The sequence below is a fragment of the Bubalus kerabau genome, unplaced genomic scaffold (assembly GCF_029407905.1).
Source record: "Bubalus kerabau isolate K-KA32 ecotype Philippines breed swamp buffalo unplaced genomic scaffold, PCC_UOA_SB_1v2 scaffold_38, whole genome shotgun sequence".
Taxonomy (NCBI): Eukaryota; Metazoa; Chordata; class Mammalia; order Artiodactyla; family Bovidae; genus Bubalus; species Bubalus kerabau.
The window spans coordinates 2,445,551-2,515,733 of NW_026577892.1; positions in this window are offsets into that span (position 1 = coordinate 2,445,551).

The window sequence follows — 70,183 nt, forward strand, 5'->3', positions numbered from 1 at the left end:
TTACTTTTACAGTAGTTTCAAAACTTCTCCTTCTATAGCGCACCATTGATAAAACATCTACGTTAAAGAAGAAAAGTTTCTCTACTGTGAGGGCCACTCAGAAAGGTTCACATCATTACATGGAGAAGAGAAGAGGGAGGAGGGAGTTAGAGGTGACCCAAATGAGATCAGGTGGAATCAATAGTGGAGAGAGTGGGCTGGCCAGTAGTCACTTCCTTATATGCACTCCACAACTGGACCACTCAGAGATGTTCACAGAGTTATACAGAGATGAGAAGAAGGAGGAAGGAGACAGAGGTGGCCAGAAGGATAAAAGGGGGGAATGAAAAGGAGGGAGACAGATCCAGCCAGTAATCAGTTCCCTAAGTGTTCTCCACCGTCTGGAATACACAGAAATTCACAGAGTTGGGTAGAGTAGAGAGGGGTTAGGGAGGAGACACAGGCGACCTGGTGGAGAAAAAGGAGAGTCCAAAGGGAGAGAGAGCAGTCAAGCCAGTAATCTCGCTCCCTAGTGAAAAATGGGTACTGAAGATTGGGTTCTTAAAGGTACAAAATTGGTAACAAATACATAAAAGCAAAAATTAAAAATCTAGAGTAGAGTTTGGAATTTCAAAAATACGATGTTAAAGAAAAGAAGAAGGAAAAGAAAGAGAGAAAAAACGAACAAAGAAAAACAAACAAGGTCGCAAAAATTATCAAGAAAATACAGGTACAAAATTGATAACTAATACCAAAAAGCAAAAATTAAAAATCTAGAGTAGAGTTTGGAATTTCAAAAATACAATGTTAAAAAAAAGGAAGAAGAAAACTAAAGAGAAAACAAACAAACAAAAACAAGCAATGTCGCAAAAATTATAAAGAAACTACAGGTACAAAATTGATATCAAATATCAAAAAGCATAAATTAAAAATCTAGAGTACAGTTTGGAATTTCAAAAATACAATGTTAAAGAAAAGAAGAAAAAAAAAACAAAACAAAAAAACAAGGTCAAAAAATTATTATATATATATATATATATATATATATATACATACATGAAGTTTGCTGAAGAAGAAAAAAATAGGGTCTTTTTTTTTGCAAAGTAATAGGTTATAAAAGTGAAAATTAAATGAACAATAGAGAACTTAAAATTAAAAAAATTAAAAAAAAGTAAGAATGATCATAAAAATATATCTAGGACTTTCTCTGGTTTTGTTGTGAGTATCGTGAGTTCGGTTCATTTTTGGCTAGTTCCTTGGTCCGACTTATATTTCTCAAGATCTATAGGCGCCTTCCTATGTAGTCCTAGTAACCACAGGGTTTTAATCTATTGCCTGTAGCTTCCAAGGCGTTTCCCTCTGTTATAGCTTCTTTTGTTTGCTGGTCTCTTCAGTGTCTGGTTTACGCCCTGACACAAAGGGGACGGTGGAGGACACTTTTTTTTTTTAGGCTCACTTGTTCAGTTGCGCTGTGGGGAGGGAGGGAGGGAGTGATGCTGCAAACATATAACACTGGCGTGCGCTCGCAGTGCCTCAGCCACACTGGGTCTGCCCCCGCTCACGGCACGTGTAGCCTCCCTGCCCACACTGCTCGGGCTCTAGGTTGTTCCACCGGGAACAATCCGAGGCTGGCCCTGGGCTTCATGCACCTCCCAGGTCCAAGCCGCTCAGGTTCAGGCACTCGGGTAGTCCTCAGAGGCACAGACTCGGTTGGGCCTGCGTTTTGTGCTCTTCCCAGGTCCGAGCAGCTCAGGTGATGAGGTGTTTGGCGAGCGCCAATGTTGTGACTTATCGCCTCCCCGCCACTCGGTTATCTGGGTGTAAAACAGGCGCACCTTCTCAGGCAGATGTTGACCGTCCAGATCCCCAAGAAGTTTTAGTTAGCAAAGAAGGCTGCTTACAGTTTTATAGATAATGTCTCTCTGGGGCTGCGATTGCCCTCTTCTGGCTCTGGCTGCCTGTCACCGGAGGGGGAAGGTCTGCAGCCGGCTATCTCTGTTCAGTCCTTTGTTCCGTGCGCGGGCCTGGCGGTGTCTTAGGTTAGGGCTGGCTTTTTGCGTGGTAGATATCCCAGAGTCTGGTTTGCTAGCCCAAGTTATTTCGTTCAGATAGTGCTCAGGGTATTCAGGCCAGATTCTTACTCTAAGCGATGCAGCCCGCGCCGTGCCTCCCTGCCCAGCCCCTGCTTGCTAATGGTGTGAGCAGGCGTCTGCACTGCTTTGCGGCTGGGGGAGTTACCGTAGGGCTTGCAATCTGCGAGTTTTAATTGTTTATTTATTTTTATCCCCCTTATGTTGCCCTTTGTGCTTCCAAAGCTTGGCAAAGATTTGGCAGTGAAAAGCTTTCCTGGTGTTTGGAAACTTTTCTCTTTTTAAGACTATCTTCCCGGGACGGAAATCCCTCCCTCCCTCTTTTGTCTCTTTTTTTGTCTTTTATACTTTTTCCTACCTACTTTCCAAGAGTTGGGTTCTTTTCTGGGTGCCTGATGTCCTCTGGCAGCATTCATAAGTTGTATTGTGGAATTTACTCGACGTTTAAATGCTCTTTTGATGAAATTGTTTGGGGGGGAAAGAGTTCTCCCCGTCCTACTCCTCAGCAATCTTGGCACCTCTCTTGTGGAGTTTGGAGAGAGCACGCGGGATTGCTCTCCAGGCCATGCAGGAAAAGAAGGCCCTCATCTCGCGATGTCGGGGGAGTCTCGTGGTTTTTCTGGAGCTGCGGTGCCAGTGTGGGGTTTCTCACAAGGTACGACCGGGAGCTCAGGGAGCCTCTCGTGTGGTGTCAGGGAAGTCAAGTCTCCATACGAGTGGCGAGGGGGCGCACGTCATTGCTCTCGAGTCATGGTAGTGGAATCAGGGCTCAACGCAATGAAAAAGGACGCTCGAGGTCTTTCTCGGGTTGCGGCAGGAAACCCTGGGCTCCCTCGACTTGTGCCTGTGACCTCAGGTAGCTTCTCAGGGTGCCTCTGAGAAGTCAGGGATACTATGGAGCTGGGAGAGGCCTCTCGGGACTCCACTGGGTTTGCTGCAATGGAAGAGGGCCTAATCTCGAGATCAGGAAGGAACCTCAGGGTTCCTCTCCATTTCTGACTCAGATTGCAGGGTCCCTGCAGAGTTGGGACAGGAGAGTCAGGCCTCGTCTTGTGTGGAGGAATGGAACTCCGCTTGCCTCTCGAGTTGTTCAAGGAGTGACAGGCCACTTGTCGAGCTGTGTGTGGAACCTGCGGTTTTTTCCAGACAATGCACGGGGGTGTCAGTGCCCCTTCGTGATGTGCTTTCATCCACAGGGTTGCCTTCGAAGTGGTGTGCGGGCATCAGGTTCTTATTAAGAGCAGACCAGGAAATCGGGGTCTTTTGGAATGCGGCACCACACACGAGGCTACGTCTCGAATTTCCTCGTGAGACGGGCCTCATGCTGAGGTGCCCCTGGAAGGTCGGGAAAGCCTTCCAGACAAAGCAGGTTAATCGACCCTACTGTTGCGATCAGGAGGGGAGAAGGGGCTCAGATGAAGTGGTGCCGGGAACCTCGGTGTTCCCCTTGAGTGAGACCGGTATGTCAGGGAACTTTTGGGGTCTCACGAAGCTTGCCAAATACTGTTTCAAACTTCAAGATGAAACGTGGGACTTCTCTTGAGACGCTGTGGCGGGCAAGGGCCTCATCTTGTGATGAAGGGGAAACCACGTGGTTTTTTTCGAGTTGCGATGGGATTGTTGACTTACGACGGGGAATTCAGGTTTCCTCTTCTGTTGGCCCAGGGAAGTCCATTCTTCCATTCGAGTTGCCAGGGAGAGCTGGGTGGGAATTGCTCTCAATTCACGGCAGGTCAAAATAGACCTCATCTAGGCTTGTGTCCAGGACCTAATGTTCCTCTCCAGGGGCGATAGGGATCACGGGGACGCATTCCAGTCTCACCCAGTGAGTCAGGCCTCGGCTCGAGGGGAAGCAAAGGATTCTGATATCCTCCTGGGTCGCGATAGGTATCTCTTGGAGCCCACTGAGTGGCCTCCAGGGAGTCAAGCCTCCTGTGGAGTTGGAGAGAGGACTCGGGATTGCTCTCCAGGCCATACAGGAAAGAAGGCCCTCAGCTCGCAATGACGGGGGCGTCTTGTGGGTTTTCTCGAGTTGGAGCGCAAGTATGAGTTTTCTCACGAGGTACGACGGGGAGCTCAGGGAGCCTCTCGTGTGGCGCCAGGAAAGTCAGGTGTCTATGCGTGTGATGAGGAGGAGCCCATAAATGCTCTCGAGTCATGGTAGGGAAATCGGGACTCAAGACGCGTTGAAGAAGGAGTCTCGAGGTCTTTCTCAGGTTGCGGCAGGAAACACTGGGTTCCCTCGACTTGTACCGGTGACCTCAGGGAGCTTCTCAGGGTGCCTCTGAGAAGTCAGGCATACTGTGGACTTGGGAGGTGCTCTCGGAACTCCACTGTGTTTGGTGCAATGGCAAAGGTTCTCATCTCGAGTTGAGGCAGGAACCTAAGGGTTCCTCTCCATTTAAAACTCCGACCACAGGGTCCCTGAAGAGTTGGGACAGGAGAGTCAGGCCTCGTCTTGTGTGGAGGAATGGAACTCCACTTGCCTCTCGAGTTGTTCACAGGATAACAGACCATTTGTCGAGCTGTGAGTGGAACCTTCGGTTTTTTCCGTAAGATGCATGAGGGGGTCAGTGCCCCTTCGTGTTGTGCCTTCATCCACAGGGTTGCCTTCAAAGAGGTGTCCGGACATCGGGTTCTTATCAATAGCAGAGCAGGAAATCGGGGTCTTTCAGAACGTGGCACCATCCATGAGGCTACGTCTCGAATTTCTTCATTAGACTGGTGTCATCCTGAGGTGCGCCATGAAGATCGGGAACCCCTTCCAGACAAAGCAGGGGAATCGACCATCTTGTCACGATCAGGAGGAGTGAAAGGGCTCAGTTGAAGTCGTGTCGGGAACCTCGGTGTTCCCCTCGAGTGGGACCGGTGTGTCGGGAAACTTTTGGGGTCGCTTCAAGGGTGCCATGTACCGTTTTTCACTTCAATACAGACTTGGGGCTTCTCTTGACACGCTGTAGAGGGCAAGGGCCTCATCTTGGGATGACGGGGGAATCACGTGGTTTTTCTCAAGGTGCGGCGGGATTCTCGAGTTACGACGGGGAATTCAGGCTTCCTCTTGTGTTGGCCCAGGGAAGTCCAATCTTCCATTCGAGTTTCGAGGGAGAGCTGGGGTTTGGTCTTGAGTCACTGCAGGGCAAAAGAGACCTCATCTAGGCTTGTGTCCAGGACCTAATATTCTTCTCCAGGGCCAACAGCGATCTCGGGGTTGCATTCCAGACGCATCCTGGGAGTCAGAGCTCGACTCGAGGGGAAGCAAAGGACCCCGCTCTCCTCTTGAGTCACCACAGGTGTCTCTTGGAGCCCAGTGAGTGGCCTAAAGGGAGTCAAGCCCCCTGTGGAGTTGGAGACAGGACTCAGGATTGCTCTCCAGGCCATGCAGGAAAAGAAGACCCTCATCTCGCGATGACAGGGGCGTCTTGTTGGTTTTCTCGAGCTGCGGTGCCAGTGTGCGGTTTCTGACGAGGTGCGACGGGAAGCTCAGGGAGCCTTTCGTGTGGCACCAGGGAATTCAGGTCTCCATGCGCATGGCAAGGGGGAGCGCGTCATTTCTCTCGAGATATGATACGGGAATCGGGCCTCAAGACACGTTAAAGCAGGACTCTCAAGGTCTTTCTCGGGTTGCGGCAGGAAACCCTGGGTTCCGTCGACTTCTGCCGGTGACCTTAGGGAGCTTCTCAGGGTGCCTCTGAGAAGTCAGGCATACTGTGGATTTGGGACGGGCCTCTCGGGACTCCACTGGTTTTGTGGCAATGGAAAAGGGCCTCATCTTGAGTGGAGGCAGGAACCTCAGGCTTCCTCTCCATTTCTGACTCGGTGCGCAAGGTCCCTAGAATTGTGACAGGAGAGTCAGGCATCGTCTTGTGTGGAGGAATGGAACTCCGCTTGCTTCTCGAGTTGTTCACGAGGTGACAGACCACTTGTGGAGCTGTGTGAGGAACCTGCGGGTTTTTCCGGAAGATGCACGGGGTGTCAGTGCCCCTACGTGTTGTGCCTTCATCCACAGGCTTGCCTTCGAAGAGGTGTCCAGGAGTCTGGTTTTGATCAAAAGTGGACCATGGAATCGGGGTCTTTCGGCATGTAGTATGGCCCTCGAGGCTACCTCTCGAATTTCCTCGTGAGACCGGCCTCATCCTGAGGTGTGCCGGGAAGGTCGGGAATCCCTTCGAGACAAAGCAGTGGAATCGACCCTCCTATCGCGATCAGGAGAGGAGAAAGGCCTCAGATGAAGTGGTGCCGGAAACTTCAGTGTCCCCTCTAGTGAGATCGGTATATAGGGGAACTTTTGGGGTCGCATCAAGGGTGCCAAGTACTGTTTTGCACTTCAAGACGGAATGTGAAACTTCTCTTGAGACGCTGTAGGGGGCAAGGGCCTCATCTTGCAATACGGGGAACCACGTGATTTTTCTCGAGTTGCGGCGGGTTTCTCAAATTACAACTGGAAATTCAGGCTTCCTCTTGTGTTGGCTCAGAAAGGCCAATCTTCCATTCGAGTTGCAAGGGAAAGCTAGGGGTTGCGCTTGAGTCACTGCAGGGCCAAAGAGACCTCATCTAGGCTTTTGTCCAGGACCTAAGGTTCCTCTCCAGGGGCGACAGGGATCCAGGGTTGCATTCCAGACTCACCCTCGTAGTCAGGCCTCATCTCGAGGGGAAGCAAAGGACACCGCTCTCCTCCTGAGTATCGACGGGTATCTCTTGGAGCCCACTGAGTGACCTAAAGGGAGTCAAGCCTCCTTTGGAGTTTGGAGAGAGGATTCGGGATTGCTCTTCAGGTCATGCAGGAAAGGCCCTCATTTCACCATGACAGGGGCGTCTCGTGGGTTTTCTCGAGCTGCGGCGCCAGTGTGGGGTTTCTCACGAGGTACGATGGGGAGCTCAGGGAGCCTCTCATGTGGTGCCGGGGAAGTCAGATCTTCATGCGCGTGGCGAGGGGGAGCGCGTCATTTTTCTCCAGTCATGGTAGGGGAATCGGGCCTCAAGACGCGTGAAGAAGGACTCGCAAGGTTTTTCTCAGGTTACGGCAGGAAACCCTGGGTTCCGTCGACTTATGCCCGTGACCTCAGGGAGCTTTTCAGGGTGCCTCTGAGAAGTCAGGGATACTGTGCAGTTGGGAGGGGCCGCTCCGAACTCCACTGGGTTTGGTGCAGTAGAAGAGGGCCTTATCTCGAGTTGAGGCAGGAACCTCATGGTTCCTCTCCATTTCTGAATCGGATCTCAGTGTCCATGCAGAGTTGGGACAGGAGAGTCAGGCCTCGTCTTGTGTGGAGGAATTTAACTCCTCTTGCCTCTCGAGTTGTTCACGGGGTGACAGGCCACTTGTCGATCTGTATGTGGAACTTGCGGGCTTTTCCAACGATGCAGGAGGGTGTCAGACCCCTTCGTTTTGTGCCTTCGTCCACAGGATTGCCTTCGAAGAGGTGTCCTAGCATTGGGTTCTTATCAAGAGCAGACAGGGAAATCGGGGTCTTTCGGCGTGTGGCAACAACCACAAGGCTACGTCTCGAATTTCCTCGTGAGACCGGCCTCATCCTGAGGTGCGCCGGGAAGGTCCGGAACCCCTTCCAGACAAAGCAGGGTAATCGACCCTCCCGTCGCGATCAGGAGGGGATAAGGGGCTCAGAACAAGCGGTGCACCGAACCTTGGTGTTCCCCTCGAGTGAGACCAGGGTGTCAGGGAACTTTTGTGCTAACATCAAGGTTGCCAATTATCGTTTTAAACTTCAAGATGGAACGTAGGGCTTCTCCTGAGACGCTGTAGCTGGCAAGGGCCTCATCTTGCGATGACGGGGGAACCACGTGGTTTTCCTCGAGTTGCAGTGGGATTTTCGAATTACGACGGGGAATTCAGGTTTCCTCTTGTGTTGTCCCAGGGAAGTCCATTCTTCCATTCGAGGTGCGAGGGAGAGCAGGGGATTGCTCTCGAGTCACTTCAGGGCAAATGAGACCTCATCTATGCTTGTGTCTAGGACCTAATGTTCCTCTCCAGGGGCGACAGGGATCTCGGGGTTGCATTCCAGACTCACCTGAGGAGTCAGGCCTGGTATATAGGGGAAGCAAAGAATTCCGCTCTCCTCTCGAGTCCCAACGGGTATCTCTTGGAGCCCACAGAGTGGCCTAAAGGGAGTCAGGCCTCCTGTGGAGTTTGAAGAGAGGCCTCGAGATTGCTCTCCAGGCCATGCAGGAAAAGAAGGCCTTCATCTCGCGATGACGGAGGCGTCTCGTGTGTTTTCTCGAGCTGGGGAGCCAGTGTGGGATTTCTCACGAGGTATGACGGGGAGCTCAGGGAGCCTCTCGTGTGGCGCCAGGGAAGTCAAGTCTCCATGCGAGTGGCGAGGGGGAATGTGTCATTGCTCTCGAGTCATGGTAGGGGAATCGGGATTCAAGATGCGTTGAAGGAGGATTTTCGAGGTCTTTCTCGGGTTGCGTCAGGAAACCCTGTGTTCCCTCGACTTGTGCCAGTGACCTCAGGGAGCTTCTAAGGGTGCCTCTGAGAAGTCGCGATACTGTGGATTTGGGAGGGGCCTCTCGGGCCTCCACTGTTTTTGGTGTAATGGAAGAGGGCCTCATCTCGAGTGGAGTCAGGAACCTCAGGGTTCCTCTCCATTTCGGACTCCGATCGCAGGGTCCCTTCAGAGTTGGGACCGGAGAGTCAGGCCTCGTCTTGAGTGGAGGAATGGAACTCTGCTTGCCTCTCGAGTTGTTCATGGGATGACAGGCCTCTTGTCGAGCTGTGTGTGGAACCTGCGGCTTTTACCGAATGATGCACGGGAGTGTCAGTGACCCTTCATTTTGTGCCTTCGTCCACAGGGTTGCCTTCGAAGAGGTGTCCGGGCATCGGGTTCTTCTCAAGAGTGGACCGGGAAATCGGGGTATTTCGGCATGTGACACCACCCACGACGCTATGTCTCGAATTTACTCGTGAGACCGGCCTCATCCTTAGGTGCGCCGGGAATGTGGGAAACCCCTTCCAAACAAAGCAGGGGAATAGACCCTCCTGTCTCGAACAGGAGGGGAGAAGGTGCTCAGATGAAGTGGTGCGGGAACCTCGGTGTTCCTGTCGAGTGAGACCGGCGTGTCCGGGAACATTTGGTGTCGCATCAAGGGTGCAAATACCGTTTCGCACTTCAAGACGGAACGTGGTTCTTTTCTTGAGACGCCATAGCAGCAAGGGCCTCATCTTGGGATGACGTTGGAAACACGTGGTTTTTCTCGAGTTGCGGCGGGATTCTCGAGTTACGAAGGGGATTTCTGGCTTCCTCTTGTGTTGGCCCAGGGAAGCCCAATCTTCCATTCGAGTTGCGAGGGAGAGCTGGGGGTTGCGCTCGAGTCACTGCAGGGCAAAAGAAACCTCATCCAGGCTTGTGTCTAGGACCTAATGTTCCTCTCAAGGGATGACTGGGATCTTGGGGTTGCATTCTAGACTCACCCAGGAGTCAGGCGTCCTCTCGAGGGGAAACAAAGGACTTCTCTCTCTTCTCGAGTCGCGACGGGTATTTCTTGGAGCCCACTGAGTGGACTAAAGGGAATCAAGCCTCCTCTGGAGTTTGGAGAGAGGACTCGGGATTGCACTCCAGGACATGCAGGAAAAGAAGGCCCTCATCTCACGATGACGGGGGGGGTCTCGGTGGTTTTACCGAGCTGCAGCGCCTGTGTTGGTTTCTCAGGAGGTACGACGGGGAGCTCAGGGAGCCTCTTGTGTGGCGCCAGGGAAGTTAGGTCTCGATGCGTGTGGCGAGGGGGAGCGCGTCATTGCTCTCGAGTCATGGTAGGGGAATCAGGCCTCTAGACGCGTTGAAGGACTCTCAAGATCTCTCTCGGGTCTTGGCAAGAATACCTGGGTTCCCTCGACTTGTGCCGGTGACCTCAGGGAGATTCTCCGGGTGCCTCTGAGAAGTCAGGGATACTGTGGAGTTGGGAAAGACCTCTCGGGACTCCACTGGGTTTGGTGAAATGGAAGGGGGCCTCATCTCGAGGGGAGGCAGGAACCTCAGGGTTCCTCTCCATTTCTGATTCCGATCGCAGCCCCCTGCATAGTTGGGAGAGGTGAGTCAGGCCTTGTCTTGTGTGCAGGAATGGACCTCCGCTTGCCTCTCGAGTTGTTCACTGGGTGACAGGCACTTGTTGAGCTGTATGAGTAACCTGCGGTCTTTTCCGGATGATGCACGGGGGTGTCAGTGCCCCTTCGTGTTGTGCCTTCATCCACACTATCTTCGAATAGGTGTCTGGGCATCGCGTTCTTATCAAGAGCGGATCGGGAAATCGCGGTCTTTCGGCATGTGGCACCACCATCGAGGCTACGTCTCGAATTTCCTCGTGAGACAGCCTCATCTGAGGTGCGTGGAGAAGGTCGGGAACCCCTTGCAGACAAAGCAGGGGAATTGACCCTCCTTTCGCGATCAGGAGGGGAGAAGGGGCTCAGATGAAGTGGTGCCAGGAACCTCGGTGTTCCCCGCTAGTGCGACCCGTATGTCGGGGAACTTTTGGGGTAGCATTAAGGGTGCCAAATATCATTTCGCACTTGAAGACAGAACGTGGGACTACTCTTGAGACGCTGGAGCGGGCAAGGGCCTCATCTTGCAATGACGGAGGAACCACGTGGTTTTTCTCAAGTTGAGGCGGAATTCTCGAATTACTACTGGGAATTCAGGCTTCCTCTTGTGTTGGCCCAGGGAGGTCCAATCTTCCATTCGGGTTGCGAGGGAAAGCTGGGGAGTGCTCTCGAGTTACTGCAGGGCAAAAGCGACCTCATCTAGCCTTGTGTTCAGGACCCAGTGATCCTCTCCAAGGGCGACAGGGATCTCGGGTTTGCATTACAGACTCACCCGGGGAGTTAGGCCTCGTCTCGAGGGGAAGCAAAGGACTCGGCTCTCCTCTCGAGTTGCAACGCGTATCTCTTGGAGCCCACTGAGTGGTCTAAAGGGAGTCAACCCTCCTCTTCAGTTTGGAGAGAGGACTCGGGATTGCTCTCCAGGCCATGCAGGAAAAGAAGGCCCACATCTCGAGATGACGGGGGCGTCTCGTGGGTTTTCTCGAGCTGCGGCGCCAGTGTGGGGTTTCTCACGAGGTACGACGGGGAGTTCAGGTAGCCTTTCGTGTGGCAACAGGGAAGTCAGGTCTCCATGGGCGGGGCAAGGGGGAGCGCGTCATTGCTCTCAAGTCAGGGTAGGGGAATCGGGCCTCATGACGGGTTGAAAAAGAACTCTCGATGTCTTTCTAGGGTTGTGGCAGGAAACCCTGGGTTCCCTTGACTTGTGCCGGTGACCTCAGGGAGCGTCTCAGGGTGCCTCTGAGAAGTCAGGGATACTGTGGATTTGGGAGAGGCCTCTCGGGACTCCTTTGGGTTTGGTGCAATGGAAGTGGGCCTCATCTCGAGTTGAGGCAGGAACCTCAGGGTTCTGCTCCTGACTTCCTGGAGGCCGGATGTGACTCAGATCGCAGGGTCCCTGTTGAGTTTGCTTAGGAGTGTCAGGTCTCGTGTTCTGCGGAGGAATGGAACTCCGCTTACATCTCAAGTTGTTCAAGGATAACACCACTTTTCGTGATGTGTGTGGAACCTGCGGGTTTTTCGGAGATGCACGGGGGCGTCAGTGCTCCTTCCTGTTGTGCCTTCATCCACAAGGTTGCCTTCGAAGAGGTGTCCCGGTATCGTGTTCTCCTCAAGTGCGGACCGGAAAATTGGGGTCTTTCAGCATGTTGCACCACCCACTAGGCTACGTCTCGAATTTTCTCGTGAGACCGGCCTCATCCTGAGGCGCGCAGGAAAGTCCGGGAACCCTTTCCAAACAAAGCAGGGGAATCGACCCTCCTTTCGGGATCAGGAGGAGAGAAAGGGCTCAGATGAAGTAGTGCCGGGAACCTCGGTGCTCTCCTTGAGTGAAAGTCGGGTAACTTTTCTGGTTGCATCAAGGGTGCCAAGTACCGTTTCGCACTTCAAGACGGAACCTGGGACTTCTCTTGAGATGCTGTAGTGGGCAAGGGCCTCATCTAGCACTGACGGGGGACCCACGTGTTTTTTCTCGAGTTGCGGCAGGATTCTTGAGTTACGATGGGGAATACAGGTTTCCTCTTGTGTTGGCCCAGGGAAGTCCAATCTTCCATTCGAGTTGCAAGTGAGAGCTGGAGATTGCTCTCGAGTCACTGCAGGGCAAAATAGAGCTCATCTAGGTTTGTGTCCAGGACCGAGTTTTTCTCTCCAGGGGCGACAGGGATCTCGGGGTTGCATTCCAGACTCACCCGGGGAGTCAGGCCTCGTCTCGAAGGGAATGAATGGACTCCGCTCTCCTCTCGAGTCGCGACGGGTATCCCTTGGAGCCCAAGAGTGGCCTAAATGGAGTTAAGCCTCCTGTGGAATTTGGAGAGAGGACTCGGGATTGCTCTCTAGGCCATGCAGGAAAAGAAGGCCCTCATCTCGCGATGACGGGGGCGTCTCGTGGGTTTTCTCAAGGTGCAGTGCCTGGTTGGGGTTTCTCACGAGATAGGACGGGGAGCTCAGGGAGACTCCTGTGGTGCCACGGAAGTCAGGTCTCCATGGACGTGGCGTGGGGGAGCGCCTCATTGCTCTCGAGTCATGGTAGGGGAATCAAGCCTCAGGACGCTTCGAAGAAGAACTCTCGAGGTCTTTCTCGGGGTGTGGCAGGAAACCCTGGGTTCCCTCGACTTGTGCCCATGACCTCAGGGAGCTTAGCGGGGTTCCTCTGAGAAGTCAGGGATACTGTGGAGTTGAGAGGGGCTTCTCGGGACATCACAGGGACTGGTGCAATTGAAGAGGACCTAATCTCGGATTGAGGCAGTAACGTCAGGGTTCCTCTCCATTTCTGACTCGGATAGCAGGGTCCCTGCAGAGTTGGGACAGGAGAGTCAGACCTCGTCTTGTGTGGAGTAATGGAACTCCGCTTGCCTCTCGAGTTGTTCACGGGATGACAGGCCACCTGTCGAGTTGTATGTGGAACCTGCGGTTTTGGGGGATGATGCACAGGGGTGTCAGTGCCCCTTCGTGTTGTGCCTTCATCCACAGGGTTACCTTCGAAGAGGTGACCGGGCATCGGGATCTTATCAATAGCGGACCAGGAAATCGGGGTCTTTCGGCATGTGGCACAACCCACGAGGCTACGTCTCGACTTCCCTCGTGAGACTGGCCTCATCCTGAGGTTCGCCGGGAAGTCTGGGAACCCCTTCCAGACAAAGCAGGGGAATCGACCCTCCTGTCGCCATCAGGAGGGGAGAAGAGGCTCAGCTGAAGCGGTGCTGGGAACCTCCATGTTCTCCTCGAGTGAGACCGGGGTGTCAGGGAAATTTGGGGGTCGCATCAAGGGTGCCAAGTACCGTTTCACACTTCAAGACGGAACATGGGACTTCCCTGGAGACGCTATAGCTGACAGGGGCCTCATATTTCGATGACGGAGGAGCCACGTTGTTTTTCTCCAGTTGCCGCGGGATTCTCGAATTACAATGGGGAATACAGGCTTCCTCTTGTGTTGGCCCAGGGAAGTCCAATCATCCATTCGAGTTGCGAGGGAGAGCTGGGGATTGCACTTGAGTCAATGCAGGACAAAAAAGACCTCATTTAGGCTTGTGTCCAGGACCGAGTTTTCCTCTACAGGGGCAACACGGATCTCGGGATCCCATTCCAGACTCACCCAAGTAGTCAGGCCTCGGCTCGAGGGGAAGCAACGGACTCTGCTCTCCTCTAGAGTAGCGACGTGTATCTCTTGGAGGCTACTGAGTGGCCTAAAGGGAGTCAGGCCTCCAGTGGAGTTTGGAGAGTGGACTCGGGATTGCTCTCTAGGTCATGTAGGAAAAGAAGGCCCTCATCTTACCATGATGGGGGCGTCTCGTGAGTTTTCTCGAGCGGCGGTGCCAGTGTGGGGTTTTCATGAGGTAGGACGGGGAGTGCAGGGAGCCTCTCGTGTGGCACCAGGGAAGTTAGGTTTCAATGGGCGTGGCGAGGGGAATGCGTCATTGCTCTCCAGTCATGGTAGGGTATCGGGCCTCAAGACGCGGTAAAGAAGGACTCTCAAGGTCTTTCTCAGAATGCAGCAGGAAACCCTGGGTTCACTCGACTTGTGCCAGTGACCGCAGAGAGCTTCTGAGGGTGCCTCTGAGAATCAGGGATACTGTGGAGTTTTAGGGGCCTCTCGGGACTCCACTGGGTATGGCGCAATGGAAGAGGGCCTCATTTCGAGTTGATGCAGGAACGTCAGGTTTCATCTACATTTCTGACTCCGATCGCACGGTCCCTGCAGAGTTGGGAAAGGAGAGTCAGGCCTTCTCTTGTTTGGAGCAACGGAACTCCGCATGCCTCTCTAGTTCTTCAAGGGATGACAGGATACTTGTCGATCTGTGTTTGGAATCTGCGTGTTTTTCCGTACTATGCATGGGGATGTCAGTACCCCTTCGTGTTGTGCATTCATCCACAGGTTTGCTTTCGAAGAGGTGTCCTGGCATCGGGTTCCTATTAAGAGCGGACTGGGAAATCGGGGTCTTTCCGCATGTGGCACCACCCACCAGGCTACGTCTCGAATTTCCTAGTGAGACCGGCCTCATCCTGAGGTGCGCCGGGAAGGTCGGAACCCCTTGCAGACAAAGCAGGGGAATCGACCCTCCTGTCTCGATCAGGAGGGGAGAAGGGGCACAGATGAGGTGATGCCGGGAACCTCGGTGTTCCCCTCCAGTGAGACCAGTGTGTTGGGGAACTTTTGGGGTCGCATCAAAGGTGCCAAGTACCGTATCGCACTTCAAGATGGAACGTAAGACTTCTTTTGAGACGCTGTAGCGGCAATGGCCGCATCTTGCGATGAAGAGGGAACGACGTGGTTTTTCTCGAGTTGTGGCGGGATTCTTGAGTTACAACGGGAAATTCAGGCTTCCTCTTCTGTTGGCCCAGGGAAGTCCAGTCTTCCATTCGAGTTGCGAGGGAGAGTTGGGGATTGCTCTCGAGTCACTGCAGGAAAAAAGAGACCTCATCTAGGCTTGTGTCCAGGACCTAATGTTTCTCTCCAGGGGCGACAGGGATCTCCGGTTCACATATCAGACACACCCGAGGAGTCAGGCCTCGCCTCGAGGGGAAGGAAAAGACTCCGCTCTCCTCTCGAGTCGCGACGGGTGTGTCTTGGAGTCCACTGAGTGACCAAAAGGGAGTCAAGCCTACTGTGGAGTTTGGAGAGAGGACTCGGGATTGCTCTCCAGGCCATGCTAGAAAAGAAGGCCGTCATGTCGCGAAAATGGGGGCGTCTCGTGGGTTTTCTCTATCTGTGGCGCCAGTGTTTGGTTTCTCACGAGGTATGACGGGGAGCTCAGGGAGCCTCTCGTGTGGCGCCAGGGAAGTCAGGGCTTCATGAGTGTAGCAGAGGGAGCGTGTCATTGCCCTCGAGTCATGGTAGGGGAATCAGGCCTCAAAATGCGTTGAAGAAGGACTCTTGAGTTCTTTCTATGGTGGCGGCAGTAAACCCTGGGTTCACTCGAATTGTGCTGGTGACCTCAGGGAGCTTCTCAGGGTGCCTCTGAGAAGTCAGGGATACTGTGGAGCTGGGACGCGTCTCTCGGGACTCCACTGGGTTTCGTGAAATGGAAGAGGTCCTAATCTCGAGTGGAGGCAGGAACCTCAGCGTTCCTCTCGTTACTTCACTGGCGCTGGTCTGATTCGGATCGCAAAGTCCCTGCAGAGTTGGAACAGGAGAGTCAGGCATCGTCTTGTGTAGAGGAATGAAACCCCACTTGCCTCTCGAGTTCTTCAGGGGTGACAAGCCACTTGTTGAGCTGTATGTGGAACCTGCGGGTTTTTCCGGACGATGCACGAGGGTGTCAGTGCCCCTTTGTGTTGTGCCTTCATCCACAGGGTTGCCTTCAAAGAGGTGTCCAGGCATCGGGTTCTTATCAAGAGCGTACCGGGAAATCATAGTCTTTTGGCATGTGGTACCACCCGCGAGCTACGTCTCGAATTTCCTCGTGAGACTGGCCTCATCCTGAAGTGCCCCGTGAAGGTCGGGAACCCCTTACAAACAAAGCAGGGGAAGTTACCCTGCTATCACGAACAGGAGGGGAGAAGGGGCTCAGATAAACTGGTGCCGGGAACCTCGGTGTTCACCTCGAGTGAGACCGATCTTTCGGGGAACTTTTGGGGTCACATCAAGGGTGTCAAGTATCGTTTTGCACTTCAAGACGGAACGTGGGACTTTTCTTGAGAAGCTGTAGCGGGCAAGGGCCTCATCTTGTGATGACGAGGGAACCAAGTGCTTTTTCTCGAGTTGCGGCGGGATTCTCGAGTTACGAAGGGGAATTCAGGCTTCCTCTTGTGTTGGCCCAGGGAAGTCCAATCTTCCATTCGAGTTGTCAGGGAGAGCGGGGGATTGCTCTCGAGTTACAGAAGGGCAAAAGAGACCTCATCTAGGCTTGTTTCCAGGACCTAATGTTCCTCTCCAGGGGAGACAGGGATCTCGGGGTTGCATTCCAGACCCACCTGGTGAGTCAGGCCTTGTCTCGAAGGGAAGCAAAGGACTCAATTCTCCTCTCGAGTCGCGACGGGTATCTCTTGGAGCCCACTAAGTGGCCTAAAGGGAGTCAAGCCTCCTGTGGAGTTTGGAAAGAGGATTCGGGATTCCTCTCCAGGCCATGCAGGAAAAGAAGGCCCTCATCTCGCGATGACAGGGGCGTATGGTGAGTTTTCTCAAGCTGCGGCGTCAGTGTGGGGTTTCTCACGAGGTACGACAGGGAGCTCAGGGAGCCTCTCTTATGGCGCCAGGGAAGTCAGGTCTCCATATGCGTGGCGAGGGGGTGCGTGTCATTTCTATAGAGCCATGGAAGCAGATTCGGGCTTCAAGACACGTTGAAGTAGGACTCTCGAGGTCTTTTTCCCATTGTGGCAGGAAACCCTGGGTTCCCTCAACATGTGCCGGTGACCTCATGGAGCTTCTCCGGGTGCCTCTGAGAAGTCAGGGGTACTGTGGAGTTGGGAAAGGCCTCTCGGGACTCCACTGGGTTTGGTGCAATGGATGAGAGCCTCATCTCGAGTGGAGGCAGGAACCTCATGTTTCCTCTCCTGGGTTTCCTGGCGCCGGTACTGACTCGGATCGCAGTTTCCCTGCAGAGTTGGTACAGAAAATCAGGTCTCGTCTTGTGTGGAGGAATGGAACTCCACTTGCCTCTCGAGTTGTTCACGGGGTGACAGACCACTTGTTGAACTGTGTTTGTAACCTGCGGGTTTTTCTGGACGATGCACGGTGTCAGTGCCCCTTCGTGTTGTGCTTTCATCCACAGGTTTTCCTTCGTAAAGGTGTCACGGCATCACGTTCTTATCAAGAGCAGACCGGGAAATCGGGGTCTTTTGGCTTGTGGCACCACCCACGAGGCTATGTTTCGAATTTCCTCGTGAGACCTGCCTCATCCTTAGGCGCTCTGGAAAGGTCGGGAACCCCTTCCAGACATAGCAGGGGAATCGACACTCCTGTCGCGATCACGAGGGGAGAAGGAGCTCAAATGATGTGGTTCCGGGAACCTCGGTGTTCCTTTCGAGTGAGACCGGTATGTCGGGGAATTTTGAGATTGCATCAAGGGTGCCAAGTACCGTTTCGCACATCAAGACAGAACGTGGGACTTCTCTTGAGTCGCTGTAGCGGGCAAGGGCCTCATCTAGCGCTGATGGGGGAACCACGTGGATTTTCTCGAGTTTCGGCGGGATTCTCGAGTTACGATGTCGAATTCAGGCTTCCAATTGTATTGGCCCAGGGAAGTCCAATCTTCAATTCGATTTGCGAGGGAGAGCTGGCGATTGCGCTCTAGTAACTGCAGTGCAAAATAGACCTCATCTAGGCTTGTGTCCAGGACCGAGTTTTCCTCTCCAGGTGTGACAGGAACTCGGGGTTGCATTCCAGACTCACACGGGGAGTCAGGCCTCGTCTCGAGGGGAAGCAAAGGACTCTGCTCTCCCTTCAGGTCCTGACAGGTATCTCTTGCAGCCAACTGAGAGGACTAAAGAGAGTCAAGCCTCCTGTGGAGTCTGGAGAGAGGACTCGGTTTTGCTCACCATGCCAGGCAGGAAACAAGTCCCTCATCTCGTGATGCCGGGGGCGTATCGTGGGTTTTCTCGAGCTGCGGTGCCTGAATGGGGTTTCCGAAAAGGTACGACGGGGAGCTCAGGGAGACTATCTTCAGGAGTCAGGGAAGTCAGGTCTCCATGCGCATGGCGATGGGGAGCGGGTCTTTGCTCTCGAGTCATGGTAGGGGAATCGGGCCTCAAGACGCGCCGAAGGACTCTCAAGGTCTTTCTAGGGTCGCAGCAGGAAACCCTGGGTTCCCTGGACTTGAGCCGGTGACCTCAGGTAGATTCTCAAGGTGCCTCTGAGAATTCAGGGATACTGTGGAGTTGGGAGGGGCCTCTCGCGACTCATCTGGGTTTGGTGCAATGGAAGAGGGCCTCACCTCGAGGGGAGACAGGAACCTCAGGATTCCTCTCCGATTCGGACTCCGACCGCAGGGTTCCTGCAGAGTTGGGACAGGAGAGTCAGTCCTCGTCTTGTCTGAGGAAGGGAAGCCCGCTGGACTCTCGAGTTGCTCAGGGGGTCGCAGGCCCCTCGTCGAGCTGTGTGTGGAACCCGCGGGTCGTTGCGGACGATGCACGGGGGTGGCAGTGCCCCTTCGTGTTGTGCCTTCACCCACAGGGTTGCCTTCGAAGAGGGGTCCGGGCCTCGGGTCCTTCTCAAGAGCGGACCGGGGAATCGGGGGCGTTCGGCATGTGGCACCACCCACGTGGCTCATCTTGAATTTCTTCGTGAGACCGGCCTCATGCTGAGGTGCGCCGGGAAGGCCGGGAACCCCTTCCAGACCATGCGGGGGAATCGACTCTCCTGTCGCGATCAGGAGGGGAGAAGGGGCTCAGAGGAAGCGGTGCCGGGACCCTCGGTATTCCCCTCGGGGGACCCCGGCGCGTCGGGGGACGTTTGGGGGTGGCAGGAAGGCTGTCAGGGACCGTTTCGCCCTTCAGGGCGGAACAGGGGACTTCCCTTGAGACGCCGTCGCGGGCAAGGGCCTCATCTTGCCAAGAGGTGGGAACCACGTGGTTTTTCTCGAGTTGCGGCGGGATTCTCGAGTTACGACGGGGATCTCAGCCTTCCCCTTGGCTTGGCCCTGGGAAGCCCAATCTTCCCCTCGGGTTGCGAGGGAAAGCTGGGGGTTGCGCTCGAGTCACTGCAGGGCCGAAGAGACCTCACCTAGGCGTGTGTCCGGGACCTAATATTCCGCTCCAGGGAAGGCAGGGATCTCGGGGTTGCATTCCAGGCTCCCCCGGGGAGTCAGGCCTCGTCTCGAGGGGAAGCCAAGGACTCCGCTCTCCTCTCGAGTCGCGACGCGGGGCTCTTGGAGCCCCCTGAGCGGCCTCAAAGGAGTCCAGCCTCCTCTTCCGTTTGGAGAGAGGACCCGGGATTGCTCTCCAGGCCATGCAGGAAAAGAAGGCCCTCAGCTCGCGAGGACGGGGGCGTCTCAGGGGTTTCTGCGAGCTGCGGCGCCCGTGGGGGTTTTCTCCCGAGGCACGACGAGGATCTCAGGGAGCCTCTCGTGCGGCGCCAGGGAAGTCAGTTCTCCATGCGCGTTGCGAGGGGGAGCGCGTCCTGGCTCTCGAGTCACGGGAGGGGACTAGGGACTTGAGACGCGTTGAAGAAGGACTCTCGAGGTCTTTCTGGGGGGGCGGCGGGAAACCCTCGTGTCCCTCGCCTTCTGCCGGGGACCTTAGGGAACTTGCCAGGGTGCCTCTGAGAGGCGAGGGATCCTGTGGAGGTGGCGGGGCCCCTCGGGACTCCGCTGGGTCTGGCGCAACGGAAGAGGGCCTCACCTCGAGGGGAGGCAGGAACCTCAGGCTTCCTCTGCGTTTCGGACTCCGACCGCAGGGTCCCTGCAGAGTTGGGACAGGAGAATCAGTCCTCGACGTGTCTGAGGAAGGGAACCCCGCTGGCCTCTCGAGTTGCTCAGGGGGTCTCAGGCCCCTCGTCGAGCTGTGTGTGGAACCCGCGGGGCTTTGCGGACGATGCACGGGGGTGGCAGTGCCCCTTCGTGTTGTGCCTTCACCCACAGGGTTGCCTTCGAAGAGGGTTCCGGGCCTCGGGTCCTTCTCAAGGGCGGACCGGGGAATTGGGGGCGTTCGGCATGTGGCCCCACCCACGTGGCTCGTCTCGAATTTCCTCGTGAGACCGGCCTCATCCTGAGGTGTGCCGGGAAGGCCGGGAACCCCTTCCAGACCACGCAGGGGAATCGCCTGTCCTTTCGCGCTCAGGAGGGGAGAAGGGGCTCAGAGGAAGCGGTGCCGGGACCCTCGGTGTTCCCCTCGGGGGACCCCTTGTGTCGGGGGACTTTTGGGGGTCGCAGGAAGGCTGTCAGGGACCGTTTCGCCCTTCAGGTCCGAACAGGGGACTTCCCTTGAGACGACGTCGCGGGCAAGGGCCTCATCTTGCCAAGAGGTGGGAACCACGTGGTTTTTCTCGAGTTGCGGCGGGATTCTCGAGTTACGACGGGGATCTCAGCCTTCCCCTTGGGTTGGCCCTGGGAAGCCCAATCTTCCCCTCGGGTTGCGAGGGAAAGCTGGGGGTTGCGCTCGAGTCACTGCAGGGCCGAAGAGACCTCACCTAGGCGTGTGTCCGGGACCTAATATTCCTCTCCAGGGAAGGCAGGGATTTCGGGGTTGCATTCCAGGCTCCCCTGGGGAGTCAGGCCTCGTCTCGAGGGGAAGCCAAGGACTCCGCTCTCCTCTCAAGTCGCGACGCGGGTCTCTTGGAGCCCCCTGAGCGGCCTCAAGGGAGTCCAGCCTCCTCTTCCGTTTGGAGAGAGGACCCGGGATTGCTCTCCAGGCCATGCAGGAAAAGAAGGCCCTCAGCTCGCGAGGACGGGGGCGTCTCAGGGGTTTCGTCGAGCTGCGGCGCCCGTGGGGGTTTTCTCCCGAGGCACGACGAGGATCTCAGGGAGCCTCCCGTGCAGCGCCAGGAAAGTCAGGTCTCCATGCGCATGGCGAGGGGGAGCGCGTCATGGCTCTCGAGTCACGGGAGGGGACTAGGGCCTGGAGACGCGTTGAAGAAGGACTCTCGAGGTCTTTCTTGGGGGGCGGCGGGAAACCCTCGTTTCCCTCGCCTTCTGCCGGGGACTTAGGGAACTTCCCAGGGTGCCTCTGAGAGGCGAGGGATCCTGTGGAGGTGGCGGGGCCCCTCGGGACTCCGCTGGGTCTGGCGCAACGGAAGAGGTCCTCATCTGGTTGGGAGGCAAGAACCTCAGGCTTCCTCTCCGTTTCGGACTCCGACTGCAGGGTCCCTGCACAGTTGGGACAGGAAAGTCAGGCCTCGTCTTGTCTGAGGAAGGGAACCCCGCTTGCCTCTCGAGTTGTTCAGGGGGCCACAGGCCCCTCGTCGAGCTGTGTGTGGAACCCGCGGGTCTTTCCGGACGATGCACGGTGATGTCAATGCCGCTTAGGTCTGTGCCTTCACCCACAGGGTTGCATTCTAAGAGGGGTACGTCATCGGGTTCTTCTCAAGAGCGGACCGGGGAATCGGGGTCGTTCGGCGTGTGGCACCACCCACGTGGCTCATTTCAAATGTCCTCGTGAGACCGGCCTCCTCCTGAGGTGCGCCAGGAAGGCCAGGAACCCCTTCCAGACCACGCAGGGGAATCGACTCTCCTGTCGCGCTCAGGAGGGGAGAAGGGGCTCAGAGGAAGCGGTGCCGGGACCCTCGGTGTTCCCCTCGAGGGAACCAGGCGTGTCGGGGAACTTTTGGGGTCACATGAAGGCTGTCAGGTCCCGTTTCGCACTTCAGGGCGGAACAGGGGACTTCCCTTGAGACGCCTTCACGGGCAAGGGCATCATCTTGCGAAGAGGTAGGAACCACGTGGTTTTTCTCGCGTTGCGGCGGGATTCTCGTGTTACGACGGGGGATTACAGGCTTCCTCTTGTGTCTGCCCTGGGTAGCCCAATCTTCTATTCTAGTGGCGAGCGAAAGCTGGGGGTTGCGCTCGAGTCACTGCAGGGCCAAAGAGACCTCATCTAGGCCTGTGTCCAGGACCTAATGCTCCTCTCCAGGGAAGACAAGGATCTCGGAGTTGAATCCCATGCTCCCCCGGGGAGTCAGGCCTCGCCTCGAGGGGAAGCAAAGGACTCCGCTCTCCTCCCGAGTCGCGACGCGGATATCTTGGTGCCCCCTGAGTGGCCTCAAGGGAGTCCAGCCTCCTCTTCACTTTTGAGAGAGGACTCGTGATTACTCTCCAGGCCAGGCAGGAAAAGAAGGCCCTCACCTCGGAGGAGGGGCCATCTCAGGGGTTTCCTCGAGCTGTGACACCCGTGGGGGTTTTCTCCCGAGGCACGACGAGGATCTCAGGGAGCCTCTCGTGCGGTTCCAGGGAAGTCATGTCTCCATGCACATGGCGAGAAGGAGCGCGTCATTGTTCTCGAGTCATGGGAGGGGACTAGGGCCTCAAGACGCGTTGAAGAAGGACTCTCGATGTCTTTCTCGGGTTGCAGCGGGAAACCCTCGTTTCCCCCGACTTCTGCCGGGGACCTGAGGAAACTTACCAGGGTGCTTCTGAGAGGTGAGGGACGCTGTGGATTTGGCGGGGCCTCTCGGGACTCCACTGGGTTTGTCGCAATGGAAGAGGGCCTCATCTCGAGTGGAGGCAGGAACCTCAGGCTTCCTCTTCAATTCTGAGTCTGATCGTAGTGTCCCTGCAGAGTTGGGACAGGAGAGTCAGGCTATGTCTTTTCTGAGGAATGGAACTCCGCTTGCCTCTCGAGTTGTTCATGGGGTTTCAGGCCCCTTGTCAAACTGTGTGTGGAATCTGCAGGTTTTTCCAGACGATGCATGGGGGTGTCAGTGACCCTTCGTTTTGTGTCTTCATCCACAGGGTTGCCTTCGAAGAGGTGTCCGGGCATCGTGTTCTTATGAAGAGCGGACTGGGAAATCGGGGTCGTTTAGCATTTGGCACCACCCACGTGGCTAGTCTCGAATTTCCTCATGAAACCGGCCTCATCCTGAGGTGTCCCGCGAAGGTCATGAAACCCTTCCAGACAAAGCAGAGGAATCGACCCTCCTGTGGCGATCAGGAGGGGAGAAGTGGCTCAGATGAAGTGCTGCTGGGAACCTCGGTGTTTCCCTTAAGTGAGACAGGTATGTCGGGTAACTTTTGGGGTCGCATAACGCGTTCCAAGTACCGTTTCGCTCTTCAAATTGGAACGTGGGACTTCTCTTGGGGTGCTCCAGCGGGCAAGGGCCTCATCTTGGAATGACTGGGGAACCACTTGGTTTTTCTCGAGTTGCGGTGGGATATTTGAGTTACCACAGGGAATTCATGCTTCCTCTTGTGTTGGCCCACAAAAGTCTTATCTTCCATTCGAGATTCGAGGAAGAGCTGGAGGTGCGCTCTAGTCACTGAAGGCAAAAGAGACCCCACCAAGGCTTGTGTGCAGGACCTAATGTTCATGTCAAGGGGCGACAGGAATCTCGGGGTTGCATTCCAGACTCACCCTGGAGTCAGGCCTCGTCTCGAGGGGAAGCAAAGGACTCTGCTCTCCTCTCGAGTCGGACGAGTATGTCTTGGAGCCCACTGAGTGGCTTAAAGGGAGTCAAACCTCCTCTGGTGTTTGGAGGGAGGACACGGGATTGCTCTCCAGGCAATGCAGGAAATGAAGGCCCTCATCTCCCGATGACTGGGGCGTCTCGTAGGTTTTCTCGAGCTGTGGCGCTAGTGTGGGGTTTCTCACGAAGTAAGACTGGGAGCTCAGTGAGCCTCTCATGTGGTGCCAGGGCAGTCAGGTCTCTATGCACGTGGTGAGAGGGAGCCCGTCATTGTTCTCGAGTCATGGTAGGGGAATTGGGCCTGAAGACGTGTTAAAGAAGGACTCTCGAGGTCTTTCTTGGGTTGCAGCAGGAAACCCTGGGTTCCATCGACTTGTGCCAGTGACCTCAGGAAGCTTCTCAGCGTGCCTCTGAGAAGTCAGGGTCACTGTGGAGTTGGGAGGGGCCTCTCGGAACTCCACTGGGTTTGGTGCAATGGAAGAGGGCCTCATGACAAGTTGAGGCAGGAACCACAGGGTTCCTCTCCTGGCTTCGAATGCGCCGGATCTGACTCGGATCCCAGAGTCCCTGCAGAGTTGGGACAGGAGAGTCAGGCCTCGTCTTGTGTGGAGGAATGGAACTCCACTTGACTCTCGCGTTGTTCATGGGGTGACAGGCCACTTGTCGATTTGCATGTGGAACTTGCGGGTTTTTCTGGACGATGCACCGTGGTGTCTCTGCCCCTTCGTGTTGTGCCTTGTTCCACAGGATTGCCTTCGAGTTGGGTTCTGCCATCGGGTTCTTATCAAGAGCGGACCAGGGAATCGGGGTCTTTTGGCATGCCGCACCACCCACGAGGCTATGTCTCGAATTTCGTCGTGAGACTGGCCTCATCTTGATGTGCACCAGGAAGGTCGGGAACGCCTTCCAGACAAAGCAGGGGAATCGAACCTCCTGTCGCGATCAAGAGGGGAGAAGAGTCTCAGATGAAGTGGTGCCGGGAAGCTCGGTGTTCTCCTCAAGTGAGACTGGTATGTCGGGAAACTTTTGGGGTCGCATCAAGGGTTCCAAGTAACTTTTCGCTCTTCAATACGGAACGTGGGACTTCTCTTGAGACGCTGTAGCGGGCAAGGGCCTCATCTTTCGATGACGGGGGAACCACGTGGTTTTTCTTGAGTTGGGGCGGGATTCTCGAGTTACAACCGGGAATTCAGGCTTCCTCTTCAACTGGCCCAGGGAAGTCCAGTTTTCATTCGAATTGTGAGTTAGAACTGGGGATTGCTCTCGAGACACTGCAGGGCCAAATAGACCTCATCTAGGCTTGTGTCCAGGACCTAATGTTCCTCTGCTGGGGCGAAAGCGATCTCAGCATTGCATTCTCGACTCACCCGGGGAGTCAGGCCTCGTCTCGAGGGGAAGCCAAGGACACCGCTCTCCTGTCAAGTCGCGACGTGTATATCTTGGAGCTCACTGTGTGGCCTAAAATGAGTCAAGCCTCCTGTGGAGTTTGGAGAGAGGACTCAGGATTGCTCTCAAGGCCATACAGCAAAAGAAGGCCCTCATCTCGTGAGGACTGGGGCGTCTCGTGGGTATTCTCGAGCTGCGGCTCCAGTGTGGTGTTGCTCACGAGGTATAATGGGGAGCTCAGGGAGCCTCTCCTGTGGCGCCAGGGAAGTCAGGTTTCTATGCGCGTGGCTAGGGGGAGTGCGTCATTGCTCTCGAGTCATGGTAGGGGAATCGCACCTCAAGACGCGTTGAAGAAGGACTCTCGAGGTCTTTTACGGGTTGGGGCAGGAAACCCTTGGTTCCCTCGACTTGTGCCGGTGATCTCAGGAAGGTCTAAAGGTGCCTCTGAGAAGTCAGGGATACTGTGCATTTGGGAGGGGTCTCTCGGGACTCCACTGGGTTCGGTGCAATGGAAGAGGGCCTCATCTCGAGTGGAGGCAGGAAACTCATGTTTCCTCTCCTGACTTCCCCTGGGCCAGATCTGACTCGGATCACAGTTTCGCTGCAGAGTTCGAACAGGAGAGTCAGGCCTCGTCTTGTGTGGAGGAATGGAACTCTGCTTGCCTCTACAGTTGTTCACGGGGTGACAGGTCACTTCTCGAGCTGTGTGTGGTACCTGCGGGTTTCTCCGGATGATACCCAGGGGTATCAGTGCCCCTAAGTGTTGTGCCTTCATCAAAAGGGTTATCTTCAAAGAGGTGTCCGGGCATCAGGATCTTATCAAGAGCGGACCAGGAAATCGGGGTCTTTCGGCATGTGTCACCATCCACGTGGCTATGTCTCGAATATCCTCGTGAGACCGGCCTCATCCTGAGATGCACCGGGAAAGGTGGGAACCCCTTCAAGGCAAAACAGGGGAATCGACCCTCCTGTCGCGATCAGGAGGGGAGAAGGGGCCCAGATGTAGTGGTGCCGGGAACCTCGGTGTTCTCCTCGAGTCAGACTGGTGTGTCGAGGAACTTTTGAGGGCGCATCAAGGGTGCCAATACCGTTTCGCACTTCAAGACAGAACGTGGGACTTCTCTTGAGACGCTGTAGGGGGCAAGGGCCTCATCTTGGGATGACGGGGGAACCATGTGGCGTTTCTCGAGTTGTGGCGGGATTCTCGAGTTTCGCCGGGGAATACAGTCTTCCTCATGTGTTGGGCCAGGGAAGTCCTATCTTCCATTCGAGTTTAAAGGGAGAGCTGGGGATTGCTCTCGAGTCACTGCAGGGCAAAATAGACCTTATCTAGGCTTGTGTCCAGGACTTAATGCTCGTCCCTAGGGGAGACAGGGATCTTGGGGTTGCATACCAGACTCACCCGGGGAATCAGGCCTCGTCTCGAGGGGAAGCAAAGAACTCCGCTGTCCTTTTGAGTCGCGATGGGTATCTCTTGGAGCCCACTGTGTGCCCTAAAGGGAGTCAAGCCTCCTGTGCTGTTTGGATAGAGGACTCGGGATTCCTCTCCAGGCCATGCAGGAAAAGAAGGCCCTCATCTCGCGATGATGGCGGCGTCTCGTGGGTTTTCTAGACTGCTGCGCTAGTGCCGGGTTTCTGACGAGGTACGAGAGGGAGCTCAGGGAGCCTCTCGTGTGGCGCCAGGGAAGTCAGGTCCCCATGAGATGGCTAGGGGGAGCTCGTCATTGCTCTCGAGTCATGGTAGGGTAATCGGGCCTCAAGACGGGTTGAAGAAGGACTCTCGAGGTCTTTCTCGGGTCACTGCATAAAACCCAGGGTTCCCTTGACTTGTGCCTGCGACCTCAGGGAGCTTCTCAGAGTGCCTCTGAGAAGTCAGGGATACTGTGCAGTTTGGAGGGGCCTCTCGAGACTCCTCTGCATTTGGTGGAATGTAAGAGGGACTCATCTCGAGTTGAAGCAGGAACCTCAGTGTTCCTCTCCATTTCTGACTCAGATCGCAAGGTCCCTGCATGTTGGTACAGGAGAGTCAGGCCTCGTCTTTTCTGGAGGATGGGACTCCTCTTGCCTCTCGAGTTGTTCTCGAGGTGACAGGCCACTTGTCGAGCTGTGTGTGTAACCTGCCCGTTTTTCCGGATGATGCACAGGTGTGTTAGTGCCCCTTCGTGTTGTACCTTCATACTCAAGGCTGCTTTCCAAGAGGTGTCCGAGCATCGGATTCTTATCAAGAGCGGACCGGGAAATTGGAGTCTTTCAGCAAGTGGCACCACCCACAAAGCTACGTATCGAATTTCCCCATGAGACCGGCCTCATCCTGAGTTGTGCAGGGAAGGTCGGGCCCCCTTGCAGACAAAGCAGGGGAATCGACCCACGGGTCACGATCAGGAGGGGAGAAGGGGCTTAAATGAAGTGGTGCCGGGAACCTCGGTGTTCCCCTTGAGTGAGACCGGCGTACTGGGGGACTTTTGGGGTCGCATCAAGGGTGCCAAGTACCGTTTCGCATTTCAAGATGGAACCTGGGACATCTTTTGAAACGCTGTAGCGGTCAAGGGCCTCATCTTGCGATGACGGGAGAACCACGTGGTTTTGCTCGAGTTGCGGCGGGATTCTCGAGTTATGACCGGGAATTTAGGCTTCCTCTTGTTGGCCTTGAAATCCTATCTTCCATTCGGGTTGCGAGGGGGAGCTGGGGATTGCGCTAGAGTCACTGCAGGGCAAAAGAGACCTAATCTAGGCTTGTGTTTAGGATCTAACATTGCTCTCCAGGGGCGACAGGGATCTCGGGTTTGCATTCCAGACTCATCCGGGGAGTCAGTTCTCACCTCGAGGGTAAGCAAAGAATTCCGCTCTCATCTCGAGTCGCGATGGGTATCTCTTGGAGCCCACTGTGTGTACTAAAGGGAGTCAAGCCTCCTGTGGAGTTTGGAGAGAGGACTCGGGATTGGACTCCAGGCCATGCAGGAAAAGAAGGCCCTCATCTCGAGATGACGGTGGCGTCTCGTGGGTTTTCTCGAGCTGCGGCGCCAGTGTGGGGTGTCTCATGAAGTACCACGGGGATCTCAGGGAGCCTCTTGTATGGCGCCAGGAAAATCCAGTATTCCATTCGAGTTGCAAGTTAGAACTGGGGATTGCTCTCCAGTCACTGCAGGGCAAAATAGACCTCATCTACGCTTGTGTCCAGGACCTAGTGTTCCACTACTGGGCCAACAGGGATCTCAGGGTTGCATTCTCGACTCAGCCGGAGAGTCAGGCCTCGTCTTGAGGGGAAAAAAAGGACTCCGCTCTCCTGTCGAGTCGCGACGGGTATCTCTTGGAGCCCACTGCGTGGCGTAAAGGGAGTGAAGCCTCCTATGGAGTTTGGAGATGACTCGGGATTGTTTTCCTGGCCATGCAGGAAAAAAGGCCCTCATCTCGCGATGATGGGGGCATCTCGTGGGTTTTCTCCAGCTGCGGCGCCAGTATCAGATTTCTCACGAGGTACAACGGGGAGCTCAGAGAGCCTCTCGTGTGGTGCTAGGGACGTCAGGTCTCCGTGCGTGTGGTGAAGGGGAGTGCGTGATTGCTCTCGAGTCATAATAGGGGAATCGGGCCTCAAGACACATTGAAGAAGGACTCTTGAGGTCTTTCTCGGGTTGCGGCAGGGAACCCTGGGTTCCCTTGATTTGTGTCGGTGACCTCAGGCAACTTCTAAGGGTGCCTCTGAGAAGTCAGGGACACTGTGGATTTGGGAGGGGCCTTTCGTTACTCAACTGGGTTTGGTGCAATCGAAGAGGGCCTCATCTCGAATGGAGGCAGGAACCTCAGGGGTCCTCTCCATATCTGACTCGGGTCACAGGGTACCTGCAGAGTATGGACAAGAGAGTCACGCCTCGTCTTCCGTGGAGGAATGGATTTCCCCTTGCCTTTCGAGTTGTTCACGGAGTGACAGGCCACTTGTTGAGCTGAGTGTGGAACCTGCGGGTTTTTCCGGACGATGCACGGGGGTGTCAGTGCCCCTTCGTGTTGTGCCTTCATCCACAGGGTTGCCTTCAAAGAGGTTTCCGGGCATCGGGTTCTTTTCAAGAGCGTACCGGAAAATTGGGGTCTTTCAGCATGTGGTAGCACCCACGAGGCTACGTCTCGAATTTCCTCGGGAGACCGGCCTCATCCTGAGGTGCGCCGGGAAGGTCGGGAACCCCTTGCAGACAAAGCAGGGGAATCGACCCACCGCTCGCGATCAGAAGGGGAGAAGGGGCTCAGATGAAGTGGTGCCGGGAACCTCGGTGGTCCCCTCGAGTGAGACCGGTATGTCACGGCACTTTTGAGGTCGCATCAAGGGTGCCAAGTACAGTTTCGCACTTCAAGATGGAACGTGGGAATTCTCTGGAGATGCTGTAGCGGGCAAGGGCCTCATATTGCGATGACGAGGGAAACACGTGGTTTTTCTCGAGTTGAGGCGGGATTCTCGAGTTACAACGGGGAATTCAGGCTTCCTCTTGTGTTGGCCCAGGAAGTCCAATCTTCCATTCAACTTGTCAGAGAGAGCTGGGGGTTGCTCTCGAGTCACTTCAGGGCAAAGAGTCCTCATCTAGGCTTGGGTCCAGGACGTAATGTTCCTCTCCAGGGGCGACAGGGATATCGGGGTTGCATTCCAGTCTCACCCGGTGGGTCACACCTCGTCTCGAGTGGAAGGAAGCAAAGGACTCCACTATCCTCTCGAGTCGGGACGCGTAACTCTTGGAGCCCAATGAGTGGCCTAAAGGGAGTCAAGCGTCCTGTGTAGCTTGGACAGAAGGTTCACGCTTGATCTGCATACCATGCAGTTAAAGATGGCCCTCCTCTCGTGATGACGGGGGCATCTCATGGGTTTTCTCGAGCTGCGGCGCCAGTGTGGGGTTTCTCACGAGATATGATGGGGAGTTCAGGGAGCCTCTCGTGCGGCGCCAGAGAAGCCTGACTCCATGCGTGTGGCCAGGCAGATCGCGTCATTGCTCTCGAGTCATGGGAGGGACTAGGGCCTCAAGAGGCATTTAAGAAGGACTCTCAAGGTCTTTCTTGGGTTGGGGCGGGAAACACTCGTTTCCATCGACCTCTACAGGGGACCTTAGGGAACTTCCCAGGTGCCTCTGAGAGGTGAGGGATACTGAGGAGTTAGAGGGGCCTCTCGGGACTCCACTAGGTTTGACGAAATGAAAGAGGGCCTCATCTCGATTGGAGGCAGGAACCTCAGGCTTCCTCTCCATTTCTGACTCCGACCGCAGGGTCCCTGCAGAGTTGGGACAGGAGAGTCAGGCCTCGTCTTGTCTGAGTAACGGAACTCTGCTTGCCTCTTGAGTCGTTCAGGGGGTCTCAGGGCCCTTGACAAGCTGTGTGTGGAACCTGCGGGTGTTTCCAGAAGATGCATGGGGGTGTCAGTGCCCCTTCGTTTTGTGCCTTCCCCCACAGGGTTTCCTTCAAAGAGGTGTCCGGGCATCGGGTTCATTTCAAGAGCGGACCGGGAAATCGGGGTCATTCGGCATGTGGCACCACCCACGTGGCTCATCTCGAATTTCCTCGTGAGACCAGCATCATCCTGAGGTGCGGCGGGAAGGCCGGGAACACCTTCCACACAAAGTAGGAGAATCGATTCTCCTGTCGCGATCAGGAGGGGAGATGGGGCTCAGATGAAGTGGTGCCGAGACCCTCAGTGTTCCACTCGAGGGAACCCGGCGTTTCAGGGAACTTTAGGGGTCGCATCAAGGGAGCCAAGTACCGTTTCCCACTTCAGGACGGAACATGGGACTTCCCTGGAGACGCTGTAGCGGGCAAGGGCCTCATCCTGTGAAGACGTTGGAACCACGTCGTTTTTCTCGAGTTGCATTGGGATTCTCAAAAACGACAGGAATTTCAGGCTTCCTCTTGGGTTGGCCCTGGGAAGCCCAATCTTCAATTCGAGTTGCGATGGAAAGCTGGGGGTTCTGCTCGAGTCACTACAGGGCCAAAGAGACCTCATCGAGGCGTGTGTCCAGGACCTAATATTCCTCTCAAGGGAAGACAGGGATCACGGGTTTCCATTCCAGACTCCCCCGGGGGGTCAGGACTCGCCTGGAGGGGAAGCAAAGACTCCACTTTCCTCTCAAGTCGCGACACGGATCTCTTGGAGCCCACTGAGTGGACTCAAGGGTGTCGAGCCTCCTCTTCAGTTTGGAGAGAGGACTCGGGATTGCTCTCCAGGCCAGGCAAGAAAGAAGGCCCTCATCTCGCGATGACGGGGGCGTCTCATGGGTTTCATCAGGCTGCTGCGCCCATGGGGGTTTTCTCACGAGGCACGATGAGGACCTCAGGGAGCCTCTCGTGCGGCGCCAGGCAAGTCAGGTCTCCATGTGCATGGCGAGGGGGAGCTGGTCATCACTCTCGAGTCATGGGAAACGGCTAGGTCCTCAAGAGGCGTTGAAGAAGGACTCTCGAGGTCTTTCTCGGGTTGCGGCGGGAAACCCTCGTTTCCCTCGACTTCTGCAGGGGACCTTAGGGAACTTTCCACGGTGCCTCTGAGAGGTGAGGGATGCTGTGTAGTTGGCAGGGCCTCTCGGGACTCTGCTGGGTTCGGCGCAATGGAAGAGGGCCTCATCTCGAGGGGAGGCAGGAACCTCAGGCTTCCTCTTGGATTCGGACTCCGACTGCACGGTCCCTGCAGTGTTGGGACAGGAGAGTCATGCCTCGTCTTGTCTGAGGCATGGAATTCTGGTTGCCTCTCGAGTTGTTCTGGGAGTTCCAGGCCCCTTGTCGAGCTGTGTGTAGACCCTGCGGGTTTTTCCGGATGATGCACGGGGGTGTCAGTGCCCCTTCCTGTTGTGCCTTCACCCACAGGGTTGCCTTCGAAGAGGTGTCCTGGCATCGGGTTCTTATCAAGAGCGGACCGGAAAATCGGAGTCGTTCGGCACGTGGCACCTCTCATGTGGCTACTCTCCAATTTCCTCCTGAGAACGGCCTCATCCTGAGGTGCGCCAGGAAGGCCTGGAACCCCTTCCAGACAAAGCAGGGGAATCGACTCTCCTGTCGCGATCAGGAGGGGAGAAGGGGCTCAGATGAAGTGGTGCCGGGACCCTCGGTGTTCCCCTCGAGGGAACCCAGCGTGTCGGGGAACTTTTGCGGTCGCATCAAGGGTGTCAAGTACCGTGTCGCCCTTCAGGGCGGAACATGGGACTTACCTGGAGACACCGGGAACTTCGGTGTTCCCCTGGTGTGAGACCGGTATGTTGGGGAACTTTGAGGTCACATCAAGGGTGCCAAGTAGCATTTCGAACTTTAAGATGGAACGTGGGACTTCTCTTGAGACTCTAGCTGGCAAGGGCCTCATATTGCGATGAAGGGGGAACCACATGGTTTTTAAGACTTGAGGCTGAATTCTCGAATTACGATGGGAAATTCAGACTTCCTCTTGTGTTGACCGTGGGAAGACCAATCTTCCATTCAAATTGTGAGGGAGAGATGGAGGTTGCTCGAGTCACTGTAGGGCAAAATAGACCTCATCTAGGCTTGTGTCTAGGACATAATGTTCCACTCCAGGGGTGACATGGATCTCGGGGTTGCATTCCAAACTCACCCGGGGAGTCAGGCCTCGTCTCCAGGGAAGCAAAGGACTCCGCTCTCCTCTCAAGTCGCACCGGGTATTTCTTGGACCCAACTGAGTGGCCTAAAGGGAGTCAATACTCCTGTGAAGTTCGGAGAGAGGACCAGGAATGGCTCTCCAGGTCAGGCAGGAAAAGAAGGCCCCCATCTCTCCTTGACGGGGGCATCTTGTGGTTTTTCTCGAACTGCGGCGCCAGTGTGGGTTTTCTCACGAGGTACGATGGGGTACTCAGGGAGCCTCTTGTGTGGTACTAGGGAAGTCAGTTTTCCTGCTCGTGGCGAGGGGAGCGCGTCCTTGCTCTGGAGTCATGGTAGGGGAATCGGGCATCAAGAGACGTTGAAAAAGGACTCTCCAAGTCTTTCTCGGGTTACTTCAGGAAACTCTGGGTTCCCTCGACTTGTGCCAGTGACCTCAGGTAGCTTCTCACGGAGCCTCTGAGAATTCAGGGATACTGTGGTGTTGGGAGGGGCCTCTCGGTACACCACTGAGTTTGGTTCAATGAAAGAGGGCCTCTTCTCTAGTTGAGGCAGGAACCTCAGGGTTCCTCTCCATTTCTGACTCCAATTGCAGGGTCCCTGAAGAGTTGGGACAGGAGAGGAAGGCCTCGTCTTGTGTGAAGGAATGCAACTTCACTTGCCTCTCGAGTTGTTCACGAGGTGACAGTCCACATTTGGAGCTGTGAGTGGAATCTGCGGGTTTTTCCAGACGATGCATGGGGATGTCAGTGTCCCTTCGTGTTGTGCCTTCATCCACAGGGTTGCCTTCGAGGAGATGTCCGGGCGTCAGGTTCTTATCTAGAGTGGACCGGGAATTCGGGATCCTTCAGCATATGGCACCAACCATGAGGCTACTTTTCGAATTTCCTCATGAGACCGGCCTCATCCGGAGGTTCGCGGGGAACGTCGGGAACCTCTTGCAGACAAAACATGGGAATCGACCCTTCTGTCGCGATCAGGAGGGGTGAAGGGGCTCACAGGAAGTGGTGCCGTGAAATTTGGTGTTTCCCTCGAGTGAGACCGGTATGTCAGGGAACTTTGGGGGTCGCATCAAGGGTGCCAAGTACCGTTTTGTACTTCAGGATGGAACGTGGGACTTCTCTTGATACGCTGTAGCGGCCAAGGGCCTCATCTTGCGATGACGGGGGAGCCACGTGGTTTTTCTCGAGTTGCGGCGGGATTCTCGAGTTACGACGGGGATTTCAGGCTTCCTCTTGTGTTGGGCCAGGGAAGTCCAATCATCCATTCGAGTTGCGAGGGAGAGCTGGGGGTTGCGCTCGAGTCACTGCAGGGCAAAGGAGACCTCATCTAGGCTTGTGTCCAGGACCTAATGTTCCTCTCCAAGGGCCACAGGGATCTCAGGTTTGCATCGCAGACTCACCCAGGGAGTCAGGCCTCATGTCAAAGGGAAGCAAAGGACTCCTCTCTCCTTTCGAGTCGCGACGGGCACCTCTTGGAGCCCACTTTGTGGCCTAAAGGGAGTCAAGCCTCCTGTGAAGTTTGGAGAGAGGACTTGGGACTGCTCTCCAGGCCATGCAGGAAAAGATGGCCCTCATCTCGCGATGACGGAGGGATCTTGTGGGTTTTCTCGAGCTGCGGCGCCAGTGTGGGGTTTCTCACGAGGTATGACGGGGAGCTCAGGGAGCCTCTCATGTGGCCCCAGGGAAGTCAGGTGTCCATGTGCATGGCGAGGGGGAGCGTGTCATTGCTCTCGAGCTATGGTAGGGGAATCTGACCTCAAGACACATTGAAGAAGGACTCTCGAGGTCTTTCTTCGGTTGTGGCAGGAAACCCTTATTTCCCTCGACTTTTGCCGGTGGCCTCAAGGAGCTTCTCAGAATGCCTATGAGAAGTCAGGGATACTGTGGAGATGGGAGGGGACTCTCGGGACTCCACTGGGTTTGTTTTAATGGAAGAGGGCCTCATCTCGGGTTGAGGCAGGAACCTCAGGTTTCCTCTCCATTTCTGACTCAGATCAAAGCGTGCCTGCAGAGTTGGGATTGGATACTCAGGCCTCGTCTTGTCTGAGGAAGGGGACTCCGCTTTCCTCTCTCATTGTTTAAGGGGTGACAGGCCAGTTGTGGAGCTGTATGTGGATCCTGCGGGGTTTTCCGGACGATGAACAGGGTTGCCAGTGCCCCCTCGTGTAGTGCCTTCATCCACAGGGTTGCCTTAGAAGAGGTGTCCGGGCATCGGGTTCTTATCAAGAGCAAGACCGAGAAATCGGGGTCTTTTGGCACGTGGCACCAACACGAGGCTACGTCTCGAATTTCTTCGTGAGACTGGCCTCATCCTGAGGTGCGCCATGAAGGTCGGGAACCCCTTCTAGACAAAGCAGGGGGATCGACCTTCCTGCCGTGATCAGGAGCGCAGAAGGGGCTCAAATGAAGTGGTGCCAGGAACTTCGGTGTTCCCTTGGAGTGAGACTGGTATATTGGGGAACTTTTGGGGTTGCATCAAGGGTGCCAAGTAGCATCTCGAACTTTATGACGAAACATGGGACTTCTCTTGAGACTCTGTAGCGGGCAAAGGCCTCATACTGCGATGAATGGGGAACCACGTGGTTTTTAAGAGTTGCGGTGGGATTCTCGAGTTACAACGGGAAATTCAGACTTCCTCTTGTGTTGGCCCAATGAAGACAAATCTTCCATTCGAATTGCGAGGGAGAGATGGGTGTTGCTCTCGAGTCACTGTAGGGCAAAATAGACCTCATCTAGGCTTTTGTCCAGGACATAATGTTCCTCTCCAGGGACAACAGGGATCTCAGGTTTGCATTCCAGACTCACCCAGGGAATCAGGCCTCATGTCGAAGGGAAGCAAAGGACTCCGCTCTCCTTTCGAGTCGCGACGGGCACCTCTTGGAGCCCACTTTGTGGCCTAAAGGGAGTCAAGCCTCCTGTGAAGTTTGGAGAGAGGACTTGGGACTGCTCTCCAGGCCATGCAGGAAAAGATGGCCCTCATCTCGCGATGACGGAGGGATCTTGTGGGTTTTCTCGAGCTGCGGCGCCAGTGTGGGGTTTCACACGAGGTACGACGGGGAGCTCAGGGAGCCTCTCGTGTGGCACCAGGGAAGTCAGGTCTCCATGTGCGTGGCGAGGGGGAGCGCGTTATTGCTCTCGAGCTATGGTAGGGGAATCTGACCTCAAGACATATTGAAGAAGGACTCTCGAGGTCTTTCTTCGGTTGTGGCAGGAAACCCTTATTTCCCTTGACTTTTGCCGGTGGCCTCAAGGAGCTTCTCAGAATGCCTATGAGAAGTCAGGGATACTGTGGAGATGGGAGGGGACTCTCGGGACTCCACTGGGTTTGTTTTAATGGAAGAGGGCCTCATCTAGGGTTGAGGCAGGAACCTCAGGTTTCCTCTCCATTTCTGACTCAGATCGAAGCGTGCCTGCAGAGTTGGGATTGGATACTCAGGCCTCGTCTTGTCTGAGGAAGGGGACTCCGCTTTCCTCTCTCATTGTTTAAGGGGTGACAGGCCAGTTGTGGAGCTGTATGTGGATCCTGCGGGGTTTTCCGGACGATGAACAGGGTTGCCAGTGCCCCCTCGTGTAGTGCCTTCATCCACAGGGTTGCCTTAGAAGAGGTGTCCGGGCATCGGGTTCTTATCAAGAGCAAGACCGAGAAATCGGGGTCTTTTGGCACGTGGCACCAACACGAGGCTACGTCTCGAATTTCTTCGTGAGACTGGCCTCATCCTGAGGTGCGCCATGAAGGTCGGGAACCCCTTCTAGACAAAGCAGGGGGATCGACCTTCCTGCCGTGATCAGGAGCGCAGAAGGGGCTCAAATGAAGTGGTGCCAGGAACTTCGGTGTTCCCTTGGAGTGAGACCGGTATATTGGGGAACTTTTGGGGTCGCATCAAGGGTGCCAAGTAGCATCTCGAACTTTATGACGAAACATGGGACTTCTCTTGAGACTCTGTAGCGGGCAAAGGCCTCATATTGCGATGAATGGGGAACCACGTGGTTTTTAAGAGTTGCGGTGGGATTCTCGAGTTACAACGGGAAATTCAGACTTCCTCTTGTGTTGGCCCAATGAAGACCAATCTTCCATTCGAATTGCGAGGGAGAGATGGGTGTTGCTCTCGAGTCACTGTAGGGCAAAATAGACCTCATCTAGGCTTTTGTCCAGGACATAATGTTCCTCTCCAGGGACAACAGGGATCTCGGGGTTGCATTCCAGACTCACCCGAGGTAAGGCCTCGTCTCGAGGGGAAACAAAGTACTCTGCTCTCCTCTCAAGTCGCGACAGGTATCTCTTGGAGCCCATTGAGTGGCCTAAAGGGAGTAAAGCCTCCTGTGAAGTTTGGAGAAAAGACCAGGGATTGCTCTCCAGGTCAGGCAGGAAAAGAAGTCCCCAATCTCGCGATGACGGTGGGTTTTCCCGAGCTGCGGCGCCAGTGTGGGGTTTCTCAGGAGGTATGACGGGGAGCTCAGGGAGCCTCTCATGTGGCGCCAGGGAAGTCAGGTGTCCATGCGCATGGCGAGGGGGAGCGTGTCATTGCTCTCGAGTCATGGTAGGGGAATCCGTCCTCAAGACGCGTTGAAGAAGGACTCTTGAGGTCTTTCTCGGGTTGCGGCAGGATACCCTGTGTTCCCTCGACTTGTGCCGGTGACCTCAGGGAGTTGCTCAGGGTGCCTCTGAGAAGACACTGATACTGTGGAGTTGGGAGGGGCCTCTCGGGACTCCACTGGGTGTGGTATAATACAAGAGGGCCTCATCTCGTGTTGAGGAAGGAACCTCAGGGTTCCTCTCCATTTCAGACTCCGATCTCAGGATTCCTGCAGAGTTGGGACAGGAGAGTCAGGCCTCGTATTCTGTGGAGAAATGAAACTTAGCTTGCCTCTCGAGTTGTTCACGAGGTAACAGGTCACTTGTCGAGCTGTATGTGGAACCTGCAGAATTTTCCAAAAGATGCACGGGTGTTCAGGGTCCCTCCTTGTTGTGCCTTCATCCTACGGGATGCATTCCAAGACGTGTACGGGCATCGGGTTCTTATTAATAGCTGACCGGGAAATGGGGTCTTTCCGCATGTGGCACCACCCACGAGGCTACATCTCCAATTTCCTCGTGAGACAGGCCTCATCCTGATGTGCGCTGGGAAGATCGGTAACCCCTTCCACACAAAGCAGGAGAAAAGACACTCCTGTTGCAATCAGGAGGGGAGAAGGGGCTCAAATGATGTGGTGCGGGGAACATGGGTGTTACCCTCGAGGGAGGCCTGTATGTTGGGGAACTTTGGGGGTGCCATCATGGGTGCCAAGTACCGTTTTGCACTTCAGTAGGAACGTGGGACTTCTTTTGAGACGCTGTGGCGGGCAAGGGCCTCATCTTGCCAAGAGGTGGGAACTACGTGGTTTTTCTCGAGTTGCGGCGGGATTTTCGAGTTACGCCGGGGATCTCAGCCTTCCCCTTGGGTTGGCCCTGGGAAGCCCAATCTTCCCCTCGGGTTGCGAGGGAAAGCTGGGGGTTGCGCTCGAGTCACTGCAGGGCCGAAGAGACCTCACCTAGGCGTGTGTCCGGGACCTAATATTCCTCTCTAGGGAAGGCAGGGATCTCGGGGTTGCATTCCAGGCTCCCCCGGGGAGTCAGGCCTCGTCTCGAGGGGAAGCCAAGGACTCCGCTCTCCTCTCGAGTCGCGACGCGGGTCTCTTGGAGCCCCCTGAGCGGCCTCAAGGGAGTCCAGCCTCCTCTTCCGTTTGGAGAGAGGACCCGGGATTGCTCGCCAGGCCATGCAGGAAAAGAAGGCCCTCAGCTCGCGAGGACGGGGGCGTCTCAGGGGTTTCCTCGAGCTGCGGCGCCCGTGGGGGTTTTCTCCCGAGACACGACGAGGATCTCAGGGAGCCTCTCGTGCGGCGCCAGGGAAGTCAGGTCTCCATGCGCGTGGCGAGGGGGAGCGCGTCCTGGCTCTCGAGTCACGGGAGTGGACTAGGACCTCGAGACGCGTTGAAGAAGGACTCTCGAGGTCTTTCTCGGGGGGCGGCGGGAAATCCTCGTTTCCCTCGCCTTCTGCCGGGGACCTTAGGGAACTTCCCAGGGTGCCTCTGAGAGGCGAGGGACCCTGTGGAGGTGGCGGGGCCCCTCGGGACTCCGCTGGGTCTGGCGCAACGGAAGAGGGCCTCACCTCGAGGGGAGGCAGGAACCTCAGGCTTCCTCTGCGTTTCGGACTCCGACCGCAGGGTCCCTGCAGAGTTGGGACAGGAGAGTCAGGCCTCGTCTTGTCTGAGGAAGGGAAACCCGCTGGCCTCTCGAGTTGCTCAGGGGGTCTCAGGCCCCTCGTCGAGCTGTGTGTGGAACCCGCGGGGCTTTGCGGACGATGCACGGGGGTGGCAGTGCCCCTTCGTGTTGTGCCTTCACCCACAGGGTTGCCTTCGAAGAGGGGTCCGGGCCTCGGGTCGTTCTCAAGGGCGGACCGGGGAATCGGGGGTGTTCGGCATGTGGCACCACCCACGTGGCTCGTCTCGAATTTCCTCGTGAGACCGGCCTCATCCTGAGGTGCGCCGGGAAGGCCGGGAACCCCTTCCAGACCACGCAGGGGAATCGCGTCTCCTGTCGCGATCAGGAGAGGAGAAGGGGCTCAGAGGACGCGGTGCCGGGACCCTCGGTGTTCCCCTCGGGGGAACCCGGCATGTCGGGGGACTTTTGGGGGTCGCAGGAAGGCTGTCAGGGACCGTTCCGCCCTTCAGGGCGGAACAGGGGACTTCCCTTGGGACGCCGTGGCGGGCAAAGGCCTCCTCTTGCCAAGAGGTGGGAACCACGTGGTTTTTCTCGAGTTGCGGCGGGATTCTCGAGTTACGACGGGGATCTCAGCCTTCCCCTTGGCTTGGCCCTGGGAAGCCCAATCTTCCCCTCGGGTTGCGAGGGGAAGCTTGGGGTTGCGCTCGAGTCACTGCAGGACCGAAGAGACCTCACCTAGGCGTGTGTCCGGGACCTAATATTCCTCTCCAGGGAAGGCAGGGATCTCGGGGTTGCATTCCAGGCTCCCCCGGGCAGTCAGGCCTCGTCTCGAGGGGAAGCCAAGGACTCCGCTCTCCTCTCGAGTCGCGACGCGGGTCTCTTGGAGCCCCCTCAGCGGCCTCAAGGGAGTGCAGCCTCCTCTTCCGTTTGGAGAGAGGACCCGGGATTGCTCTCCAGGCCATGCAGGAAAAGAAGGCCCTCAGCTCGCGAGGACGGGGACGTCTCAGGGGTTTCCTCGAGCTGCGGCGCCCGTGGGGGTTTTCTCCCGAGGCACGACGAGGATCTCAGGGAGCCTCTCGTGCGGCGCCAGGGAAGTCAGGTCTCCATGCGCGTGGCGAGGGGGAGCGCGTCATGGCTCTCGAGTCACGGGAGGGGACTAGGGCCTGGAGACGCGTTGAAGAAAGACTCTCGAGGTCTTCCTCGGGGGACGGCGGGAAACCCTCTTTTCCCTCGCCTTCTGTCGGGGACCTTAGGGAACTTCCCAGGGTGCCTCTGAGAGGCGACGGATCCTGTGGAGGTGGCGGGGCCCCTCGGGACTCCGCTGGGTCTGGCACAACGGAAGAGGTCCTCATCTGGTTGGTAGGCAAGAACCTCAGGCTTCCTCTCCGTTTCGGACTCCGACTGCAGGGTCCCTGCAGAGTTGGGACAGGAGAGTCAGGCCTCGTCTTGTCTGAGGAAGGGAACCCCGCTTGCCTCTCGAGTTGTTCAGGGGGCCACAGGCCCCTCGTCGAGCTGTGTGTGGAACCCGCGGGTCTTTCCGGACACTGCACGGGGATGTCAATGCCGCTTAGGTTGTGCCTTCACCCACAGGGTTGCCTTCGAAGAGGTGTACGTCATCGGGTTCTTCTCAAGAGCGGACCGGGGAATCGGGGTCGTTCGGCGTGTGGCACCACCCACGTGGCTCATTTCAAATGTCCTCGTGAGACCGGCCTCCTCCTGAGGTGCGCCAGGAAGGCCGGGAACCCCTTCCAGACCACGCAGGGGAATCGACTCTCCTGTCGCGCTCAGGAGGGGAGAAGGGGCTCAGATGAATCGGTGCCGGGACCCTCGGTGTTCCCCTCGAGGGAATCAGGCGTTTCGGGGAACTTTAGGGGTCACATGAAGGCTGTCAGGTCACGTTTCTCACTTCAGGGCGGAACAGGGAACTTCCCTTGAGACGCCTTCACGGGCAAGGGCATAATCTTGCGAATAGGTGGGAACCACGTGGTTTTTCTCGAGTTGCGGCGGGATTCTCGTGTTACGACGGGGGATTACAGGCTTCCTCTTGTGTCGGCCCTGGGTAGCCCAATCTTCTATTCTAGTGGCGAGCGAAAGCTGGGGGTTGCGCTCGTGTCACTGCAGGGCCAAAGAGACCTCATCTAGGCCTGTGTCCAGGACCTAATGCTCCTCTCCAGGGAAGACAAGGATCTCGGAGTTGCATCCCATGCTCCCCCGGGGAGTCAGGCCTCGCCTCGAGGGGAAGCAAAGGACTCCGCTCTCCTCCCGAGTCGCGACGCGGATATCTTGGTGCCCCCTGAGTGGCCTCAAGGGAGTCCAGCCTCCTCTTCACTTTTGAGAGAGGACTCGTGATTACTCTCCAGACCAGGCAGGAAAAGAAGGCCCTCACCTCGCGAGGACGGGGGCATCTCAGGGGTTTCCTCGAGCTGCGGCACCCGTGGGGGTTATCTCCCGAGGCACGACGAGGATCTCAGGGAGCCTCTCGTGCGGTTCCAGGGAAGTCATGTCTCCATGCACGTGGCGAGAAGGAGCGCGTCATTGTTCTCGAGTCGTGGGAGGGGACTAGGGCCTCAAGACTCGTTGAAGAAGGACTCTCGATGTCTTTCTCGGGTTGCAGCGGGAAACCCTCGTTTCCCCCGACTTCTGCCGGGGACCTGAGGAAACTTCCCAGGGTGCCTCTGAGAGGTGAGGGACGCTGTGGATTTGGCGGAGCCTCTCGGGACTCCACTGGGTTTGTCGCAATGGAAGAGGGCCTCATCTCGAGTGGAGGCAGGAACCTCAGGCTTCCTCTCCAATTCTGACTCTGATCGTAGTGTCCCTGCAGAGTTGGGACAGGAGAGTCAGGCTATGTCTTTTCTGAGGAATGGAACTCCGCTTGCCTCTCGAGTTGTTCATGGGGTTTCAGGCCCCTTGTCAAACTGTGTGTGGAATCTGCAGGTTTTTCCAGACGATGCATGGGGGTGTCAGTGACCCTTCGTTTTGTGTCTTCATCCACAGGGTTGCCTTCGAAGAGGTGTCTGGGCATCGTGTTCTTATGAAGAGCGGACTGGAAATCGGGGTCGTTCAGCATTTGGCACCACCCACGTGGCTAGTCTCGAATTTCCTCATGAAATCGGCCTCATCCTGAGGTGTGCCGCGAAGGTCATGAAACCCTTCCAGACAAAGCAGAGGAATCGACCCTCCTGTGGCGATCAGGAGGGGAGAAGTGGCTCAGATGAAGTGCTGCTGGGAACCTCGGTGTTTCCCTCAAGTGAGATAGGTATGTCGGGTTACTTTTGGGGTCGCATAACGCGTTCCAAGTACCGTTTCGCTCTTCAAATTGGAACGTGGGACTTCTCTTGGGGTGCTCCAGCGGGCAAGGGCCTCATCTTGGAATGACTGGGGAACCACTTGGTTTTTCTCTAGTTGCGGTGGGATATTTGAGTTACCACAGGGAATTCATGCTTCCTCTTGTGTTGGCCCACAAAAGTCTTATCTTCCATTCGAGATTCGAGGAAGAGCTGGAGGTGCGCTCTAGTCACTGAAGGCAAAAGAGACCCCACCAAGGCTTGTGTGCAGGACCTAATGTTCATGTCAAGGGGCGACAGGAATCTCGGGGTTGCATTCCAGACTCACCCTGGAGTCAGGCCTCGTCTCGAGGGGAAGCAAAGGACTCTGCTCTCCTCTCGAGTCGGACGGGTATGTCTTGGAGCCCACTGAGTGGCTTAAAGGGAGTCAAACCTCCTCTGGTGTTTGGAGGGAGGACACGGGATTGCTCTCCAGGCAATGCAGGAAATGAAGGCCCTCATCTCCCGATGACTGGGGCGTCTCGTAGGTTTTCTCGAGCTGTGGCGCTAGTGTGGGGTTTCTCACGAAGTAAGACTGGGAGCTCAGTGAGCCTCTCATGTGGTGCCAGGGCAGTCAGGTCTCTATGCACGTGGTGAGAGGGAGCCCGTCATTGTTCTCGAGTCATGGTAGGGGAATTGGGCCTGAAGACGTGTTAAAGAAGGACTCTCGAGGTCTTTCTTGGGTTGCAGCAGGAAACCCTGGGTTCCATCGACTTGTGCCAGTGACCTCAGGAAGCTTCTCAGCGTGCCTCTGAGAAGTCAGGGTCACTGTGGAGTTGGGATGGGCCTCTAGGAACTCCACTGGGTTTGGTGCAATGGAAGAGGGCCTCATGACAAGTTGAGGCAGGAACCACAGGGTTCCTCTCCTGGCTTCGAATGCGCCGGATCTGACTCGGATCGCAGAGTCCCTGCAGAGTTGGGACAGGAGAGTCAGGCCTCGTCTTGTGTGGAGGACTGGAACTCCGCTTGACTCTCGCGTTGTTCATGGGGTGACAGGCCACTTGTCGATTTGTATGTGGAACTTGCAGGTTTTTCTGGACGATGCACCGTGGTGTCTCTGCCCCTTCGTGTTGTGCCTTGTTCCACAGGATTGCCTTCGAGTTGGGTTCTGCCATCGGGTTCTTATCAAGAGCGGACCAGGGAATCGGGGTCTTTTGGCATGCCGCACCACCCACGAGGCTATGTCTCGAATTTCGTCGTGAGACTGGCCTCATCTTGATGTGCACCAGGAAGGTCGGGAACGCCTTCCAGACAAAGCAGGGGAATCGAACCTCCTGTCGCGATCAAGAGGGGAGAAGAGTCTCAGATGAAGTGGTGCCGGGAAGCTCGGTGTTCTCCTCAAGTGAGACTGGTATGTCGGGGAACTTTTGGGGTCGCATCAAGGGTTCCAAGTAACTTTTCGCTCTTCAATACGGAACGTGGGACTTCTCTTGAGACGCTGTAGCGGGCAAGGGCCTCATCTTTCGATGACGGGGGAACCACGTGGTTTTTCTTGAGTTGGGGCGGGATTCTCGAGTTACAACCGGGAATTCAGGCTTCCTCTTCAACTGGCCCAGGGAAGTCCAGTTTTCATTCGAATTGTGAGTTAGAACTGGGGATTGCTCTCGAGACACTGCAGGGCCAAATAGACCTCATCTAGGCTTGTGTCCAGGACCTAATGTTCCTCTGCTGGGGCGAAAGCGATCTCAGCATTGCATTCTCGACTCACCCGGGGAGTCAGGCCTCGTCTCGAGGGGAAGCCAAGGACACCGCTCTCCTGTCAAGTCGCGACGGGTATATCTTGGAGCTCACTGTGTGGCCTAAAATGAGTCAAGCCTCCTGTGGAGTTTGGAGAGAGGACTCAGGATTGCTCTCAAGGCCATACAGCAAAAGAAGGCCCTCATCTCGTGAGGACTGGGGCGTCTCGTGGGTATTCTCGAGCTGCGGCTCCAGTGTGGTGTTGCTCACGAGGTATAATGGGGAGCTCAGGGAGCCTCTCCTGTGGCGCCAGGGAAGTCAGGTTTCTATGCGCGTGGCTAGGGGGAGCGCGTCATTGCTCTCGAGTCATGGTAGGGGAATCGCACCTCAAGACGCGTTGAAGAAGGACTCTCGAGGTCTTTTACGGGTTGGGGCAGGAAACCCTTGGTTGCCTCGACTTGTGCCGGTGATCTCAGGAAGGTCTAAGGGTGCCTCTGAGAAGTCAGGGACACTGTGGATTTGGGAGGGGCCTTTCGTTACTCAACTGGGTTTGGTGCAATCGAAGAGGGCCTCATCTCGAATGGAGGCAGGAACCTCAGGGGTCCTCTCCATATCTGACTCGGGTCGCAGGGTACCTGCAGAGTATGGACAAGAGAGTCACGCCTCGTCTTCTGTTGAAGAATGGATTTCCCCTTGCCTTTCGAGTTGTTCACGGAGTGACAGGCCACTTGTTGAGCTGAGTGTGGAACCTGCGGGTTTTTCCGGACGATGCACGGGGGTGTCAGTGCCCCTTCGTGTTGTGCCTTCATCCACAGGGTTGCCTTCAAAGAGGTTTCCGGGCATCGGGTTCTTTTCAAGAGCGTACCGGAAAATTGGGGTCTTTCAGCATGTGGTAGCACCCACGAGGCTACGTCTCGAATTTCCTCGGGAGACCGGCCTCATCCTGAGGTGCGCCGGGAAGGTCGGGAACCCCTTGCAGACAAAGCAGGGGAATCGACCCACCGCTCGCGATCAGAAGGGGAGAAGGGGCTCAGATGAAGTGGTGCCGGGAACCTTGGTGGTCCCCTCGAGTGAGACCGGTATGTCACGGCACTTTTGAGGTCGCATCAAGGGTGCCAAGTACAGTTTCGCACTTCAAGATGGAACGTGGGAATTCTCTGGAGATGCTGTAGCGGGCAAGGGCCTCATATTGCGATGACGAGGGAAACACGTGGTTTTTCTCGAGTTGAGGCGGGATTCTCGAGTTACAACGGTGAATTCAGGCTTCCTCTTGTGTTGGCCCAGGAAGTCCAATCTTCCATTCAACTTGTCAGAGAGAGCTGGGGGTTGCTCTCGAGTCACTTCAGAGCAAAGAGTCCTCATCTAGGCTTGGGTCCAGGACGTAATGTTCCTCTCCAGGGGCGACAGGGATATCGGGGTCGCATTCCAGTCTCACCCGGTGGGTCACACCTCGTCTCGAGTGGAAGCAAAGGACTCCACTATCCTCTCGAGTCAGGATGCGTAACTCTTGGAGCCCAATGAGTGGCCTAAAGGGAGTCAAGCGTCCTGTGTAGCTTGGACAGAAGGTTCACGCTTGATCTGCATACCATGCAGTTAAAGATGGCCCTCCTCTCGTGATGACGGGGGCGTCTCATGGGTTTTCTCGAGCTGCGGCGCCAGTGTGGGGTTTCTCACGAGATATGATGGGGAGTTCAGGGAGCCTCTCGTGTGGCGCCAGAGAAGCCTGACTCCATGCGTGTGGCCAGGCAGATCGCGTCATTGCTCTCGAGTCATGGGAGGGACTAGGGCCTCAAGAGGCATTTAAGAAGGACTCTCAAGGTCTTTCTTGGGTTGGGGCGGGAAACACTCGTTTCCATCGACCTCTACCAGGGACCTTAGGGAACTTCCCAGGTGCCTCTGAGAGGTGAGGGATACTGAGGAGTTAGAGGGGCCTCTCGGGACTCCACTAGGTTTGACGAAATGAAAGAGGGCCTCATCTCGATTGGAGGCAGGAACTTCAGGCTTCCTCTCCATTTCTGACTCCGACCGCAGGGTCCCTGCAGAGTTGGGACAGGAGAGTCAGGCCTCGTCTTGTCTGAGTAACGGAACTCTGCTTGCCTCTTGAGTCGTTCAGGGGGTCTCAGGGCCCTTGACAAGCTGTGTGTGGAACCTGCGGGTGTTTCCAGAAGATGCATGGGGGTGTCAGTGCCCCTTCGTTTGGTGCCTTCCCCCACAGGGTTTCCTTCAAAGAGGTGTCCGGGCATCGGGTTCATTTCAAGAGCGGACCGGGAAATCGGGGTCATTCGGCATGTGGCACCACCCACGTGGCTCATCTCGAATTTCCTCGTGAGACCAGCATCATCCTGAGGTGCGCCGGGAAGGCCGGGAACACCTTCCACACAAAGTAGGGGAATCGATTCTCCTGTCGCGATCAGGAGGGGAGATGGGGCTCAGATGAAGTGGGGCCGGGACCCTCGGTGTTCCACTCGAGGGAACCAGGCGTTTCAGGGAACTTTAGGGGTCGCATCAAGGGAGCCAAGTACCGTTTCCCACTTCAGGACGGAACATGGGACTTCCCTGGAGACGCTGTAGCGGGCAAGGGCCTCATCCTGTGAAGACGTTGGAACCACGTCGTTTTTCTCGAGTTGCATTGGGATTCTCAAAAACGACAGGAATTTCAGGCTTCCTCTTGGGTTGGCCCTGGGAAGCCCAATCTTCAATTCGAGTTGCGATGGAAAGCTGGGGGTTCTGCTCGAGTCACTACAGGGCCAAAGAGACCTCATCGAGGCGTGTGTCCAGGACCTAATATGCCTCTCAAGGGAAGACAGGGATCACGGGTTTCCATTCCAGACTCCCCCGGGGGGTCAGGACTCGCCTGGAGGGGAAGCAAAGACTCCGCTTTCCTCTCAAGTCGCGACACGGATCTCTTGGAGCCCACTGAGTGGACTCAAGGGTGTCGAGCCTCCTCTTCAGTTTGGAGAGAGGACTCGGGATTGCTCTCCAGGCCAGGCAAGAAAAGAAGGCCCTCATCTCGCGATGACGGGGGCGTCTCATGGGTTTCCTCAGGCTGCTGTGCCCATGGGGGTTTTCTCACGAGGCATGATGAGGACCTCAGGGAGCCTCTCGTGCGGCGCCAGGCAAGTCAGGTCTCCATGCGCATGGCGAGGGGGAGCTGGTCATCACTCTCGAGTCATGGGAAACGGCTAGGTCCTCAAGAGGCGTTGAAGAAGGACTCTCGAGGTCTTTCTCGGGTTGCGGCGGGAAACCCTCGTTTCCCTCGACTTCTGCAGGGGACCTTAGGGAACTTCCCACGGTGCCTCTGAGAGGTGAGGGATGCTGTGTAGTTGGCAGGGCCTCTCGGGACTCTGCTGGGTTCGGCGCAATGGAAGAGGGCCTCATCTCGAGGGGAGGCAGGAACCTCAGGCTTCCTCTCGGATTCGGACTCCGACTGCACGGTCCCTGCAGTGTTGGGACAGGAGAGTCATGCCTCGTCTTGTCTGAGGAATGGAATTCTGGTTGCCTCTCGAGTTGTTCCGGGAGTCTCAGGCCCCTTGTCGAGCTGTGTGTAGACCCTGCGGGTTTTTCCGGATGATGCACGGGGGTGTCAGTGCCCCTTCGTGTTGTGCCTTCACCCACAGGGTTGCCTTCGAAGAGGTGTCCGGGCATCGGGTTCTTATCAAGAGCGGACCGGAAAATCGGAGTCGTTCGGCACGTGGCACCTCACATGTGGCTACTCTCGAATTTCCTCCTGAGACCGGCCTCATCCTGAGGTGCGCCAGGAAGGCCGGGAACCCCTTCCAGACCACGCAGGGGAATCGACTCTCCTGTCGTGATCAGGAGGGGAGAAGGGGCTCAGATGAAGTGGTGCCGGGACCCTCGGTGTTCCCCTCGAGGGAACCCAGCGTGTCGGGGAACTTTTGCGGTCGCATCAAGGGTGTCAAGTACCGTGTCGCCCTTCAGGGCGGAACATGGGACTTCCCTGGAGACACCGGGAACTTCGGTGTTCCCCTGGAGTGAGACCGGTATGTTGGGGAACTTTGGGGTCACATCAAGTGTGCCAAGTAGCATTTCGAAGTTTAAGATGGAACGTGGGACTTCTCTTGAGACTCTAGCTGGCAAGGGCCTCATATTGCGATGAAGGGGGAACCACATGGTTTTTAAGACTTGAGGCTGAATTCTCGAATTACGATGGGAAATTCAGACTTCCTCTTGTGTTGACCGTGGGAAGACCAATCTTCCATTCAAATTGTGAGGGAGAGATGGAGGTTGCTCGAGTCACTGTAGGGCAAAATAGACCTCATCTAGGCTTGTGTCTAGGACATAATGTTCCACTCCAGGGGTGACATGGATCTCGGGGTTGCATTCCAAACTCACCCGGGGAGTCAGGCCTCGTCTTCAGGGAAGCAATGGACTCTGCTCTCCTCTCGAGTCGCACCGGGTATTTCTTGGACCCAACTGAGTGGCCTAAAGGGTGTCAATACTCCTGTGAAGTTTGGAGAGAGGACCAGGAATTGCTCTCCAGGTCAGGCAGGAAAAGAAGGCCCCCATCTCTCCTTGACGGGGGCATCTTGTGGTTTTTCTCGAACTGCGGCGCCAGTGTGGGTTTTCTCACGAGGTACGATGGGGTACTCAGGGAGCCTCTTGTGTGGTACTAGGGAAGTCAGTTTTCCTGCTCGTGGCGAGGGGAGCGCGTCCTTGCTCTGGAGTCATGGTAGGGGAATCGGGCATCAAGAGACGTTGAAAAAGGACTCTCCAAGTCTTTCTCGGGTTACTTCAGGAAACTCTGGGTTCCCTCGACTTGTGCCAGTGACCTCAGGTAGCTTCTCAGGGAGCCTCTGAGAATTCAGGGATACTGTGGTGTTGGGAGGGGCCTCTCGGGACACCACTGAGTTTGGTTCAATGGAAGAGGGCCTCTTCTCTAGTTGAGGCAGGAACCTCAGGGTTCCTCTCCATTTCTGACTCCAATTGCAGGGTCCCTGAAGAGTTGGGACAGGAGAGGAAGGCCTCGTCTTGTGTGAAGGAATGCAACTTCACTTGCCTCTCGAGTTGTTCACGAGGTGACAGTCCACATTTCGAGCTGTGAGTGGAATCTGCGGGTTTTTCCAGACGATGCATGGGGATGTCAGTGTCCCTTCGTGTTGTGCCTTCATCCACAGGGTTGCCTTCGAAGAGATGTCCGGGCGTCAGGTTCTTATCTAGAGTGGACCGGGAATTCGGGATCTTTCAGCATATGGCACCAACCATGAGGCTACTTTTCGAATTTCCTCATGAGACCGGCCTCATCCGGAGGTTCGCAGGGAACGTCGGGAACCCCTTGCAGACAAAACATGGGAATCGACCCTTCTGTCGCGATCAGGAGGGGTGAAGGGGCTCACAGGAAGTGGTGCCGTGAACTTTGGTGTTTCCCTCGAGTGAGACCGGTATGTCAGGGAACTTTGGGGGTCGCATCAAGGGTGCCAAGTACCGTTTTGTACTTCAGGATGGAACGCGGGACTTCTCTTGATACGCTGTAGTGGCCAAGGGCCTCATCTTGCGATGACGGGGGAGCCACGTGGTTTTTCTCGAGTTGCGGCGGGATTCTCGAGTTACGACGGGGATTTCAGGCTTCCTCTTATGTTGGGCCAGGGAAGTCCAATCATCCATTCGAGTTGCGAGGGAGAGCTGGGGGTTGCGCTCGAGTCACTGCAGGGCAAAGGAGACCTCATCTAGGCTTGTGTCCAGGACCTAATGTTCCTCTCCAAGGGCCACAGGGATCTCAGGTTTGCATCGCAGACTCACCCAGGGAGTCAGGCCTCATGTCAAAGGGAAGCAAAGGACTCCTCTCTCCTTTCGAGTCGCGACGGGCACCTCTTGGAGCCCACTTTGTGGCCTAAAGGGAGTCAAGCCTCCTGTGAAGTTTGGAGAGAGGACTTGGGACTGCTCTCCAGGCCATGCAGGAAAAGATGGCCCTCATCTCGCGATGACGGAGGGATCTTGTGGGTTTTCTCGAGCTGCGGCGCCAGTGTGGGGTTTCTCACGAGGTATGACGGGGAGCTCAGGGAGCCTCTCATGTGGCCCCAGGGAAGTCAGGTGTCCATGCGCATGGCGAGGGGGAGCGTGTCATTGCTCTCGAGCTATGGTAGGGGAATCTGACCTCAAGACACATTGAAGAAGGACTCTCGAGGTCTTTCTTCGGTTGTGGCAGGAAACCCTTATTTCCCTCGACTTTTGCCGGTGGCCTCAAGGAGCTTCTCAGAATGCCTATGAGAAGTCAGGGATACTGTGGAGATGGGAGGGGACTCTCGGGACTCCACTGGGTTTGTTTTAATGGAAGAGGGCCTCATCTCGGGTTGAGGCAGGAACCTCAGGTTTCCTCTCCATTTCTGACTCAGATCGAAGCGTGCCTGCAGAGTTGGGATTGGATACTCAGGCCTCGTCTTGTCTGAGGAAGGGGACTCCGCTTTCCTCTCTCATTGTTTAAGGGGTGACAGGCCAGTTGTGGAGCTGTATGTGGATCCTGCGGGGTTTTCCGGACGATGAACAGGGTTGCCAGTGCCCCCTCGTGTAGTGCCTTCATCCACAGGTTTTCCTTCAAAGAGGTGTGCTGGCATCGGGTTCTTTTCAAGAGTGGACCTTGAAATTGGGGTCTTTCGACATGTGGCACCACCCACGAGGCTATGTCTCGAACTTCCTCATGAGACCGGCCTCATCCTGAGGTGCGCCCGGAAGGTCGGGAACCCCTTGCAGACAGAGATGGGGAGTCGACCCTCCTGTCACAATCAGGAGAGGAGAAGGGGCTCAGACGAAGTGGTGCCGGGAACCTCGGTGTTCCCCTTGAGTGAGTCTGGTATGTCGCGGAACTTTTGGGGTCGCATCAAGGGTACCAAGTACCGTTTCGCACTTCAGGATGGAACGTGGGACTTCTGTTGAGATGCTGTAGCGGACAAAGGGCCTCATCTTGCGATGACGAGGGAAGCACGTGGTTTTTCTCGAGTTGCGGTGGGATTCTCGAGTTACGACGGGGAATTCAGGCTTCCTCTTGTGTTGGCCCAGGAAGTCTAATCTTCCATTCGAGTTGCCAGGGAGAGCTGGGGATTGGGCTCCATTCACTGAAGGGCAAACTAGACCTCATCTAGGCTTGTATCCAGGACTTAATGTTCCTCTCCATAGGCGACAGGGATTTGGGGTTGCATTCCATACTCACCCGGGGAGTCAGGCCTCATCTCGAGGGGAAGCAAAGGACTCCACTCTCTTCTCGAGTCGCGACAGGTATCTCTTGGAGCCCACTGAGTGGTCTTTGCTCTGTAGGAGAGCTCTAGTGTTCATAAGCCTGTACATAAGTGAACACAGACATTCTGTGTGCATGTTGCTGCATACCCAAAATAGGGCCACAAGGAGCCTCATGCTCTCCATGTGGCGCGGAAGCTGTGCAGACACGCAGCAGCTGAAGAATCCAACCAATTGCTCTTTTCTTACCTCTGACAGAGCTCGCATTGCCGTAGCCCTTGGCAGTTTGAAAACACTGGACCCTAACCCCTCTCAAAGTAGGCCTGGGTTCTAGTTCGAATAGAAAGTCAATAGCGGAGCTGAGGACAGGAACGTGGCAGTCATTTATCACACGCTCCTGCAGCCTGCTACTACAGGGACACTAACGCTAGAAGCTAGGAATGTCTTTGCAAGGTGCGCAAAGGACAAGGGAGAACCTCGACCCTGACTCTAGTATTTCAGTCCCCTGAGCAGATCTGAGGTTCTCCCGCTGTAGAAGCTAACCCATTCCTTTCAAATACAGGCTTCCTAACACAGGGCCAGTTGGCTGCTTGCTCTTCCACGAAGCAGGCTTCCTTAACTTGCAAACTGCGAATTCCGCTTAACAGCCTGGAGGAAAATCGCTTCTTGGAAGATTTTTTTCAGAGGCTGTATCCCCGGAGCTGGGGCCAAGCTAGGGGACCCATACTGACAAAGGAAGGCAAAACCACATCCAATGTCTTTGCTCTGGAGGACAGCTTTGGTGAGCCTAAGTCTTTCAGGAATATTTCTGGCTCCAACAGAGTCAAATTCTGTGTGTGAAGCTGCACAGCCAAAATAGGGGAACAGAGAGCCTGATTCTCTCTGTGTAGCTTTGAAGCTGTCATTCAAACAACAGCTTGAGAATCCATACAATGCTCTCCGTTACTGCTAAGAGAATTCTCATTGCTGTAGTCCTTGACAGTTTGTAGAAATCCGCACCCTAACCCTTCTCCAAGTAGGCCTGGGTCCTAGCTCGGAATAACAGGCAACGGCGGAGCTGAGGCCAGTAAGGCACAAGTGAGGTCTCACACACTCTTGCAGCCTGATCGTCCAGGAGCAGTAAGGCCTCTTTTTCCCTGCAGGAGGCTCGCTTGCCTTGCCTCCTGTGAACTGCATTTCCCAGCCTGGGCGCAAAGCTGTTCCTGGAGATTTTTTCTCAGGGGCTGTTTCCCTGGAGCTGGGTCGGACCTCGGGGGCCCAACTCACAGGGGAAGACAAAACCACATGGACAGGTCTATGCTCTGTAGGAGAGCTCTAGTGAACCTCGTCTCTCAGGAACATTCTTGGCTTCTACAGAGACACCTCTGTGCATGAAGCTACACACCCAACATAGTGGCAAAGGGAGTCTGATTCTCTCCGTGGGTGCTGATGCTTTGTGGCAAAGCACCTGCTAAGAATCCATCCGCATAGGCTTCCCTCACCTTGACAGAGGTCTCATTGCTGTAGTCCTTGGCAGTTTGGAAAGAAGCAGACCCTTACCCTTCACCAAGTAGGCCCTTGTCCTTGTTTGAATGGAAAGGCAGTAGCTGAGCTGAGGCCAGTAAGGCGCCAGTCAAGTCTGACATATTCCCGATGCCTGCTCCTTCATGGAAAATAACGTTAGAATCTGGGAATGTCTTTGCAAGGCTGGCAAAGGGCAGTCAGGAACCTCGACCCTGCCTCTGGAATTTCTATCTTCTCAGCGCATCCGGAGGTCTCGGTCAGGAGAAACTAACCCATTCCTTGCAAATATAGGCTTCCAAACACAGTCCGGTTGGCTGTCTCTTCTTGCCGAAGGAAGCTTGCTTATCCCACCTCCTGTGAACTCCACTTCCCAGCCTGGGTGATAAGAGGTTCTTGGAGATCTTTTCTCAGAGGCTGTTTCCAAGGAGCAGGGGCTGATCCCAGAGACCCACACGCACAGGGGAAGGGAAAACCGCATGGATAAGTCTTTGCTCTCTAGGAGTGCTCTAGTGAACCTCAGTCTGTGGGGAATGTTCTTGGCTCCAACGGGGACATCTCTGTGGGGGAAGCTGCATTGCCAACATAGAGACACAGAGACCTGATTCTCTCTGTGCAGCTTTGACGCTGTCGTTCAAACAACAAATTGAGAATCCACACAATGCTCTCCCTTACCACTGAGAGAGTTATCATTGCTGTAGCCCTTCGCAGTTTCTGGAAATCGGCACACAAACACTTCTCCAAGTAGGCCTGGGTTCAAGTTCAGATGAACATGCAATAGCGGAGCTGAGGCCAGTAAGGCACCAGTCAGGTGTCACACACTCTGGCAGCCTGCTCCTCCAGGGACAGTAAGGCCTCTATTTCCCTTCAGGAGGCTCGCTTGCCTTACTTCCTGTGAACAGCGTTTCCCAGCCTGGGCGGAAAGCAGTTCCTGGAGATCTTTTCTCAGGGGCTGTTTCCCCGGAGTTGGGGCGGACCTCGGGGACCCAACTCACAGGGGAAGGCAAAACCAAATGGACAGGTCTATGCTCTGTAGGAGATCTCTAGTGAACTGCCGGGGTCCAGCCCCAGCTGATCCAGGGTATTCGAAGCAGAGACGGCGTAGGCGAGGGTCAGGGAACAACTGCTTAATTAAACGTTAATTAAGGATATAAAGAGTAATAAAATGAGGATAGCTCAGTAGGAAAATTCAGTGGAGAAAAGAGGCTGAGTAGCTTGGTTTACGCGGGGGACCAATAAAACTTCAAGACAAGAAGCTTGCACCACTTACGTAGGCCGCAGGCGTCCTTCCGTTCTCCCGAAGGAGAGGAGACACTGAGGCCTCCCCGGTCGGATCTTAGAAGCCCAGGCAAAATTAGTAAGCTTGGTGGGTTCCGCGCTCCAGATGGAGACTCAACCAGAGTGAGAGAGAGAGAGAGACATGGGGAGACCAGTATTTCGAGAAACTGATCCCAATTCTTTATTTTCCATGGTCTACTTTTATACACTGAGATGTTATGCAAAAGTCACGTGGGGTCAGCAGTCCTGACTTTTATCAAAGTCAGGTGCTTCATACAAAAGTATACAGAGGTCTTAGGGGTGTTACATCATCTTCTGGCCGGGGGGCCTGCTGACAATTTACGACCCTCTCCTTGTGACAGCGGTCAGTCAACCAGGACACTTATTTCTCCAGGGGTGATTATTCTTAAAACAGACGCCACCCAAATAAAGTTACATTCCTATAGGGTGAGGGTGTAGTGGGTTTTAGTTAAGGAAAGAATTTACTTAGCCTAAGGTCTAACGTGATTTATATCAAAGGTTAATACTTATTTCTTCTATATATTCATTAATGTGTATAAGGGCAGGGGATGTGGAGACTTAGCAGTAAACATCAGCTCAACAAATGAAAAACCCTTCACCAATATGATTTCTAATCAGCCCATTATACTTATACTAATACTTTTCTAACTTTTCTAAGGAACCTGTTTTTAGAAGGTTTAAAGCATCTCGTGCCTCTCATGGTTGGGAGGCTGTGAGCAATCACATGTGGCCGGACAAGCCTGTCAGGCAGGCTAGAGAACCTTCAGAGGAGTTTGTAGGTTAAAACACTCTTGTCACACCCAGGGGTTTTTATCAACTGGAGCTCTAGGTTAACTCCTTCTCCGAAAGAGGTGGTGGGGGACAGCCCCCCGTAAAGTCAGAGGTGTAGGTGAGAGCACAAAGTAGTAAGGTAGGCAGGCTCTGGTTATGGGGGTAGATGCTCGAGGATTTCCAGGGGGACTCCTGAGGCTCGATCCCGCCTTTGCGTATGTCGAGCCTCCTTCCTCATGACCTTTGCCATGGGCGGAGTGCCTCACTCTGGCCCCCAACAGTGAACCTCCTCTCTCAGGAACATTCTTGGCTCCTATCGAGACACCTCTGTGCGTGTAGCTACACACGCAACGTAGGGGCAAAGGGAGCCAGATTCTTTCCGTGGGGTGCTGATGCTTTGTGGCAAAGCACCTGCTTGAGAATCCATCAGCTTACGCTTCCCTCGCCTTGACAGAGGTCTCATTGCTGTAGCCCTTGGCAGTTTGGAAAGAAGAGGACCCTTACCTTTCATAAAGTGGGCCCTTGTCCTAGTTTGAAAGGAAAGGCAAGAGCTGAGCTGAGGCCAATAAGGCGCCAGTCAAGTCTGACATATTCCCGAAGCCTGCTCCTTCATGGAAAATAACGCTGTAATCTAGGAATGTCTCTGCAAGGCTGGCAAAGGGCAGTCAGGAGCCTGCACCCTGCCTCTGGAATTACCGACTTCTGAACAGATCTGGAGGTCTCCCTTAGGGGAAGCTAACCCATTCTTCCAAATAGAGGCTTCCAAACGCAGGCCGCTTGGCTGCCTCTTGCTCTCTGAAGGAGGCCTGCTTTTCCCGCCTCCTATGAACCCCACATCCCAGCCTCTGGGAAAAGCGGATCTTAAAGATCTTTTCTCAGGGGTTGTTTCCACGGAGCTGGGGCCGAGCCTGGAGCCCCAAACGCACAGGGGAAGAAAAACCACATGGACAAGTCTTTGCTCTCTAGGAGAGCTCTAGTGAACTTCACTCTGTCAGGAACGTTCTTGTTTCCTATGGAGACACCCCTGTCTGTGAAGCTGTGTACCGAACATGGAGACACAGAGTCTGATTCTCTCTGTGCAGCTTTGAAGCTGTCGTTCAAACAACAGCTTGAAAATCCATACAATGTTCTTCCTTACCCGTGACACAGTTCTCATTGCTATACCCCTTGGCAGTATTTAGAAATCCATACCCAAACCCTTCTCCTAGTAGGCCTGGGTCCTAGTTCGGAGAAACACGCAATGGCGGAGCTGAGGACAGTAAGGCACCAGTCAGGTCTCACACACTCTGGCAGCCTGATCGTCCAGGGAGACTAAGGCCTGTTGTGCCTTGCAGGAGGCTCGCTTGTGTTACCTCCTGTGAACTGCGTTTGCCAGCCTGGGGGAATAGCGGTCCCTGGAGATCTTTTCTCAGGGGCTCCTTCCCCTGAGCTGGGGCGGACCTCGGGGACCCAACTCACAGGGCAAGGCAAAACCATATGGACAGGTCTATGCTCTGTAGCAGACTTCTAGTGAACCTCATCTCTCAGGAACATTCTTGGCTCCTATAGAGACACTTCTGTGTGTGAAGCTGCGTACCTAACATAGGGGCACAGAGAGCCTGATTCTCTCAGTTCATTTTGACCCTGTCGTTCAGAAAACAGCTTGAGAATCCATAAAATGCTCTCCCTTACCGCTGAGAGAATTCTCACTGCTGTAGCCCTTGGCACTTTGTAGAAATCCGCACCCAAACGCTTCTCCAAATAGGCCTGGGTCCTAGTTCGGAGGAACAGGCAATGGTGGAACTGAGGCCAGTAAGGCAACAGTCAGGTTTCACACACTCTGGCAGCCTGCTCCTCCAGGGACAGTAAGGCCTCTTTTTCTCTGCAGGAGATTCGCTTGCCTTACTTCCTGTGAACAGCGTTTCCCAGCCTCAGCGAAGCGGTTCCTGGAGATCTTTTCTCAGGGACAGTTTCCCCGGAGGTGTGGCAGACCTCGAGGACCCAACTCACAGGGGAAGGCAAAACCACATGGACAGGTCTATGCTCTGTAGGAGAGGTTTAGTGAACCTAATCTCTCAGGAACATTCTTGGCTCCTATAGAGACAACTCTGTGTGTGAAGCTACACTCCCAACATTGGTGCACAGGGAGCTTGATTCTCTCCGTGGGGTGCTGATGCTTTGTAGCAAAGCACCTGCTTGAGAATCCATCCTCTTAGGCTTCCCTCACCTTGACAGAGGTCTCATTGCTGTAGCCCTTGGCAGTTTGCAAAGAAGAAGACCCTTACCCTTCATAAAGTAGGGCCTTGTCCTAGTTTGAATGGAATGGCAATAGCTGAGCTGAGGTCAATAAGGAGCCAGTCCCGTCTGACACATTCCCGAAGCCTGCTCCTTCATGGAAAATAACTCTAGAATCTAGGAATATCTTTGCAAGGCTAGCAAAGGGCAGTCAGGAACCAGTACCCTGCCTCTGGAATTACCGACTTCTGAGCAGATCTGGAGGTCTCCTTTAGGAGAAGCTAACCCATTCCTTCCAAATAGAGGCTTCAAAACACAGGCAGGTGGGCTGCCTTTTCGTTCCCTATGGAGGCGTGCTTTTCTCTCCTCCTACGAACCCCGGTTCCCAGACACTGGGAAAAGTGGATCTTGAAGATATTTTCTCAGGGGTTGTTTCCACGGAGCTGGGGCCGAGCCTGGAGACCCAAAGGCACAGGGGAAGGCAAGACCACATGGACAAGCCTTTGCTCTTTAGTATAGCTCTAATGAACCTCACTCTGTCAGGATCTTTCTTGATTCCTACGGAGACACACCTGTGTGTGAAGCTGCGGGCACAGAGAGCCTGATTACCCCTGTGCAGCGCTGAGTCTGGGCGGCTAAACAACAGCTTGGGAATGCAGCCTGGGGTGCTTCCCTTCCCTCGGACAGAGCTCTCCTTGCGGTAGGCCTTGGTAGTTTGCATACAATGGGGCCCTAAGCCCTCTGCAAGTTGGCCTGGCTCCTAGGTCCAAAGGGCAGGCCAGAGCGGAGCTGAGGCTGTCAGGCTCCAGACACATCTCCCATACTCCTACATCCTGCTCCTACCCGGGCGTGAACGCTAGAAGCTGGGAAGGTACCTGGACCGTGCAGGGGCGGGGCGAACGCGGGCGGCGTGGGGCGGGTGTCGGCTTCTGGCGGGGGTGGGGGCGGGCTTCCCAGTTGTGCTCTCGGAGGTGGACACTGAGGCTGAAAACGCGCCGGGAGTGCACCCGGGACTGGGTAAACCCGGGATGCGCGGGTCGAGATTCCGATGGCTTTGGGTGGGGGTCGGTCCCAGTTGTGCTCCCGGGGGTCGCCACTGCGGATGGGAACGCGCCGGGAGCGCGGCAGGGGCGGGGCTAACCCTGGGGGCGCGGGGCGGGGGTCGGCTCATGGGGGGGATGGGGAGGGGTTCCCAGTTGCGCTCTCGGGGGTTGCAACTGCGGCTGGGAACGCCCATTTCGTCCGCTCCTGGGTCCCCTAGGATCGCCATCCCGTGGGTGCAGTGGAGGGCTGCGGACCACAGGTAAGGGAACTGGGACTGCGTGGAGCAGGGAACCAAGTATTCCGCCGTCTGTTGACACATTCTCGGAGCTCCCCAACCTGGCGGTCGCAGAAAGGCCTTGCCTTTGGGGTCAAGTCCTTTACCGCTCCACCCCTCTGCTGAAAAATCTCCGAGTCTGCGCATTTCTTCCAAGCAGCCTACTGTCTGCTGGAAGTCCAAGGGACAGAACACTGAACTCTGGCCGGCTGGCCCAGCCCTGCTTCTGGCACTTTGTAAGCCAGCGGGCCCTTGAGCACCTGCTGGGATGGGAAAGGGAAGGGTCCACGGATTGCACCCTAGAAACTTAGTAGGGTGCATGGATTTCAAACCCTGGTGGCCGCCCAGGCAGCAAAGAAGTGGGGAGGGCACCTTGCTGCCCTTTCATGGCAGAATCTGTGGTTGTCCAGCTGCGTGGGCCTTTTCATGAGGACCCTGTGCAATAAAAGTTTGGTGTTTTGGAACTGAATAATTAGAACGTGTAAAAGCTTTAAATTATGTGGTGGTGTAATTAAAAAACAAAACAAAACAAAACCAAGCTCCAAGTGTTTTGCAAATGGAGGTTTAAATATTGAAGGACTGTATTCCTTGCACTGTGGCATTCTATCAAGAAGTGTGCAGGATTTTTTTTTTTTTTTAAGAAAAGTGTTCGAAGTGAGGGAAACAGGAAACCCAGAGGTGCCCCTGTATTTTGGGGAAGGCCTTAGGAGGTCACTTGGAAATGCTGCTGGATGTGCGGGAGGGCGGCAGATGGGTTGTGCAGGCTTGTCCTTTGCATGGATGTTCTTGTGTGTGGAAACCCAGCTCGGAGCCATCTCCTGATGTGTAAGAATTTCGCAGACAAACCTTGAGCTAAGCAATGCATTTTTTCCTAAGAAAATGTTTGTCTTAAGCGATGTAAATATCCTATGTATTTCCGCTAGACTCTGGCTTCAGGTCGGTTCCCCCAAAAGGCTCAGAAGCGATTTGAACAAAACAGCATGTTTTCCTCCTAGCTTGTTCTCCTTATCTATGTTAAGGAAATGATATATTTGCCTGCAATACTGCCTTTCTTCAAGATTCATGTCAATCAAGTTTTGGCCCGGGATGACTCACCTGCTGCCAATATTATCTCAATGCATGTCGTGGGGGAAGGGCCTGGTGCCATTCCCTGAAACAGTTCCTTTCTTTCCTTAGCTGACTGCTAGTGCCTGTAGAATATCTGGCTAAAGACCAGCAGGGGGTACTCTTACTACCCCCCCCCACCCCGCCTCGAGTCTAAGTCAGCAGCTTTCTCTATCTCTTTCATACTTTAATAACACTTGATGACACAAAAGCTCTGAGCGATCAAATCATATCAAATCTTCATTTCAGATTGAAGATGCATTCCATGGTATTGCCATCTTAAGTCTTTCCATCGTTATGGAATATCTGTCCATGTATTCAGGATAGTTTTCAGCCAGGGTGTATAATTTCCAGTGTGCCAGTCTTGTCATCCTCGTTACATCCATGGCAAAGTGTTTTATTCATGTTGATATTATTGAAAGGGAATTTTTTAAAATTCCTTTTCAGATTATTATCTGCTAATGTATACAGATAAAACTGTGTAATCATTCATTTTTATCAGTTTGGACAGCTTGATAGTTGTCTTTAATTTCTTTACTTTCTGACACTTTAAGATTATCCTGGGACACATATGTAATGCCTCACCCCTAAATTCAGACATGTGTTCAAAGAACTTCTGTCCTTTTATTTATTTATTTATTTATTCTTTAACATTGAAATCGTTTTGACTATGCTGGGTGTTTGTTGCTAGATGGAAGTAGCTAGGACCTCTGGACTGCAGTCTCTCAGCTCTTGCTGACCTCTTGTTGACCTCTGCAGATTCCTGGTAGGTGGGAGCTTGTTAGTTCCTTGTTCCTTATCAGAACCTCCTGTGGTAAGTGTTTTTCTCTTCTCTGTTGCCTGGTAAGGGTGGGTGGTCATGGGCATCCCAAAGTTGGCTAGAAGTCAATTATTTAGGCAGGCTTGTGCATAGATATGGGAGAAGGCAATGGCACCCCACTCCTGGAAAATCCCAAGGACGGAGGAGCCTGGTAGGCTGCAGTCCATGGGGTGGCTAAGAGTCGGACACCACTGAGCGACTTCATTTTCACTTTTCACTTTCATGCATAGGAGGAGGAAATGGCAACCCACTCCAGTGTTCTTGCCTAGAGAACCCCAGGGACTGCGGGGCCTGGTGGGCTGCCATCTATGGCGTGGCACAGGGTCGGCCTCAACTGAACCACTTAGCAGCTGCAGCAGCAGCAGCAGCAGTGCATAGATATCAAAGGGGATGAGAACAGTCAGGTAGGATCACATATGTCACCGTGAAACAATACTTCTCCTCTTAGCCAAAGCTAACAAAAGATTTCTGTTCTAGGTCAACCTAGAAGAGATCACTTAAGAGGTAAAGAAACTTAAACTCCATTAGCAAAGGCAGTTCAACATCTCAAGAAAACTTGTGCTAGGCACAGAACACTTTTCTGGGGGCCTACTTTCCCTACAACCTCCTTATCCCATTGTGTACCCATTCCTTTGCTTCTCCCGTCCTGAAAATGCCACCTGTAAGACAGAACTACTTCGTTTTCCTTCTTAAAGTGTGATTGCATTCCATACATTCTTGTAATAACAAGTCATACATTTCCCTTCAGCAACCAAGAACTCACTCTTATATTGGCATTTGATAGATTGGTGAGCATACCTATCAGTGATAATAGCGCCCACCCCGCTTCCTGCAAGAACAGAACAAAACAAAACAAAACAAAAAAATTGCTTTCTTACATTTAATATGTTCGGATGGTGCCAGTCACTATTCATGCAGAGTCAAAAATCTCTTTTGTTTCTGTGTAAAAGGGAGGTCCTTTCAAGTCGTGAATGTTTAAGAAGTTTCATTTATTTGGAAGTGACCTAGCTATTCAATACACTGTCGTCACTTAGTTTAGCACCAGGATAGAAACTCAGGTAACCAAAACACCTGGAGGAACGATTGTAAGTTCAGTTCAGTTCAGTTGCTCAGTCGAGTCTGACTCTTTGTGACCCCGTGGCCTGCAGGACGCCAGGCTTCCGTGTCCATCACCAACTCCAGGGGCTTGCTCAAACTCATGTCCATCGAGTCAGTGATGCCATCCAACCATCTTATCCTCTGTCATCCCCTTCTCCTCTGCCTTCAATCAAGACTATGAGAGGCAGATATTTTAGAGTATAATTATTGTTAAGAGTTTGTCTAAAAGCTCATATCACATTTACATTTTTTACATTGGTTGTTGCTGTTTCCAGGTACTTTCTTGCTGACAAGCTTGTGACACATATAACAATAGAGCAATTTTTACCTCAAAAGAAACCTAGGCACTATGAACATGTTGTGCTTAATGTTGTTGACTCTTAGACATGTCTATAGTGGAGGAGCAAAACCAAAAATACTAGATATTTAATATTGACCAGTTCCCAGTTCACGGGACTCTGACATTCATTTAGGTCAATGTTTTCTTGTATTTCCAGCAGTTTGATTTGGAAGGGCTGCCTTGTCTTGAGACCATTGAAATCAGAACTCAGAACTTGAGCAATATTATCAAAAAACACAAGGCTCACACTGACACATACCTTAATCCAGACAGACAGACAAGACATCTTCCAGTTTTCCGCCTGAGATTTAAAATATTTCTTTGAGCCGTTTTCCTGGGGAGTGGGGGGGGGGAGTTGGGGTGGCAGCGAGGCAGGCTTGGGTAACAAGCTAATTGTTGGTCATTGCATATGCAAAGAACCAGCTTTCCGGGTTCCAAGGAAAAAAGTTTCCTTGGTACCCAATTTTGTTTGAATCTATAGACTCTCATGGCCCTCCTAGGTCAGGACATCTTTCCTTTCTGTAGTCCTCATTTTATCCCTAAATCATAGCTTGGATTGTCTCTGTGGGGTGGATGTATTGTCCTCGTGTTTGACCTGGCGGCAGTAGCGAGGTCCGAGATCCTCTCCTGGAACCGGGCGTGGGGACGGGGCTCACCAGGAGCCCCTGGTGGAAGTGGGCAACGCCCCGGGAGCGCGCCAGGGGCGGGGCGATCCCGGGCGGCGCGGGTCAGGGTTCTGGTCGGGAGGGGGTGGGGGGCGGTAACAGTTGTGCTCTCGGGGGTCCCCACTGCAACTGGAAACGCGCTGGGAGTGCAGCAGGGGCGGGGTGAACCCGGGTGGCGCGGGGCGGGGTTCGGCTCCTGGCGGGGGTGGGGGAGGGCTTCCCAGTTGTGCTCTCGGTGGTGGCCACTACGGCTGGAAACGCGCCGGGAGCGCACCCGGGGCGGGGTAAACCTGGGCTGCGCGGGTCGAGATTTAGATGGCTGTGGGTGGGGGTTCGGTCCCAGTTGTGCTCTCGGGGGTCGCCACTGCGGCTAGGAACGCCCATTTCCTACGCTCCTGTGTCCCCAAGGATCCACATCTAGTGCGTGCAGCGGAGGGCTGCGGGCCACAGGTCAGGGAACTGGGACTGCTTGGAGCAGGGAACCAAGTATTCCGCCCTCTGTTGGCACATTCTCGGAGCTCCCCAACCTGGCGGTCACAGAAAGGCCTCGCCCTTGGTGTCAAGGCCTTTACCGCTCCACCCCTTTGCTGAAAAATCTCAGTCTGCACGGTTTTCCCAAGCAGCCTAGTGTCCCCTGGAAGTCCAAGGGACAGAACACTGAACTCTGGCCGGCTGGCCCAGCCCTGCTTCTGGCACTTTGTAAGCCAGCGGGCCCTTGAGCACCTGCTGGGATGGGAAAGGGAAGGGTCCACGGATTGCACCCTAGAAACTTAGTAGGGTGCATGGATTTCAAACCCTGGTGGCCGCCCAGGCAGCAAAGAAGGGGGGAGGGCACCTTGCTGCCCTTTCATGGCAGAATCTGTGGCTGTCCTGATGCGTGGGCCTTTTCATGGGGACCTTGTGCAATAAAAGTTTGGTGTTTTGGTACTGAATAATTAGAAATTGTAAAAAGTTTAAATTATGTGGTGGTGTAATTAAAAAACAAAACAAAACAGAACCAAGCCCCAAGTGTTTGGCACAGGGAGGTTTAAGTATTGAAGGCCTGTTTTCCTTGCACTGTGGCATTCTATCAAGAAGTGTGCAGGATTTTTTTTTTTTTTAAGAAAAGTGTTCGAAGTGCTTGAAACAGGAAACCCAGAGGTGCCCCTGTATTTTGGGGAAGGCCTTAGGAGGTCACTTGGAAATGCTGCTGGCTGTGGGGGAGGGGGGCAGATGGGCTGTGCAGGCTTGTCCTTTGCATTCATGTTCTTGTGTGTAGAAACCCAGCTCGGATCCATCTCCTGATGTGTAAGAATTTCGCAGACAAACCTTGAGCTAAGCAATGCATTTGTTCCTGAGGAAATGTTTGTCTTAAGCGATGTAAATATCCTATGTATATCTGCTGGACTCTGGCTTCAGGTCGGTTACCCCAGTAGGCTCAGAAGCGACTTGAACAAAACAGTATGTTTTCCTCGTACCTTGTTCTCCTAATCTATGTTAAGGAAATGATATATTTGCCTGGAATACTGCCTTTCTTCAAGATTCATGTCAATCAGTTTTTGGCCCAGGATGACTCACCTGCTGCCAATGTGACCTCAAGGCATGTCTTGGGGGAGGGGCCTGGTGCCATTCCCTGAGACAGTGCCTTTCTTTCCTTAGCTGACTGCTAGTGCCTGTAGAATATCTGGCTAGAGACCAGCAGGGCGTACACCCCGCCTCAAGTCTAAGTCAGCAGCTTTCTCTATCTCATTTATACTTTAATAACAATTGATGACACAAAAGCTCTGAGCGATCAAATCATATCAAATCTTCATTTCAGATTGAAGATGCATTCCATGGTATTGCCATCTTAAGTCTTTCCATTGTTATGGAATACCTGTCCATGTATTCAGGATAGTTTTCAGCCAGGGTGTATAAGTTCCAGTGTGCCAGTCTTGTCATCCTCGTTACATCCATGGCAAAGTGTTGTATTCATGTTGACATTATTGAAAGGGAATTTTTTTTAATTCCTTTTCAGATTATTATCTGGTAATATATACAGAAAAAACCGTGTAATCTTTCGTTTTTATCAGTTTGGACAGCTTGATAGTTGTCTTTAATTTCTTTCCTTTCTCATACTTTAAGATTTTCCGGGCACCGTACATGTACTGCCTCACCCCTAATCTCAGTCATGTGTTCAAAGAACTTCTGTCCTTTATTTGTTTACTTATTTTTTGCAACATTGAATTCGTTTTGACTATGCTAGGTCTCTGCTGCAAGATGGAAGTTGCTAGGACCTCTGGACTGCAGTCTTCCATCTCTTACTGACCTCTTGTTGACCTCTGCAGAATCCTGGTTGGCGGGAGCTTGTTAGTTCCTCGTTCCTTACCAGGACCTCCTGTGGTAAGTGTTTTTCTCTTCTCTGTTGCCTTGTAAGGGTGGATGGTCATTGGCATCCCAAAGCTAGCTGGAAGTCAATGATTTAGGCAGGCTTGTGCATAGATATGGGAGAAGGCAATGGCACCCCACTCCAGTACTCTTGCGTGGAAAATCCCATGGATGGAGGAGCCTGGTAGGCTGCAGTCCACGGGGTCGCTAAGAGTCGGACACCACTGAGCGACTTCACGTTCACTTTTCACTTTCATGCATGGGAGGAGGAAATGGCAACCCACTCCAGTGTTCTTGCCTAGAGAACCCCAGGGACTGCGGGGCCTCGTGGGCTGCCGTCTATGGGGTCGCACAGAGTCGGACACGACTGAAACGACTCAGCAGCAGCAGCGGCGGCAGCAGCAGCAGAAGCAGTGCATCGATATCAAAAGGGCTGCAAACAGTCAGGAAGGATCACATATGTCACCGTGAAACACTACTTCTCCACTTAGCCAAAGCTAACAAAAGATTTCTGTTCTAGGTCAACCTAGAAGAGATCACTTAAGAGGTAAAGAAACTAAAACTCCATTAGCAAAGGCATTTCGACATCTCAAGAAAACTTGTGCTAGGCACAGAACTCTTTTCTGGGGTCCACTTTCCCTACAACCTCCTTATCCCGTTCTGTACCCATTCCTTTGCTTCTCCCATCCTGAAACGGCCACCTGTAAGACAGAACTACTTTGTTTTCCTTCCTCAAGTGCCATTGCATTCCACATACTTTCTTGTAATAACAAGTCATACATTTCCCTTCAGCAACCAAGAACTGACTTTTATATTGGCATTCGCTATAGCCCGCCCCCCTCCCCCCACCCCCAAGAACAGAACAAAACAAAACAAAACAATTGCTTTCTTACATTTAACATGTCAGGATGGTGCCAGACACTATTCATGGAGAGTCAAAAATCTCTTTTGTTTCTGTGTAAAAGGGAGGTCCTTTCAAGTCGTGAATGTTTCAGAACTTTCATTTATTTGGAAATGACCTAGCTGTTCAATACACTGTCGTCACAAGGATAGAAACTCGGGTAACCAAAACACCTGGAGAAACGTTTGTTAGTTCAGTTCAGTTCAGTTGCTCAGTCGTGTCTGACTCTTTGTGACCCCGTGGCCTGAAGGACGCCAGGCTTCCGTGTCCGTCACCAGCCCCAGGGGCTTGCTCAAACTCATGTCCATCGAGTCAGTGATGCCATCCAACCATCTTATCCTCTGTCATCCCCTTCTCCTCTGCCTTCAATCAAGACTATGAGAGGCAGATATTTTAGAGTATAATTATTGTAAAGAGTTTGTCTAAAAGCTCATATCACATTTACATTTTTTACTTTTGTTGTTGTCGTTTCCAGGTAGTTTCTTGCTGACAAGCTTGTGACAGATATAACAATAGAGCAATTTTTACCTCAAAAGAAACCTAGGCACTATGAACATGTTGTGCTTAATGTTGTTGACTCTTAGACATGTCTATAATGGAGGAGCAAAACCAAAGATACTAGATATTTAATATTGACTAGTTCCCAGTTCACGGGACTCTGACATTCATTTAGGTCAATGTTTTCTTGTATTTCCAGCAGTTTGATTTGGAAGGGCTGCCTTGTCTTGAGACCATTGAAATCAGAACTCAGAACTTGAGCAATATTATCAAAAAACACAGGGCTCACACTGACACATACCTTAATCCAAACAGACAGACAAGACATCTTCCAGGTTTCCGCCTGAGATTTAAAATATTTCTTTGAGCCAGTCTTCTGGGGAGTGGGGGGATGGGGGTGGCAGTAAGGCAGGCTTGGGTAACAAGCTAATTGTTGGTCATTGCATATGCAAAGAACCAGCTTTCCGGGTTCCAAGGAAAAAAGTTTCCTTGGTAACCAACTTTGTCTGGTTCTATAGAATATCATGGCCCTCCTAGGTCAGGTCATCTTGCCTTTCTGTAGTCCTCGTTTTATCCCTAAATCACAGACAGCTTGGATTGTCTCTGTGGGGTGTATGTATTGTCCTCATGTTTGACCTGGCGGCAGCAGCGAGGTCCGAGAGCCTCTCCTGGAACCGGGCGTGGGGACGGGGCTCACCGAGAGCCACTGGTGAAGGTGGGCAGCGCCCCTGGAGCGCGGCAGGGGCGGGGCGAACCCGGGTGGTGCAGGGCGGGTGTCGGCTCCTGACGGGGGTAGGGGAGGGCTTCCCAGTTGTGCTCTCGGAGATGGCCACTGCAGCTGGAAACGCGCCGGGAGCGCAGCCAGGGTGGGGTAAACCTGGGCTGCACAGGTCGAGATTCCGCTCACTGTGGGTGGGGGGTCGGTCCCTGTTGTGCTCCCGGGGGTCGCCAATATTGCTGAGAACCCACCGGGAGCCCGGCAGGGCTGGGGCGAAACCTGGCGGTGCGGGGCGGGGTGGGGTTCCATTCGCAGTGGGGGTCGGCTCCTGGCGGGGGTGGGGGAGGGCTTTCCAGATGTGCTGTTGGGGGTCGCCATTGCGGCTGGGAATGCCCATTTCGTGAACTCCTGGATCCCCAAGGATCGGCATCCATTGGCCACAGCGGAGGGGTGCGGAACACAGGTAAGGGAACGGGGACTGCGTGGAGCAGGGAACCATGTATTCCGCCCTGTGTTGGCACAGTCTCAGAGCTCCCCAACCTGGCGGTCGCAGAAAGGCCTCGTCTTTGGGGTCAAGGCCTTTACCGCTCCACCCCTCTGCTGAAAAACCTCAGAGTCTGCGCGGTTTTCCCAAGCAGCCTAGTGTCCGCTGGAAGTCCAAGGGACAGAACCCTGAATTCTGGCCGGCTGGCCCAGCCCTGCTTCTGGCACTTTGTAGGCCAGCGGGCCCTGGAGCACCTGCTAGGACGGGAAAGGGAAGGGTACGCGAATTGCACGCTGGTGGCCGCCGAGGCAGCAAAGAAGGGGGGAGGGCACCTTACTGCCCTTTAATGGCAGACAGAATCTGTGGCTGTCCTGCTGCGTGGGCCTTTTCATGGGGACCTTGTGCAATAAAAGTTTACCGGTGACCTTAGGGAACTTCCCAGTGTGCTTCTGACAGATGAGGGATGCTGTGGAGTTGGCGGGGCCTCTCAGGACTCCGCTGGGTTTGGCGCAATGGAAGAGGGCCTCATCTCCAGGGAAGGCAGGAACCTCAGGCTTCCTCTCCGTTTCAGACTCCGACCGCAGGGTCCCTGCAGAGTTGGGACAGGAGAGTCAGGAATCGTCTTGTCTGAGGAAGGGAACTCCGCTTGCCTCTCGAGGTGCTCAGGGGGTCTCAGGCCCCTTGTTGAGCTGTGTGTGGAACCTGCGGGTGTTTCCGGAAATGCACGACGGTGACAGTGCCCCTTCGTGTTGTGCCTTCACCCACTGGGTTGCCTTCGAAGAGGTGTCCGGGCCTCGGGTTCTTTTCAAGAGTGGACAGGGAAATCGGGGTCTTTCGGCATGAGGGACCACCCACGGGGCTAGTCTCAAATCTCCTAGTGAGGCCAGCTTCATCCTGAGTTGTGCTGGGAAGGCCGGGGACCCTTCCAGACAATGCAGGGGGATTGACTCTCCTGTCGCCATCAGGAGGGGAGAAGGGGCTCAGATGAAGTGGGGATGGAACCCTCGGTGTTACCCTCGAGGGAAACCGGCGTGTGGGGGACTTTTGGGGGTTGCATGAAAGGAGTCAGGTACCGTTTCGCACTTCAGGACAGAACCTGGGACTTCCCTTGAGACGCCGTAGCGGGCAAGGGCCTCATCTTGCGAAGACGTTGGGACCATGTGGATTTTCTCGAGTTGCGGCGGGATTCTCGAGTTACGAAGTGGATTTCAGGCTTCCTCTTGTGTTGGCCCCAGGAAGCCTAATCTTCCATTCGAGTTGCGCGGGAAAGCTGAGGGTTGCACTCGAGTCACTGCAGGGCCAAAGAGACCTCATCTAGGCCGGTGTCCGGGACTTAACGTTCCTCTCAAGGGAAGACAGGGATCTCAGGGTGGCGTTCCAGACTCCCCCGGGGAGTCAGGCCTCGCCTCGAGGGCAAGCCAAGGATGCCGCTCTCCTCTCAAGTCGCGACACAGATCTCTTGGAGCCCACTGAGTGGCCTCAAGGGAGTCAGGCCTTCTCTTCAGTTTGGAGAGAGGACTCGGGATTGTGCTCTGGGTCAGGCAGGAAAAGAAGGCCCTCACCTCGCGAGGATGGGGGTTCTCAGGGGTTTCCTCGAGCTGCGGCGCCCGTGGGGGTTTTCTCACGAGGCAAGACGAGGATCTCAGGGAGCCTCTCGTGCGGTGCCAGGGAAGTCAGGTCTCTGTGCACGTGGCGAGGGGGAGCGCGTCATGGCTCTCCAGTCATGGGAGAGGACTAGGGCCTCCAGAGGCGTTGAAGAAGGACACTCGAGGTCTTTCTGTGGTTGCGGCGGGAAAGCCTCGTTTCCCTCGACTTCTGCCGGGGACCTGAGGGAACTTCCCATGGTGCCTCTGATAGGTGAGGGATGCTGTGGAGTTGGCGGGGCCTCTCGGGACATCCTGAGGTTCGCCGGGAAGGTAGGGAACCCTTGCAGACAAAGCAGGGGAATCGACACACCGGTCGCGATCAGAAGGGGAGAAGGGGCTCAGATGAAGTGGTGCCGGGAACCTCGGTGGTCCCCTCGAGTGAGACCGGTATGTCATGGCACTTTTGAGGTCGGATCAAGGGTGTCAAGTACAGTTTCGCACTTCAAGACGGAACGTGGGAATTCTCTGGAGATGCTCTAGCGGGCAAGGGCCTCATATTGCGATGACGAGGGAAACACGTGGTTTTTCTCGAGTTGCGGCGGGATTCTCGAGTTACGACGGGGAATTCAGGCTTCCTCTTGTGTTGGCCCAGGAAGTCCAATCTTCCATTCAACTTGTCAGAGAGAGCTGTGGGTTGCTCTCGAGTCACTTCAGGGCAAAGAGTCCTCATCTAGGCTTGGGGCCAGGATGTAGTGTTCCTCTCCAGGGGCAACAGGGATATCGGGGTCGCATTCCAGTCTCACCCGGTGGGTCACGCCTCGTCTCGAGTGGAAGCAAAGGACTCCACTATCCTCTCGATTCGCGACGTGTAACTCTTGGAGCCCAATGAGTGGCCTAAAGGGAGTCAAGCGTCCTGTGTAGCTTGGACAGAAGGTTCACGCTTGATCTGCATACCATTCAGTTAAAGATGGCCCTCCTCTCGTGATGACGGGAGCGTCTCATGGGTTTTCTCGAGCTGCGGCGCCAGTGTGGGGTTTCTCACGAGATATGATGGGGAGCTCAGGGAGCCTCTCGTGCGGCGCCAGAGAAGTCAGGCCTCCATGCGTGTGGCCAGGCAGATCGCGTCATTGCTCTGGAGTCATGGGAGGGACTAGGGCCTCCAGACGCATTTAAGAAGGACTCTCAAGGTCTTTCTTGGGTTGGGGCGGGAAACACTCGTTTCCCTCGACCTCTACAGGGGACCTTAGGGAACTTCCCAGGTGCCTCTGAGAGGTGAGGGATACTGAGGAGTTAGAGGGGCCTCTCGGGACTCCACTAGGTTTGACGAAATGAAAGAGGGCCTCATCTCGATTGGAGGCAGGAACCTCAGGCTTCCTCTCCATTTCTGACTCTGACCGCAGGCTCCCTGCAGGGTTGGGACAGGAGAGTCAGGCCTCGTCTTGTCTGAGTAATGGAACTCTGCTTGCCTCTCGAGTCGTTCAGTGGGTCTCAGCCCCTTGTCGAGCTGTGTGTGGAACCTGCGGGTGTTTCCAGAAGATGCACGGGGGTGTCATTGCCCCTTCATTTGGTGCCTTCCCCCACAGGGTT